The sequence below is a fragment of the Diospyros lotus genome, chromosome 1, assembly GCF_014633365.1.
Source record: "Diospyros lotus cultivar Yz01 chromosome 1, ASM1463336v1, whole genome shotgun sequence".
In the NCBI taxonomy this organism is placed as follows: Eukaryota; Viridiplantae; Streptophyta; class Magnoliopsida; order Ericales; family Ebenaceae; genus Diospyros; species Diospyros lotus.
In genome coordinates, this window is record NC_068338.1 from 52,032,487 (window position 1) to 52,093,434 (window position 60,948).

The 60,948-nt window shown below is 35.8% G+C and overlaps 5 protein-coding genes across 8 annotated transcripts in view; 3 read left to right on the forward strand and 2 right to left on the reverse strand.

Moving 5' to 3' along the window:
• LOC127805905 (D-xylose-proton symporter-like 2) overlaps positions 1-2,323 on the reverse strand; it is a 10,086-nt gene extending 7,763 nt beyond the window's left edge. Inside the window, 2 exon segments of the mRNA XM_052342753.1 lie at positions 1,444-1,541; positions 1,682-2,323. Coding sequence (XP_052198713.1) covers positions 1,444-1,541; positions 1,682-1,729 — 146 coding nt within the window. The 5' untranslated portion in view covers positions 1,730-2,323.
• Positions 2,324-7,048: 4,725 nt separating this feature from the next.
• LOC127792862 (probable NADH dehydrogenase [ubiquinone] 1 alpha subcomplex subunit 12) lies at positions 7,049-11,204 on the reverse strand. The gene is made up of 5 exons (XM_052323485.1): positions 11,062-11,204; positions 9,911-9,937; positions 8,502-8,593; positions 7,517-7,626; positions 7,049-7,418 (listed from the first exon to the last, which is right to left on the reverse strand). The coding sequence occupies exons 1-5, from the start codon at positions 11,148-11,150 to the stop codon at positions 7,263-7,265; spliced, it is 474 nt and encodes a 157-aa protein (XP_052179445.1). The 5' UTR covers positions 11,151-11,204; the 3' UTR covers positions 7,049-7,262.
• Positions 11,205-15,193: 3,989 nt separating this feature from the next.
• On the forward strand, positions 15,194-35,926 carry LOC127804303 (protein EXPORTIN 1A). The gene is made up of 33 exons (XM_052341153.1): positions 15,194-15,474; positions 15,691-15,862; positions 16,635-16,751; positions 18,975-19,067; positions 19,204-19,275; positions 19,649-19,756; positions 19,830-19,912; positions 20,189-20,330; positions 20,659-20,727; positions 20,813-20,890; positions 21,047-21,109; positions 21,199-21,243; positions 21,990-22,097; positions 22,180-22,278; positions 23,766-23,966; positions 25,205-25,264; positions 26,895-27,005; positions 27,513-27,610; positions 27,908-28,016; positions 29,535-29,600; positions 29,695-29,793; positions 29,873-29,953; positions 30,110-30,199; positions 30,536-30,621; positions 30,804-30,884; positions 30,966-31,148; positions 31,694-31,760; positions 32,968-33,078; positions 33,232-33,339; positions 33,421-33,558; positions 33,892-34,029; positions 34,098-34,202; positions 35,282-35,926. The coding sequence occupies exons 2-33, from the start codon at positions 15,764-15,766 to the stop codon at positions 35,402-35,404; spliced, it is 3,231 nt and encodes a 1,076-aa protein (XP_052197113.1). The 5' UTR covers positions 15,194-15,474; positions 15,691-15,763; the 3' UTR covers positions 35,405-35,926.
• Positions 35,927-36,562: 636 nt separating this feature from the next.
• On the forward strand, positions 36,563-42,792 carry LOC127801031 (uncharacterized). 2 transcript variants are annotated; one of them, XM_052335810.1, is made up of 7 exons: positions 36,563-36,925; positions 38,125-38,215; positions 39,468-39,583; positions 39,896-39,955; positions 40,032-40,097; positions 42,234-42,433; positions 42,511-42,792. In XM_052335810.1, the coding sequence occupies exons 1-6, from the start codon at positions 36,869-36,871 to the stop codon at positions 42,423-42,425; spliced, it is 582 nt and encodes a 193-aa protein (XP_052191770.1). In that variant the 5' UTR covers positions 36,563-36,868; the 3' UTR covers positions 42,426-42,433; positions 42,511-42,792. The 2 variants fall into 2 exon arrangements, with proteins under 2 accessions (XP_052191770.1, XP_052191781.1); XM_052335821.1 differs by lacking the exons at positions 42,234-42,433; positions 42,511-42,792 and adding an exon at positions 41,521-42,205.
• A 534-nt stretch (positions 42,793-43,326) lies between these two features.
• LOC127801014 (uncharacterized) lies at positions 43,327-60,570 on the forward strand. Of its 3 annotated transcripts, none has more exons than XM_052335779.1 (18): positions 43,327-43,839; positions 44,181-44,239; positions 44,322-44,453; positions 45,782-45,922; positions 46,719-46,775; positions 47,499-47,593; positions 47,886-48,018; positions 48,120-48,299; positions 52,819-53,009; positions 53,161-53,230; positions 54,518-54,651; positions 54,923-54,989; positions 56,218-56,280; positions 56,369-56,598; positions 56,677-56,806; positions 57,238-57,330; positions 59,621-59,824; positions 60,012-60,570. In XM_052335779.1, exons 1-18 carry the CDS (start codon positions 43,518-43,520, stop codon positions 60,267-60,269), a joined length of 2,559 nt encoding a protein of 852 aa, XP_052191739.1. In that variant the 5' UTR covers positions 43,327-43,517; the 3' UTR covers positions 60,270-60,570. The 3 variants fall into 3 exon arrangements, with proteins under 3 accessions (XP_052191739.1, XP_052191749.1, XP_052191758.1); XM_052335789.1 differs by having other exon boundaries at positions 43,332-43,839; positions 53,161-53,227; XM_052335798.1 differs by having other exon boundaries at positions 43,752-43,839; positions 44,318-44,453.
• Positions 60,571-60,948: the final 378 nt, after the last annotated feature.

Sequence of the window (60,948 nt, forward strand, 5' to 3'; positions counted from 1 at the left end):
AACAATAATCCAAGTCAAGAAGAGCAAAAATGACAGTATGATGAACAATTGTTGGACTGATTTAAAAGCATATTTTGAAAGTCTTTTGTAAGCTGTAAACATGTCTTTTGAGGTTTAGAATACGGCATGGCAGTATGATAAACAATTGTTGGACTGATTTACTAGTTTATCGGCTGATCTGTGATGATGTACTGAGGTTATATCTAGGATTTTACGGATTATTTTGGATTAAATTGAGCGTGGATGTGAAGGATTTACTGTTAAGAAAAATACTGAATTAGATTGAATTTTTAGCTGAAGGAAACCCGAGGTTTCCAGTTGAAAACAGGCTGGTCGCTCAGCAACTAGCTGATGCAGCAATTTAGCCACAGTGGCTGTCCAGCTGAATCTGCCCTGCTTCAGTACCTCAATTTCTGACTTAGGAGTGTGTTACAGTCATAATTAGAACATGAGTAAGGAAGTATTTTACTGGCATAATTTCAGGCCCCTTTAACATATCTGCATTGTAACTTAGGAGTGTGCTATGGTCATCATTACAAATAGAACATGAGTTGGGAAGTATTTCATCAGCATAATTTTCCGATATAGGGGCTGCAAGTCATGGTTAAGACACTTTTCATCGGGAGTGGCACTTGCTAAGCATGTTTGAGGCAATGAAACCAACCCAAAAATAATCAAAAGGGGGCCTAGCTACACTAGAAAATATGTAGTCAAATCTTAGTAAATTAGTTAAGGCTGCCTAAGCATTTAGGGTTTGGATATTTGTGCTGCAGTGGCCTAAACATGGCTCAAAATGCTTGTGTTTTTGCTGGGAAGTTTTGGTAAGAAATGAGGCCATGAGAGTTGGATTCGTTTCAACTCAAAACGCTAACAAAAGGCTCTAAAGTAAAGTCCAAGGGCAACTAAAACAACAAAAACAGTAGCCAGGGGACTGCAGGTGGCAGCCACCCTTGCTAATCAACCTCTGAAACAGAAACTGATTTGTTGCTAATTCATAACCTTTAGGTCGAACCTCAAACCTAGCTACCTTTAGACCTAAATTAGATTGGGATATGCAGTGGAAAAAGTGTCAAGGAGTTGCCAAATTGGGCATCAAATAGGCAGGGATTTCTGTAGCCACAAGGGGGCTGAGGCAGGGTTTACCTAGGTCCTGTTTTGGGTCCTTGCCTTACAGGGTGGGTATCAGAGTCAGATAAAAGAATAAATAAAAAACCCCAGGACCTGGTCCTGGAAATTCCTCTCCTGTGCTTAATGTAACTCATAACCCATTTCAATTCAATTCACAATGCAAGACCTCTTTCAAGTGCACCTAGTACACAAAACCAAAAATCAAGTCAATGTGTAATCGGACATGTCTCCACAGAACACAATTAATTAGCCAAAATCCAATATTTATGCAAAAACCGTAAGTGTCCCTACAGATATAAGTAGATGAATACTTACGGGAGGATAGCAGCAAGAACAGAGTAATCTTCGTGGTGCGTCTCTCCGTTAATAAGAGGCTCTTGGGCACTGTCGATCTCACCCGATGACCTGCCACCCTAATCAGCATCACCAACAAAAGTAATAACAATCAAAATCACCCACTCTTTCATTTATTTTATTTCTTTCTGTTTGAACGGAAACAGACAGACAATTACGCGAACACAAACAGGGCGTCAGAGCAAGTCAATGAAGTAACCTTTCCGAGGGATGTGAGTTGCTCCGGATCGGATGAAGCCGAGGCCATTTCTGATTCTGAGAAACGCGAGAAGCAAGGTCCAATTCGGAAGCAAATGAGAGAGAGGGGAGAGTCCGTGTTTTTTGGAAAAAGGGGAAGCCACTGGAAGGTCGAGGGGGGTTGGTCGGAGAGTTGGATTCACGTGGATGGGGGTTGGGCTTTAGAGAGAGATGGGAAAGGAATCGAAGGATAGTGACATTACCGTGATTCTGTGAAGCTGGAACTAGCGGCCGTTGATGCAGCTACGTTGGACTGTTAGACATTACGAGAGACAGACAAATTAACAAGAAAATGATCATTGGCTGAAGGTTAAGGTTGAAGGAGACCCTGGGAACAGACGGATTTGATCATTGGGAAGGCTAAGGTTGAAGGAGACCCCGGGAACAGACGGATATGAGTGTAATTAAAATTTTGTACAACAAAAAAAAATAAAAATATAGAGATAAAAAAAATAAATGTGAGCTGAAAAAATTAAAAAACTTCACGAATCAATTCATTCGAAAGTAAAAAACTTTGAGATTGGTGGAGAATACAAACATGAAGATAAGAAAAAGGAAATAATATTAATACTAGTAGTAGAGAGAGACTCAAGTTGTTGCACGTGAATCCAACGATAAGAGGCAAGACGTGCCCGTTGTGTCGCCATACATACTGCCCCCCACCCCAAATTAAATGTTAGTCTATTTTATACGATGAATGCTAGTCGGACATTCTCAACGTCACCCACAAGTAAATTACTAATTTATTCATAGTGTGCAATTACAAAAATGACATCAGCCAAATTTCCTCTCTTTCTTTCACACTAGAGGCTCGCGCAAGCCTTCCTCTCAATCTCTCACTCTTTTCTCTCTCTCATGCGACCTTCTCTCTCTATCTGTCATTTCAATCATGTGACCCTTCATCTTGTTCTGATAGTCAAGCTCATCGTCTTCCGCCTGTGCGACCGAGCCTCTGAAGTTTGGTTGTCTCTCTCCCAATCTCCCGCCTATGCGACTTCATCTCCGGCGTCCTTTAGGCTCACCCCAACCCTCTCTGTCTATCTCTCTCATTCGTCGCATGTCTCCATTAACTCCGATCTATAAGGAGGTAAGTCTTTTAAACATATTCAGAATAATTTTCAGCACACATCCATCATATATATATAGAGAGGGATAGATGCAAGAGTGGTGCGGTAGGCGATGAGGATGGGTGCGTTTGACAGTATGAGAGACGAAGAAGAGAGAGGAGAGAACTACTAAAATGATGTAGGGTTCTCCCACCCCTTTAATTTTTTATATTTTTAATTATTATAACATATATCAGGCGGTTCAATTTAAAACCGAACCGCTTACTGTCCAAATCGCGTGGTGCGCGATTTGGACAACCTTCAAACCGTTTTCGACCGCCCAAAAAAAAAAAATCGATCGGTTCGGTCCAGTCAATTTCCGCGGTGCACCAGACCACGAGGCACGAGCGATGAAGAGGTGCAACGACACCCGTTGTTGGTCACACCAATCCACACACGAGTGACGAAGAGTTGCTGCGACGAGCCATCCCTCATCGTCGGCCGCACGAGCGATGGAGAATTGCGACGACCCATCCCCTACCATCCACGAACGATAACCCATCCCCTGTCGCTGGCCGCACCAATGACGACTCAGATCTATTTCCCCCCTTATCCTAGATCAACAGATCCAACGATACCAGCTTTATTTCTGACAAGATTTCTCTTCCATTTGCACTTCCATTCCTGAATGTTTTGTTAATAAGATGGTTCGTTCGGTGCGAAAGTTTGAGATCTTTGGTGGACATTGTCTGATCAAGATATTTGAATTTTGATTTATCTGTATGTTGATTGGGGTTATTGGGATTTATCTGCAAACCATGGAAACCACACCAAATCAAATAAATTGGTTTAACTATATGTGTAAATTGGTTTAACTATATGTGAAAACTGCATGTGCGGTTCGACACAATAAATTAGCCAAAAACTGGCCAAACCAAACATTGCACACCCCTACCAAAAACCATCGACCACGGTGGCCAATGATTGCTAGTAGTGCATTTTTTCCTTGTGGTCGAAAATTAAAAATTATATCTACGAAAATCCAATTGTTAAATTTGACCCACTTTTGTATATGTTAATCCCTTTGACTTGGTGTTTCTAATGAAATATTCTAATCATGGGAATCTTCAGCCAGAAGTGGTCGTAGGCGACCACTGGTGGCGGTGAGTTGTTTTGGGCTATTTTTGCATGTAAATATATATTTGTATATTTTTCTTTTTTGTACTTTAGTAATTATTGTTTGCTTATGTTGTTTTTTTAATGGTGATGATGAAGATGATTTTGTTGTTGAAATGGAAATTAAATAATGTGATTTGTTTTTAGATGTAAAAAATCATGATTTATTTTTATATTGTGTTGTGTGTGCATGCATATATTGAGAATGGAGTTTGGGTCTCGTTGGTGAATGGGACAGAGAATCAGGTTTATGTGTCAGAGCTAGCAAATAGAATTCATTCATTGGCGATGCTGAGGAAGATAGATTACAAAATGGTGTTAAAAAAGAGCGATGATTTGTTGTATATTTTTTTGTCTTGATTTTTTTAAAAACAAAATTTTAATGTCTCATTTGATAATTTTAGATTGTTCAGTTTCATTTATTTATTTAAATATATTAAAAATAAATTAAATATGATTAACAATAACTATTTACCATTCAATTCTTAGATAAACTTAATAATTTCACTTCAAAGATTCACAAAACAAATATAAACCAATTCAATTTATTAACACTCAAAATTCAATCAATTATTTAATTTTAACTTTCACAACATTCAAAAAATCACAAATTCAATATTCAACTTCAACATTTCCAATACAAACTTATAATTAAATATCACATTAAATATCAACATTCACAACATGAACAAAAATAATTACAAAATAATATTTAAACACTAATTTGCGCAACCTTATAAGCCTAATTCTCCATTTCCTTTGTGAGGCCCCAAACTCCTAATTCTTCTTTGCGAATGAGACCTAAACTTTTTCTCATATGAATACACGCAATAAAAAAATAAAATAAATTTGTTAATTTTCAAATCAACAACCAAATCATCATCACCTCCATCAAAAAAACATAAGCAAACCAAAAAATAATAATGTAGAAGAAAGATACAAATATATGTATATGTATGTACATGCAAAAAACCCAAACTAGCCAAAATCGTCGCCACCAACAGTCACCGACGACCACTGCCAGTCGGAGATTCCTCCAATCAGAGCCTACCGTTAGAAACACCAAGTTAAGAAAGTTAAAATACACAAAAGTGGACCAGATTTAACGTTTGAATTTTTTTATATTTAATTTTTAATTTTCGGCCACAACTTAAAAATGCACTGTCAGCCGTCACCAGCCACCGTGGGTGGTGGTTTCCAAAGATTAGAGGCAATCACCCAACACTCTTATCCCCATCGACCAACATATTCAAAAACCGACAAGATCCAACAGACGAATCTCTCTAAGTCTAAACTTAAACTTTCGACCAAACCTAACACCCATGTAAATGCACTGTCAATCGCCACCTACCACTGTGGCTAGTGGTTTTCGAATATCTGAGACAACCACCCAACACCCCTATCTTCATTGACCAACATACCAAAAAACCAACAAGATCAAACGATTGAATTTCCATAAATTTAAGCTTAAACGTTCGGCCAAATCCAACACTTGTGTATGTACATTTGCTGAAAATCATTGCTGATAAAACTAAAGACTTACCTCCCTTATAGATCAGGGTCGGAACAAGCCGAATAGGAGAGTGAATGAAAAAGAGAAGGTCGGACTGAAATGAAGAGTCGCGCATGCGTGAGAGAAAGAGAGAGGGGGTGTGAGAAAAAGAGATTTGAACTTTACAAAAATTATGCTACCTTTATTCTTGGGTGGTGTTGAGGTTGACCAAATACCATTATTCATTTTATACTTATGTCTCATGAGTACAAACCTATTAAAATATTAAAAAATTTAAAATGATTTTGTAAACTGGAAAGGTATAATTTTTCTCCAATTAATAAAGTTCTGAACAAATGCAAATAAAATAACCAACTCTAGTATTTAGAAGTGAATTTAGAAATTTATATAAAGGGAGGCTAAAATTTTTTTAAGGTGTAAAACTGCATATCACAGATTTTGAGATGAGTTGTAATTTTTTTACTGAATTGTTATTAAAGATTATTTGTTTACATTAAAAAAATTTAATTTTAATAGTCAGTTGCCCTTGACATGCATCCACCAGTTAATATTCGAAAATTCTATGAAAAGAATAAACATTATTTATATTATAAATATCCCAATTCTAATGCATCATGAAACATTAGGATAAATGTTATTTATAAAAATAATAATGTTAATTAACCTCAAAATATTAAGATAAATATTATGTGAAAGAATCTTAATTTGAACCCATTTCATTTCAGACCTTAAAATATTAAAATAAATATTATCTAAAAGAATCATAATTTTAACCTACTTAAATTTTTTTTTTATTCCTTTATAAATATACAAACCTCATTTCAAATAAAGTACATCTCTTATATTGATTTTAATATTACCTTTAAATCTTGAGTATCTAAATTAAACATTTGAGTATTTGAGTAAAAACTTCCATGCACTTTCTAATCGTTATTTTTCTTGCATATTTCAACCGACTTAATAACAACATTTCTAAATAATAAATATATTATTGTGTTCAAATAACAACAATATTGATATTTATATATTTATATTAATATAATATAAAATATAAAAAATTAATATAAAATATCTTCATAAATGTCAAATTTGAGTATCATATGTAAACTCGGTGGTTTAAGTAAATTTAACTTGGTGTTGGTTGACTATTTAAACAAAATCAAAACTTTACTAAGTTTGAAAGAAAGGAGAAAAAAAGAAAAAGAAAAAATTGAACCAAACTAAGCCGATTATATTGACGCAATAGTAACAAAACAGATACCGTCCCGATGCTTCCAGATTAAGAAATGCACTGAGTTTCATATACCCTACAATTGCACTGCTCCATTTAAGGGCTAAATATGTTGTATCAGGAGGCAGTCCATATGAAATAAGCTAGCATCAGAAACCGAAGCTGGAGGGAGCTTAAATCAACAAGAAAACACATCACCACCATGCCAACTAGACACTAGTTATTTACAAGAGAAGACCATCTCCATCTAGAAAAGTGATCCATATCCCTGAAATTTGCCCAGCAGTGGTTGGTACCCTAATAGTCTTGGGAAGATGGATTCTGTGCTAAAGAGATAATCAACCTTGCAACCTCAGAAAGATGTCACATGTAAAAATGTTAGCATTAAAAAGACAAAGCATGGGTGAAGCATTAGCAACCGTGTTTGGCGAATAAAAAGGAATACACTACTTCAGTTTTCTCCAAATGAACAGTTTCACACAACCAGCTTAAAGTACAGAACATTTGTTATTCAAAAGCAGGAACCAAATATCTGAAGAATTCCCCAGTTTCTTGCTGCCTTGGGAAGAGTGAAAATTTAGGCCTTGGTGGGCTCCCAGGATCGGTACCTGGTCCAATCTCTCTGCCCAGGATTGAGGGTGTGTCCCTTAGAATGATAGATGTATTCTTCACCCTCTCCAGATAAATTCTCTTTGTGCTCAACGCCATATCTTTTCGGTTTCAGCATCAGAAGCTGCAAGAAATGCCTTCCATTGTTGTAAAACCAGGGATTTTGTATTACCTAATGTTGTCAGTTAAAAAGCAATTAGATCAGGGACAAGAGGGGCAGACCTCATCTCCAGTGTGATCGGTCACGAAGTGAAGCCAACCATGCCATTCTGGTGGCACCTGTGAAGCATTATAGCGGCTCTTTGATGCATATTCCACCCACCTATGCCTCCCTATATGGTACCATGTCCATAAAAGTACAAGTTTCATTCAGTTCAAGCCTTTTAAATTGGCATTAGCAAATAATTCTCTCATTCACACTTGCAGAAACAGGAGAGTACAAATTGCAACACCGTTGTGTATTATGGTCAGGGTCTCGGCCAACTGAAATATTATAAGATCTATCCCTAGGAATTTAAGTAAACACACACATGCATGTGAGAGAGAGAGAACAGAGGTTGGAGAAGTTTAAACAAGACTCTTTCATATTCCTAGCTTACTACAGAAATCAAAACCAAGAAATTGAGAGCTCATGCTGTTGGGTGAGATAAATACACCAATGGTGACAGCAATTAATGTAATAATGGAATGAATAATATTGGCCAATCCATGCATGAGAGAATAATAATACAAAATGAATGTATGACCAAGCAATTTTTGAAGTCATTTTCAACTAATAAATCAAAATATAAGGAAATTTTAGCATTTCCAAAAACCCCCAGATGAGATCACTTGGCTGGTTTGTGCATAACAAGGCTTATCAGATTAACACATCAAGAGAAAGAGCAGGAGATTACTTGGTCAGTGTCCTTCAAATCCAAAACATCAGTCAAACATAAAAAGGCTATAAATTAAAAATATGCCAAATAAGAATATTCATTTGACAAAGTACACAATGAAAACAATGTGTAAATATTATTGACAAAGTACACAATGAAAACAGTCCTTCAAATCCATCTTGATTGATGGAAAAATTCCAAATATTTATCGGTGCTACAAGATATTTATAGTTTTTAGTTCTCTGATCCGCATTTTGGTACACAAAGTCATCATAGTAGCAAATGCAACTACAATAGCTAATCAAGTAGTGGGAATAAGTAAAACTGACCATATTGAGTATCTCCGAGTTTTTCATAATATTTGTTACCAAATTTGTCAATCCCCACGACTGTTGCACCTATGTTGTGAATCTTGGTTTGCCTGAATCAAACAGCAAGAAGTTACAGGTAATTAATCAACAACTGATGTTTAAGCAATAGTTTGAACACTAAAAACGAAAAAAATAAATTTATTTGCTTGAAGACGGCAACAAAACATCCACTTGGTCTTCATGTTAGGAAAAGAAAGAGAAAATCAGAAAGAGAGAGAATACATGCGGTTTTTTTTCCCTCTTTTGAAAGGAGGATACCAATAAAGAAAGCCAATATAAAGAGGGCAACCCATAATAAAAGAAGGAAAGAGAACAAGAAGCCCACAAATCAACAAACATGTAAAACCCATCCAAAAATTGCACAAAATTATTCTCCCTAAACCAAACAAATAAGAAATGAAATGCCATGAGAAAGAGCATAATTAGCACAGCCAAGTGTCAATAATTTTGAAATAACAAGCAATTGAACCTAGCACTTTTCTTTTTTCTTTTATCTATCAAACAGTGGCAGCATTTTGTTTATTTAGTTCACGAGAATCACGACAATTTCAACACCAACCCACACAACTCCGTTTAAGTTGTTCTAAAGTAGCAAGATAGAGATCTTTGTTTTTCCATTGGCTCCATAGATCCCAGCCCAGCCATCTTTCTTTCTTACTTCAGATCAAAACTACACTCAAACTCCAGCCAAGTAACCTTTCTTTGAGTCCTCTTTGAGTCCCTAAAGCAAAGGCCTGGTTGGTTAAGAATTTAAATCCAAGCAAGCAAGAGACAACAAGCCTCAAACTGTTTAACATTCAGATAAGTAATTTATGTCTCAATCAAGATTCTAGTGGTGAGAGATACCAATTCTTCATTTGAAAGTGTATGTCTTGTCTTTGGAATAACTCACTGAACCATAGCAGTCCACATAGTTATAAACTCTAACTGCACTTGGGAACCTTTGTTTGCACATCATGGTATTTGAGGAAGTATTACATTTTCATCAAAATGCTTCAATGATCAACAGACTGCAGCAGCCATGGACTTGCTGAATATATAGCTTGTATTCACCATTGCAGTAAACACTTGATTTTCAACATATGTAACTACAATAAATCACATATACAAATATAAAAAATGTTTTTTAAAATAAATAAATATGTTTAAAAAAAAACATAGAACATGGAGCATACACCTGGGCATAGAAAACAGAGGGCTTCATACTTACTGTGCTGAAAACATATAAGAGTGCAATTAAAATGATGACCAGAACACAACAGCAATCATCTTACTCGTTATATAGTTGATTTTATGGAATATGCTTCTTTACTACAAAGTTTCATCTGGTAAAACCCCAGCATGTATGAGAAGACAGTGTTACTTACAAAAGATTTCCGTCGAATATGCAATTCCTGTAGAATGCAAACAAAAGATAAAATATTAGTGTCATCGTGGTCAATAATAGAAAACCCACCTCAAACAAAACAGATATGATTCATCACACATCAAATTTTTTCAATTAGATGTATCATTAGTCTCGTATACAAGGTTATAAAAACAATATTTTCAGAGAAAAAAATGAAAAACAAGTTCCCAGTGGTGAACCAACAGCAGAAGGACCAGAAACCACACAAACTGCATTTGTTCTACAAGTGAGGCTCTCAAATAAATTCTAATGCTATAGGACATATATGACAGAAACTCTCAACATCACAAACTGTTCAACGTCTGCCTGAAAGTTACTGTAGATTGAATTATTCCATCTAGTTTCCCACCCGACAATAATTTCCTTAAAGCTCTTTCAGGTTTCGCAACCAGCATACGCTAAATATCTTTTTTCAGAAATTATCAAACACCAAATGCCAAAAGCTGGATCAGAACTCAATGCCAGATGTAGATAACAGTAACCACTTGCTCCGATTCATTCCTTGTGCAAACTTGAGTAACCATGACAGAAACGAGTACGCAGACCTACCACCGAAACCGATGAACATCTAGCAAATAAATCTAGCAACAGACCACCAACATTCTGGAAGCTTTGAACTCGCTAAATTCTATGCAACATTGTAGCTTAATTTGATTCTGCTTATTTGAAATACGCTATTGACATCGACCAAATATCACCGTAAATCTTCAGTTTGGAAAATCTAATTGAGTGTGCTTCGTTGTTTGCAACCCTAGATGACCAAAGAAAAAATGCACAAATTGCACAATTCAGCAGAACGGAATACGAAGCATGCCATGAGTTTGGCTTCCTTTTCTAAATTTCAGTCAACTCAAAATAGGCGCCCAAAGAATCGAATTGGAAGCTGGTCTTGATTGACAATAAAACTCAGATAAGAACATGTAGATTGTAACGATGTGAGGTCTTTCGGGCCAATAAACTTTTAGATTGAGTTGCGATTCAACATCGAAAGAAGGCTTGTTCCAAGATCAACAGTACAATTTCATGGACAATCAAACAACAAAAATTAGGGGAAAAGTATAGATGAATGCAAACATATATCATATGTAAGAAGCGGGTAGAATAGCTTACAAGTATCCTTCTTCCCTGAGCTCCCTTAAGAAGTTCCCTATTCCCCTTTCTCTGATCGCTTTCAAAGCGCTCTTCACCACGGACGCCATCTCTCTCTCTGGCTGCCTCCCTATTTGCTTCGGGCGTGCCTGTTTCCGTTTTGTCTCTGACAGAAGCTATTGGTTTAGGAAAATTCTATTTGCAACCACATATTTTACTCTCCGTAGCCTATTTTTAATATTTCTAAAATATCTTCAAATGAAAACTCATATTTGTCCTCATTTAAATCGTTGAAAATCAATCACCTACCATTACTCCTCAAGTGCGTGCACCCACTTTCTCACCCACCATCGCCACAACCACTTTTTCAAATAACAGCAACTATAGTAAATCAATATAAAACAATAAAAATTTATTAATATTTTTAAAAATTAAATAATTTCTTAATATTATCAAATAGCATTCATTTATATAATTTATATTTAAAAATAACATAATTTATAACATTATAAATATCGATCACTAGTTAAATCACATAATTTATATATATTACGAATAAATTAAATCACATAATTTACATAGATGAGTGATGAATTAAAAAAATAAAATTAATTAAAAAATAAAAAATACTCTTCCTTGAAGCCCCGAACCCTGGGATTCGGGGCCTGGGGATACCCTGAAATTTGAGATTCGGGCTATTTGGATTTCCCCGAACTTGGGGATTCGGGGCATCCCCCAGCCTCCGAATCTCAAAATTCGAGAGATTGAAGGAATTCCACATCTATAGATTCAGAGAAAATCAATTCTCCCGAACCTTGAGATTCGGGATAATTGATTTCTCCTGAACCTCAAGGTTCGGGAGATATATATATTTTATATATTATAATATATAGTTATAATTATAATTATATATAGCTATACATAATTATATTACATAAATTATTATATACATACATATTTTATCTACATAAATTATTATAACTATAACTATTATAAAATATGTATAATATATATAACTTTTATAAAATATAAAATAGTAGAAAATCAATTCTCCCGAACCTTGAGGTTCGAGAGAATTGATTTCTCCTGAACCTCTAAGGTTCAGGAGATATATATATTTTATATATTATAATATATAGTTATAATTATACATATATATTTTATATACATAAAATATTATAACTATAACTATTATAAAATATAAAATATGTATAATACATATAAAATATAAAAATTACAAGTTGCCCCCTGAACAACGTGGTTCGGGGGAGCCCCAACCCCCCGAAACTCGCTGTTCGGGGGGCGGGGTTTCCCCCGAACAACGTGGTTTGGGGGAGCCCTAGCCCCCCAAAACTCGCTGTTCATGGGGTGGGGTTTCCCCCGAACAGCTGGGTTTGGGGGTGCCAGTTCCCCCGAAAGCCCAAGTTCGGGCGCTAACCAAGCGTCGATCAGGAACTCTGACGAGTTCCAACACTATTACATTTATCATGAAATCAATTAAACTAGAAGGTAAAATTTTTACTTGGTTATGCGATTTGGGGGACTCCAACTGGTTGGATGAGGCAAGCAAAATTGGCTAGGCAAATAAAGTCGGCGACGCTGTCACAGAAGAAGAAGGAAAAGGAAAATGAGAATGAGAAGAATAATAGGATTTGATGCGCGTGGGTGTAGTTTTTGAGGGTTGAATGTGTAAATGGTTGTAAAAAGTAATAAGTGTGGTTGTAAATAGTAAAATTTAATATTTTAGCTATAATAGTTACAGAGAGCAAGTTCTATGGTTGTAAATAGAATTTCCTATTGGTTTAACATCATAGAAAGTATTAAAATATAAGTATTTTTTATTATATTTATTAAATAACTTTTAAAAAAAATAACGTGACTTATTGCATAGTATTATTTAGATAAATATATTCTGTATCTTATAAATAAATAAAAATAACTTTTATATCCTTCAATACATTTTAATTTTTTTTTATAAATTTGTATTTTTCAACCTTATCTTAATAATTTCATATATTAATTCAAAAAATATTTTAATTTTATATTAATATAATTTTATTTTTTTCATTTTAATAAATACTACTTAAAATTGAAAAACGGAGATGATTGATGATATTTTATATTAATATATTATATTTTATATCACATTAATATAGACGCACAATATATTAGTGAGATGTGTTAATTAAATAATCAAATTTTAGTATTCAAATAATATTTTCAAAATTAAAATTACATTCTCAATTAATAACAAATTTAAGATCAAATATATATTTTTGTCTTTATATTTTTATATTTTTTTCAATTACATCATTAATTTATATTTTTAAATTAATTTAATTCTTATATTTTTAAATGAACATAGTATAACATATATTTTATCATATAACTTTACATTTTTCTTATAATGTGAATATACAACGTTAAGTTTATTAAAAAATATAAATTTATGAATATAATCAAAACAATACAAATTTCAAAATATTATGAAAAAAAATTAAAGTGTTGAGGATTAAATTAACTAAAAATTAAATTTAATAATATAATCGAAATAACAAAAAATTATGATAATTACATAAAAAAATGAAAACACGGGATAAAAATACAAATTTAACCAAATTTATAAATTTTGTATTATTTTCTCTTGCCGCAATAAAACAACAACACAAATTTTTAAAATTATAAGGGTGTCTCGTGCCATTCACGTGCCTAGAAAAAAAATTAAAATGGTGAGTTATTGTATTATACTTGATTGTCACAATTTAGTTTTGGGTTTAGAGATAAAATTTAAGATAAAGTGAGTATTAATACAATGGTATAATTATTTACAAATATGTTGCAATTTAGATATATCATAAGTTTAAATTTTATTAATATCGATAATTGTTATTTACTAAATAAGTTATAATAAGGTATTTTAAGAATAAATAAAATATAACAAGGCTTTATGTGCCAAATTTAATTTTTGCATATTTAATAGAATATATAGATATCCAAATTACCCTTGCGTTTATAAAAATGGGATATACAATTAATTTTTGTTTTGTTTTAATGGTTTTGAATTAAAAGGGAAAAGGGAATAAAAAAATAATTTAATAACTATTTAATTCTACTACTATATTTAGCACAGGTAATAAAGAAATGACCAGTCCGTCTATTGTCATGTTTTATAGGTTTTCATTTTTTTGGAATGGAATTGTAAAAATAATCAATTGATGATAATATTATCTTATAGTATAAAAATAAAAAAATATATAAAATTTTATGAGAATTTAAGTGAATTTGGTGAAATTTTCGTCTCACTAGTATTATTTTAAACAGTCGAGACGTAATTAAATCCTTACTTAGCTAAAAAAATCAATCCAAAATTATGATCAAATGAAATTTTACCTTATTAAGTCTTTGCCCTATAAATATAATAAAGTACAACAATATCCAACTCGAGATATTCAATTCAAATTTAGACTAAAAATCATCATTGATCTCAAAATAGGGCTATTTGGAATAAATTTTTAAAAATATTATATAATTTTAAATTATTTAACATAATACTATAATTTTTGCCATAAATTCACGTGAATAAAATTCGCCAATGCCAATAATGAGTTTATATGACACATTTGTCTAGGTAGTGTTTGTTAATCAATGTATGAATTAAAAAAAATAAGATATAAAAAATATTAAAGATAAAAATGTGTTCATTATATTTGTTACATTTATTTGACAACCCATTGAAAATAAGTCACGTGATTAAATTTATCTCTTATTTCTCTAGATAAATTTATTTAAAAATTTATAGATGAGAAAATTTGATCTATATGTTTTCTAATGCATTCAAACAAATTTAATAAACAGTTTAATAGAAATATTAAAATAATTTTTTTATTTTATCTTATTCATTTTATATATTAATCGAAAAATATTATAATCTTATATTAATACAATTTTATTTTAATAAAAGTTACCATAGAAATTTTTTATAGAAAACTGTTATTGAGAATAGCGAATTAAAAAAATTGACGAAATATGGAGATCTAAAAACTCACTACAAACAATAACGAGTTACCTTCACATGAGTTCCATGCTAAAATACTTGAAATAGTTTTTTGGGAAGGCGCTTTAAGGGCACAGAGGAGAAGCCGAAAGAATAGTAGCGACGCTCCCAAGTCCCAATCGTAAGCTCTAGAAGGCAGAGGCGATTTCCCTAAATTTCGTCGACCAAAGGGGGGCAACCAATTACCCTTTTTCCCTGCGTCCTCTTGCAGCTGCAGACCATCTATATTCGGGGGAGGGCCCAACGCGCGCACACACACGCCCGCGCACACACCCTCTCTCTCTCTCTCTATACGCAGGGAGATTCATTCGACGGGACAGAGAGAGAAGCCAACGCAACAACACAAGCCCCAGTGGAGGGGAGGACTTTGCTCTTTTTAGGTAAGATAAAAGACTAATTGACTATAAAAACGGGAGGGAAGCCGTCTCTCACACCAACTATTTCAAAGTCCCTCCTTCTGCTTCAATTTGAAGCTATATATATATGTGTATACATATAGGTAGACAGATAGATATCGATATCGCTGCATCGATTTCTGCTTCTCGCTCTGGCTTTCTGCGAACATTCACGTCTGTGTGTGTGTGTGTGTGGTTCAGTTGGAACTAGGGTTTTTTCGGGTCCAGGGTTTTGGAACTGCTTCTAGGGTTTATCAGTTTTGTTGATCTCTCCATGGCGGCGGAGAAGCTTCGGGATTTGAGTCAGCCGATCGACGTTTCCCTGCTCGATGCCACCGTCGCTGCTTTTTACGGCACCGGATCTAAGGAAGAGGTCAGGACCTCCCCTCTCTCGCTTTCTCTCCCTCTTTCTTGCGCCCTCCGCATTTATTCGGATATTCGTCATAGGACGCGTATATGGGTCGATTCGCTCTTTAATTTTTGCATAATGCATGGGTATATTGTAATTCCAGAACTTGGTTGTTTTGCGTCACTGTTTGCCACTGGACCCCGGCGCTTTGACGTTGTGCCGAAGCTATTTCATTTACTCGGCTCCGTTTAAGGACCTAGGGTTCTGTTCCTCGGTCATCGTAGATGGTGACTGCTTTCTTTACTATATCGAGTGAAAAGCTTGTCGCTTTATCTGCTGTGTTCCCGCTGTCCATAATTTTGGCCGGGAAACTCATGGAAAATGATCTGATAAGGGAAATTTTGAAATCTTCTTAGCCACATGCAACCACAAGAACAAAATGTCAATTGGTTTGTGCTACATTTTTTTGGGGGGTTATTTTGTGCTATATTTTTGTTGTCATGTTTAGAAATTGGCTTTTTTTTCAACAATTGCTCAGATGTCTGGGTCTTTTCAAGTATTTGTTTTGCCTACTTTCTACACTGTTGCTTTCAAAAGTTCATAGGCTATTTGTTCTATTGGTATGTAATGCCAACTGCATATATTATCATGCTCGATTAAAATCACCACTGAAACATGGATTGCCTTAAAACATCATTCTGCTTGTTTAGTTTCTGTTTACTGTTAACATTTATCTGATTAAAGTTGCACATGCCAACTAATTTTCTCTTATTGTCCTTTAACGGCGAGGGTACAGAGGGCTGCTGCAGATCATATTTTGCGGGATTTGCAAAATAATCCAGACATGTGGCTTCAAGTGGTTCATATTCTATCAAATACACAGAACCTGAACACCAAATTTTTCGCTTTGCAGGTAAGTTGTAGATCAGTTCGATGTTTTTTCTCATGTTGGGTATAAGTTGCCCCCCCCCCCCAAAAAAAAAATAAAAAAAAATCTTTCTTTTGTTTATGTTTCTTTGTTTGTCAGTTTCCTTGCATTTTTTATTTATTTTCCTATTAGGCGATTGACATGGAATTTGGTCACTGTAAATCTTGCCATAAGATTACTTGAAAAAACAAAAGTGAACATAAGATTTGTCATTCTAGGTAATTTTTTGCAGAGGTTATATCAACTATTTTATTTTTATAAGCCAGAACTTACATGAACAAATTAACAATTTACAATTACAAAATTCCAAGAAAGTATAGAAATTATGAACATTCTACCAAGAGCCCCCAACATCCCAAGCCTGTGAGACCCATTTAATTGTTATTACTGAATTTTTATATGTGGATGGAACTTATTGCCCCTACCTAGTGAATCTTTACTACCACCTTGTTATAGATGCTTATCCCTTGACCCTGCTCCTGTCTCACAGCGTGACCACCCTCACGAAAAAAAAGTTAAAATTCTAATGCAATCAGCAGGAATTCTTTGAACTGGTATTTGACACAACACGTGGCACACTAAGATGAAGTTTGAAGACGGTGAGTTCATGTTCACAAAAGACAAAGATTTATGGGATAAGTAGGAAGTTGCATAGCGGTGTAGGAGTAAAAAGGAAGAACAGAATAAGGTTTAGACCCTACACAGCAATGATATTTTCGTTGTCCTTGCACTCCTTTCCCTGTTGCTAAGTTTTGATATTGGCTTCTCAAAATCCTCATCTTTATGGTTGTGGTACACCATGACTATGAAGAATGAAAAAAAAAAAAAAAAAAAGGGCTATGCATTCAGGGGATCTTAAAATTGTTTAGTAAACTGTAGTTAAAGTTTTGGGAGAGTGCCCAAAACTGGTCCTCTTAGGGTGGGGAGAAGTCCCAAATCTTAGAGTTCTTGCATCTTTAGTCACAGTTTCAACTTTGACATGCTGAGTGGCTGAAACAGAAAAGAACCTTTTATATTAGGTAATTAAAAATATAGTTCCCTTTTTTCTTTGACTGATTTAACCAAAGACATAAATAGAGGGTCAGAGAGAACAAAGATGGTAGAATAGGAGCCCGACTTGTTTTCTAAATTGAAAAATTTTCCGGCTCAGGCACAAGAAATAAAATTGAAGAAGAGCAGTGCATGTTAGTAAAGAAGCAGATGGAGGGGGAAAGAAGGGTGTTTTTTTTCTAATGACTTTCATGGGAGATTAACCTCTATTTTGGCATATGTTATTGCAGTTATATCTCTCACAATGCAGACAGACATGTCAGGAGTTAAGAAGATAAGAAAACAAAGGACTGTACTGCCTCAAAATGCAATTTGGTGTCTGAAACTTGGACTTCCTATTATTGATTTTCAAGTCCACCACGCCGATATATATATATATATATTTTACCATTCAATATGTTGGGATGTTGGGTGTATGTGGAAAAGGAAGATAGGATATCAGAGATTAGTGCCTACTTGTAGTGGTGTGTTTGAGAGAAATAAATAGGCACACTTTCAAAGACATTGAGTTGGACAGTGCATGAGTTGACTAGTTGTTTAATAAATGATTTCACGGTTGTTGGCATAGAGGAAATTTTTGTGAATATTTTCTCTTGTCTATTGCATTTGTGAGCTCAGCCATTGTGTTTAGCTCTTTTGACTATGTATGGCTTTTCATAGTCAAGGTTTGCACCTTTTGGTAGCTATTCCGACATACATACATTATTTTTCATACCGTTACTTGTATTTTATCTGTGAATAAAATATGGCAGGACCCATTTCTATGCATGTGTGGCATTATTGCAAATGAATGGATTGACCGCGACAGTATACAAGTGTTATGGCAATGGAGTGATACATAGTTTATCCTGTTCCATGAGATTAACAAGGGCATCTTCCCTCGGTTATGTAGAAAATGTAACTTAATAGGAAAGACTCTTGTTTTTGGATAAGTAACATAAAAGGATAAACTTCCTTATCAGGGTTTTTGGATTTTGGAAAGTGCTCCATCCTACCTTTGCTTCATCTCCAGGACAACTTGATAATCTCAAATTTTCTTGTCACATGCACTATGTGGTTGACACGGTGGTTTTGGAGAAAATCTGGTGTTGCTGCTTAAAATAGAATGCATTGGTTCTTTGCTTTCAGGCTCTGATGTTATTATTTTCTTGTGTTCAGGTTCTGGAGGGTGTTATAAAGTATAGATGGAATGCACTGCCTGTTGAACAGCGAGATGGAATGAAAAACTTCATTTCTGATGTCATTGTAAAAGTATGAAAAACTTCAGTTTGGATATGATTGTTAATGTATTGTGTTTATTGTATTTTTCTGTTATGATTTTTTCATATTAGAAAGTTGTTATTTTCTGATGTTTTTATTATACTTACCTTCATTTTCTCTTGCTTAGCTGTCAAGTGATGAGAGTTCTTTTCGGCGGGAAAGGCTGTATGTCAACAAACTTAATATTATATTGGTCCAGGTAAACATGAGGATGCTCTATTTTAGTTGTGATTTGAGATATAGTATGTTGTGGTACAGTTGCATAAAAAAGGATTTTGTGTTGCATAATTTTTTAAAATATTGAATTGTGTGGTACAGCCAGAGGATAATCATAATGTGATGACTTACTAACAAAACTAATTTTGATTTATGTGTGAACTGGTCAGTCTTGTTCAAATGTGTATTCATAGTGAGTTTTTCCATTCTAATTGATTTTATTGTTTTTATGTTCATATATATTTCTTTTCTTTTAGTTTTCCAAATTTGTTGATTTGTTAAAGGATAATTGGACCCTATAATATGGAGTTATTCTAGATTGTTATCTGACATATATATGCCTGTTAAATATGCAGATTTTGAAACATGAGTGGCCTTCCAGGTGGCGAAGCTTCATTCCTGATCTTGTTGCTGCTGCAAAAACAAGTGAAACTATTTGTGAAAATTGCATGGCTATATTGAAAGTAAGTTTCTGTTACTTTATACCAGGGAGTTTGATTGCAAGCATTTTTAGTGACTTGGATAATTACTTCTCAGCTTCTGAGCGAAGAAGTTTTTGATTTCTCAAGGGGTGAAATGACACAGCAGAAAATCAAAGAACTTAAACAGTCATTGAACAGGTAATTTCTTAGTCAACTTATTAGTTTGCTTAGAGAACATCTCATCTCAGTTAACTTGTATTAACTATCCATTGCTTCTTTAATGGGCTATCTTCCAGATTGTTTTGGTGATTTTTCTGGTAATGCATATTTTGTTGGCAATATCATTCTTGTCTCTGGGTCTTTCACTGGCCCATTATTGCTTTTCATTTCTTTTTTAACTGCATTGTTTCTAGATAATCTTTTGGTTTTCATCTCTTCGTTATATCTTATTAAGAGTGTACTGGTTGTTTGCAGCGAATTTCAACTCATTCATGAGTTATGCTTATATGTATTATCGGCAGCGTCTCAAAGAACTGAGCTTATAAGGGCTACGCTGGCAACACTGCATGCTTTTCTTTCATGGATTCCTCTGGGTTACATATTTGAATCTCCATTGGTTCGTATATTTTCTGCGCATGCTTGGGTTCAATTTTCTATTGGAAAACTTGTAGGGAACCTGCTAGCACCTGGTGTTTAGCACAGGCAGGCAGTATCACCTACTAATCAATTTTGGCATATGTGAATGTTTCAAGGCTCAGATAAAGGGCATGGACTGGGACAATTTATATGTATGGAGAGGGCATCTGCCTTCTACCTGCATTTGTTGGATCCAAACTAAAATAAATAGTACTTTTGGTGTTTAGGAATTTATATTTGAGTAGTTCATCTGAGGAGAAGTGCCTAAACGGTTTCTTACACCTTTTGTTGGTCTTTGAATCGGACAGCTTGAAACACTTCTCAACTTTTTCCCTGTTCCATCCTATAGGAATCTCACCCTTCAGTGTTTGACAGAGGTAATTCCAAATCTACATAAATTCGTCATGTTAAAGTGCTACCGAGCTGCTCAAAATTTTCTATTTCATATTTTGATGTTTTCAGGTTGCTGCTCTTAATTTTGGGGACTTCTACAACTTGCAGTATGTTAAGATGTATAATATATTCATAGTACAACTGCAGGTACTAGGAGTTTCATTTGGAACTTCAGATCTTAATGTGCATTTTATTTTGGATGCATTGATTTTGTCTATTTTATTCCTGATGATTTAGGGGGGTTATTTATTCTTTTGGGGTTTGTACATGTTGACTTTTCTTGTGATTCTTGGTATTCTCTAGACCATTCTTCCTCCCAATACAAATATTCCTGAAGCTTATGCAACTGGTTCCGATGAGGAGCAGGTGAATGTTTCATCTGCACGTATTTATTGTTGGTTCCAAGGGTTTACAAATTGCAAAAGCTGATTCTTTATGTGTGTTTGTTTCTTCAGGCATTCATTCAGAACCTGGCACTGTTTTTCACATCATTCTTTAAGGCAAGTCCCTGTCTTTCTTTTAAGCAATTTATATGACAATTGGGAAACAAAAAAAAAAATTTGATTACTGTTCTAGTGACCTGTTTATTTATTTATGAATTCAGATAAATTCTGGATAACATATTTGCTGAATTGGTTTTGAATCTTCTATTTGAGAAGCTTCTCTCAAACAATCTTGGGAAGGGCCAGAAATATAAGTTTTAATGATGGTTCTTGTATGACAATGTAAATTACATGAAAATAGTGGTGATTTCAATTTTTTTATTTTTTTTCATTCTTGAAAAAAAAAAGAAAAAAAAGAACCACAATACTGTAACTAAATAGCCTCTAATGAGAACATCAACTTAGATTAACACCTGGAGTTTAGTTTGTAAATTTTGTGTACAAGCCTGTAATTTGTCAGTTCTTCATTTATTGTTGTCAATATTGGAGCTTGATGTTGTGCCAATTTGGGAGTCCATGGTTTAATCAAGTAAGATTGCTCCTACACATATATTAAGCTTCCTTGATTTGGTGGCTCAGCCTGTATGGCTGCTTCATTTCCTGCGGGGTGACATCCTGCTCTGAACCCCTGCAGTGGTACCTAATGGTCTTATTTTCTTTTGAGACAAGTACTTGACCCCATATAGTGAGATAAGACTTGCCATTGTTGTTATATTTTGTGAGAGCGTTGGTATGTTTCTCTGGTATAGAATGTTTTGATTTTGAGATAGTCTAAATAATCCTCAAGTTTTATGTTCATGCAGTGTCATATTCGGGTGCTGGAATCCTCACAAGAAAACATTTCTGCACTCTTGTTGGGTCTTGAATATCTTATAAACAATTCATATGTGGATGACACAGAGGTTTTTAAGGTACCTTTACTGCTTTATCCCTTTACTTGCTGTTTCATAATAGTTTATTATGTTCTGATATAGTTATGTTATAATTTCAAAGGTTTGCTTGGATTACTGGAATTCCTTAGTTCTAGAGCTGTTTGAGGCTCACAATAATTTGGATAATCCTGCTGTGGCTGCCAACATGATGGGGTTGCAGGTGAGATGGGTTCTTTAGTGCATGCGATTGGTTTGGTGGGTCTGTGCAGAATTTCTCTTTTTAGTTTTTTGATCCCTGTTATTAGTGTTGCTGGACATAATGGTTTTCTGCTTGTCTTCGTCTCTCTGTTTCCAAGGTTAGTGGTTCCTTGTTATTTTCCCCCATATGTGTGTAAGCAAGCATGCACGGTGCAAATTGTAATGGCAATAAAGAGTTGAAGTGAGTCAAGTTTACCAAATCTCCAAAGCCTGAGAACTTTTCTTGAAGGGATGTGATAGGTCGTATCCTTGTGATGTAAACAATTGACGAACTTTTTCACTGTTTCTCTCCTTTTTTATTTCTTTTGTTGCTTGGGGTAGGGGTTGGAAAATGCTGATAGCTGCTGCATTTGTGCTCCATTGAATCTTTGCCAAGGAAATATCAAATATTAAGGTGGGAAAAAGTGAACTTGAAGTGTGGATTTGGTGTTACCGGCCAGGGCTGTCACTATGTTAGATATGTGTGCTATTGTGATCTCCAGTGACCAGTTTTAGGTTCTTGTGATCTTAAAATTTCTGTTATAGCAGTAGCGGGTTGCCAGGATATAGAACTTATGAAAGGAAGTGGTATTTCAGTTGTTATGCACTGCTGCAGTTTCTGGGAGGAGAGAAAAATGGCTTCGGAAAATTGGACCTTTTTTTGTGATGTGAAGAATTTGAAGGGACAAAAATCATAGAGCTTTTGTAGGGGGAGAATCCTCATTCATAGTTCTTCCTCTTTTTTTTGTTGACCTAGTCTATTCTCTTTTGTTCGTCCTCTTTTGGTTTTGTTTGATGATGTATTCTAGCTGTTGATTGCCTCTGTTCTTTTCAATCCTTTATTTGTTCTTCTTTTTATGTTTTTTGTATGGCCTCCTGGTGAGAAAACAGAGTGGGTTGGGTAGGCAGCAGCCTGTACATTCATAGAACTTCTCATAAACTGTATTTTCTATCCTTGTCCTTTTGTTTCTCTTCGTACTTTATTGATATATATATCTACGCAAGCAAGTTATAAGGGAAGATTTTATTTTATATAACTGAGATACAAGCCTAGAACCTCAGATATATGCAAATGATTCACGCATGGCTATTCTTGCTGATGCTTTTTGTTGGTTTTCTGTTTTTAGATTCATTGCGTCTTGTATATAATCGTTGGTTTCCTCTATATGATTTTGAATGTCCCCCCCCCCCCCCCAAAAAAAAAAAAAAAAAAAAAAACTCACATTGGTTCTTTCTGAGCTGGCTGCCTTTATTTTCCTGTTTGTCTCCGAAATAATTATTGCCATTTAGCATTTACATTCTAGGCATAAAAAAATATCTCAGTTCATATGTACTCCGTACATGTTTAAGCATCATTTGATCTATCCGCTTGCGGACCTTGTTTGCTTAATTCTAAGTAAATGCATATACATTTTATTTTTGTTAGAAAATGTACTGATTTCTTCTTTTCTGTGCATGGTGAATTGGAAGGTGCCCTTTCCTGGTATGGTTGATGGTCTTGGTTCACAACTGCTGCAGCGACGCCAGCTCTATTCTGGTCCAATGTCAAAATTGAGATTACTAATGATTTGCCGTATGGCTAAGCCTGAAGAGGTTCTGATTGTTGAGGATGAGAATGGGAATATAGTCCGTGAGACAATGAAGGATAATGATGTCCTTGTTCAATATAAGGTGTTGTAATCTTTACTTTGCAAATATGGATTCTGACCTCTACGTCAAAGACTTGTGCAATGGATGGTTAACCACTCTTCTTCGTTATGCATGCATGATTAGGCTGCTTGTTATTATACGTAGTACTTATCCTATTAACCCTTTTGCAAACTGTATATGTCCAATGCAGTGTTATGATACTGCCTCTGAAATCTGTAAATGATGTGATTTTAGATTACTTATAACAAAATATATTGTGCATTTACTGTCAACTGTTTCATTAGTTTATGACATAGAAACAACCTCTCTGAGCTTGCTGTAAGGCTTGCACATCTGACCTCCATAGACTGTGTTTATATGAACCTGCACTCTGCAGCAGTTGTATCAAAATATATTTGAACCTCCATCTGTGAAAGGAAGACAGAATAAGGCACATGTTGTTGGAAAACTACCAAAGATTACATTGACTTTATTTTGCATATATCTAGGTGAATGATACAAGATTCTGAAAGTTGCTTATCCATCATATTATGTCCTTTTCTTTGTTTTCTGTTCAGTGGTGGTGTTGGGGGTGGGGTGTTCATTGAGAAGTTCTGATTGCTTCTGGGGGAAAGGTGATGTAGTTTTCTGTCAAGGATGCTAATGTACTGGTTCATTTTTCTAGAGTACTTTTCTAGAACTTTTATTAAGTACAAAGTTTTTTGTGGGAAAGTTTTATTCTTCTAATGTTGTAGCTATAGCCATATAGTACTCATAAAAAATGCTGGGGATAGGGGGATTGCCTAGGATCTTCATTTCTATTTCTGGGTACTCATAAAAATTACATGACTATATTTATTTATTTTGAAGTCATGGATTTAAAACATAAAAAAAAAAAAATCTCTCAGCGCATTAGGGATAAGGGGTTGAGCCTTCCTTTTTTCAGGGGAGGGAAAAAGTGAAAACAAGGCAGGCTCAGTGTTCTCTCTTCATTGCTTCCAACCCAGTTCTGTAAGACACAGAAGCCTTTCTAAAAAATAATAGAGATTGGAGAAGCTTGTACCGTAACCACTCAATTGATGCTGTTTAATTATGAAAGAAATGTTTAATTTTGAGAATTCCTAGTAACGTCTTGAGTCCTTTGTGAATTGCGACATGATCACAGGCCTCTTTCTTATTTTTGAAGGTTTAAAATTAATCTAATTAATCTTTTTTATTTATAACTCTTATTTCAGTGTTTCTCGTATAGTCACTTTTTCTAATTTGAACTCAATTTACAGATCATGAGGGAGACACTTATCTACTTGTCACATCTTGATCATGAAGATACTGAGAAGCAGGTATTAGTCAATTGATTACCCTTTTATCAGCTTGCATTATCATATGAAACACGACTGAACTAGTATGCTACTACTGCATACTAGGTACTAAATATTGTTCCATTTCAGTGAAAACAACAGAAACGTTTCAGTTTTGTAGGCACCTAAAATGAAACAGAATTGGAAAACTGAAATTTCACCATTCCAGTAGAAATTGTTTGGTTTAGTATTGACTCAACTGAAACTACAGTGTCGGTTGAAATATTGCAGTGTAGAAATTGTTTGGTTTAGTATTGACGCAACTGAAACTACAGTGTGTCGGTTGAAATATTGCAGTGGGCTGCAATTTGGAAAGCTCTGTGCTCATGACCTGAGCATCAAATCTAAGAAAATGTGGTTGAGAGAAGAGAAAGAGAGACAAGGGAAGAATGTGGAAATAGAATAGACTCTCCTTTGCACCTGGTGGATCATCATACTTGCAAGCTTCACACTTCTTCAGTCTGCAAAAGCTTCTGGTTCCCTTCTTTGATGTCTCTGAGAGTTGCCTTTTTGTCTTGGCTCTCTGTTGGTCTCTATCAGGCTGCCATCTGGCCCAGCTCTAGTGTTGGCTCTCAGTTAGGCAATTGTTCTCGGAGATACCACAAAATCAAAACCAGGTCCCTGATTGTTCTCGGAGATACCTGGGTCTCTCTCTCTCTTGTTTGACCAAGACATAGCAAAGCCAGGTCTCTTGGTTCTTCTAGGGAGACCCGTGTCTTTATTGTGTAGTATATAAACCACAAAGATACATTATAATAACATACAAAATAATACTTGATAAAGGCATATTATAATAATGTACTATTACTTACACATAGATAAAGAATGTGTTATGAAAACCCACTGATGCACCATACAGAGGTGTATGCTAATAACATCCTATTATTACTATTTCTTATTCTTATGCTTCTATGTACACATATTTATTTATAATATATTTTTTATTATTACGTTTTCGGTATTTATAATAAGTATTGTTACATGTCATCATTTAATCGATAACTATTAGAAGTATGTATTATTGCTTAGTTATTACCTTTAGTTCAAATTATTATACACACTTCTAACATGTCAAATTACTCATGCTAGATTAATGATAATAAATATATAAAGTTTGGCTTTATCTTCCCATTCATTTTATGATGTTTCCAAAATCTTCTCCATGTCTTCAAAACATTTTGGAGACATTTGTTTGTAGACCAAGTGAAACTACACATCAAAACTTATTTTGAACATTGAAATATAGCTTTCTATTTTGTTAGACTGTATTGAATGTAGATGGATTCAACATATTACTTGATTTAGTTCATCATAGCATTTGACAGTTGATGGCATGATTTTTTTTTAGATACTGGTAACATATTGTGTATGCAGGATTACCAATTAGGTTTTACATGCCCAAAAAGGAAGAGTTCTATAGGGTTTCCACACAAGTCTTATCTCATCAATAGGAATTTTTGTGGTTTTACTCAACATATCATGGCTATGCTTCAATTAGCAAGTTGCTCGTTACTGTGTGTGGGTGTGGTTCTTTCTTCAAGGGAAGTAAAAGAGTGGTGATATACAGTTGTGCAATCCAGTAATGTTTTTTTTCCTTCATGTCATGATACAGATGCTGAGGAAATTGAGTAAACAACTGAGTGGTGAGGATTGGTCATGGAACAACTTAAACACATTATGCTGGGCAATAGGTTCTATCTCTGGGTCCATGATGGAGGAGCAGGTATGCTTCTTTCCACAATTAAATATGATTTTTCCTAAATAGTTTTTTTTGGTTGCATTGCCATATATACTATGCATTTCCATGATGAATGTCAATGCCCATGCTTTATGTTATGATCTTAATATGTATGGGACCTTTTGGTTTCTGATGTCAACTGATTGGAGGCAATATTGCTTGAGAGTATTTATGCTACTATCTAGCACTGATTGCTGTTATACGAAAACAATATCATGTGGTGCATCAAGTCTGATGCAGTGGCTATTATATGTTCATTTAAGAAATCCATTTTACTTTTCTTTTGCCTCTAATGCTGTCTTGTATACAATTTACTTATGGTTCTTGGTTATGTTTATATTAATTGAAATTTACTACCTGACTTGTAAACATCAGTTTGTGATTTTTACTTACTAAAATCAATGATTTCTCATTGTTTTGCTTATCAAGTCATTTGTTTCATTAATTATGCAGTGTGCATGTCTTACAAATTTTGAATTTTGACCTTTTCAGGAAAACAGATTTCTGGTGATGGTTATTCGTGATTTACTAAATTTGTGTGAGATCACTAAAGGAAAAGACAACAAAGCTGTTATTGCAAGTAACATTATGTAAGTTTTCTTTTGGGTGTTAAACTTGTGATCCAATTAAGGTCTTTCTGCTCACTTCATTAGACACGATGCTTTGCATATTTGATCTGTTTCTGATCCAAGTTTTTTATTTATTTTTTCTCATTTGCTGTATTTATTACTTGATGGTAGTGTCCGAACAGTTGCTGTAGGGTATATTGCAATAGTTAACCAGGAACATATTATGATTGAAGTTTAGGTGAATCCATTTTATAAATGTGCAATACATGTTATCAAAATTATATCACTTTTTACGTTATCTTTTAATTATTTTTTCAGGTATGTTGTTGGACAATACCCAAGATTTCTTAGGGCCCACTGGAGGTTCTTGAAAACAGTTGTCAATAAGTTGTTTGAGTTCATGCATGAAACTCATCCTGGAGTTCAGGTTAGTTTTGTTCTTATGGCAGTTTTCCTCCAAAACCTAGGTGTGTTTGGAACTTGCATTTTTCCAGATTGGTAGTTAATGAATGTTGTCTGCTGAGAAATCTCTGGTTTCCCCTTTGCGCCCTGCCATAGAGGCATATAATCTCAAAAAGCTTTTTAACGGTTTCTCTTGCTTCATCAGCATCAAGAATCTTAGCTTCATTTAAAGGTGAACTGATAACTTTTTGTGGAAATTTCCATGTAATACTTGGTATATCTCTGGCTACCGCACTCCACTTCCACCACCACTACCAATTGGGGCACTTCATGATTATTTGTACTGGTTGCAATGGCTTTAAGCTCTAAGATTCTGCATTATTCTACCTCATTTTTCAGCAGTTTTACAATGTTATTGAAGTTTTTTTTTTTTTTTTGGGGGGGGGGGGGGTGGGGTGTTTCAGCTTTTGTTAGGTTGCATTTTTGATTGGGTATGGTACTTGCTTGTTTGTCACCTACCCCGGCCCTATTTTGTTTGTTTTGCAATAAAAGTTCATATTTATGTCAATGTATATTGAGCAAAGGAAATTAATGAACTTATAGATCTTGTATTTACTCCGAGAAACATAGTTTTGAAAGGCGATAGGCGCATCGAGGCGCAAAGGGTCCTGGAGCCTGAGGCGCGAGACGTGCCTTTGCGAAGCGAGGCGTATCTTTTAGAAAAAAATTGAAAATCTTATAAAATCATAAATAACTATCAAATTATCAATAATAACACATGCATATCATTCATGATTCATCATCTTCAAATTCTAAACTAATAACATCAAAGTTAATTCATTCATCATGGAAATTCGAAACTAGAAATATCATCAAAGTTCAAACTCAAACAAGTACCAATCATCATGCAAAGTTCTAAACAAACACATAAACACTACAAGTCCACATTCAATAAATAAGTTGTTGAAGTATGTCTTGATTTCTAAAACGAAGCCCGTTATTTGACCCGACTTGGATAATTTGGGACAAGATCCAAATGTGGATTTTTCAGGAGAGCAGTGGTGGGCTTGGGCTGGCCTAAATCTTCGGTCTCTGTCTCACTTTCCTCCTCATCTTCAATCTCCGGAGTTACTCGGCACTTTAAAATTGAAGCAAAGTTTAACTCAATTGTGATTGAGTTTGTTTTAATTCTAATTCTAATCAAATAAAACAAGTAAGAAACTCACAAGAGCAGGCTAGAATCGAGAAGAGGGGAGGCTGAAACTGAGAATGGCAACTGGTTTCGGTGGGCAGCGGGCTGCTTGACAGCTGGTTTCATGAGGCGCGCCTCACTCCTCGGCGCCTGGCGGCCCGCTGGTTTCATGAGGCGCGCCTCGCCATGCAAGGTGCGCGCCTCTTGGAAAACACCTCACCTTGGGCCAGTTGAGGCGCCAAATTGGCGCCTTAAGGTGCCTTGCGCCTAGGCGCGCCTTAAACATCTATGCTGAGAAAGGTGTTTGGGAGGAGGATGTATGAAGGCCTAATTCATAATGATGCTTTGCAGGATATGGCTTGCGACACATTCTTGAAGATTGTTCAAAAGTGCAAGCGTAAATTTGTTGTTGTGCAGGTAATGGTTTTCTGATCCTTTTGGTTTCATAACAATAAAAAACATAGTAGGTGTACCTTTGTATGTTTCCTTCTTTTTCATCTCTGCTCTTCAGGTTGGAGAAAACGAAGCATTTGTATCTGAGCTCCTATCAAGTCTTCCAACAACTATAGCAGACCTTGAGCCACATCAGATCCATACATTTTATGAATCAGTATGTCTATCTGATACTTCAACTCTACACTTCACATGAAGAGTTGTTTTTGCTCACAATTGCTATCCTAATGTTTTAGGTTGGCCATATGATTCAAGCAGAGTCTGATCCTCAGAAGAGGGACGAATACTTGCAGAGGCTGATGGAGCTGCCAAATCAGGCATGTTTACAAAAAAAGTGCTACCACTGTTGGAACACTGTGTATTAGAGTTTCTCTACATGCATATTTGTGCATGGGCACATGCTGCTTTCATGCTATTGCCTGGACCAGCAAGTGGCTGAATCATGTAGTTTTCAATTTCATTGTTCCGTGCAGAAATGGGCAGAAATTATTGGACAGGCACGCCAAAGTGTGGATTTCTTGAAGGATCAAGATGTGATCAGGACTGTGCTTAATATATTGCAGGTACTATTTATTATTGGGACATCATTTCTTTTACGGATTACTAATTTCAGTGTCCACTTGTTTCATGATGAGATTCACTATTTGTTCTTATTTGCTTATCTTCATATATCCTCCTTGCTTACCTTCTCATCTTCAGGATGGGAAGTTTTTTTTTTTCTTTTTTTTTGGGAGGGGGTGTAAGGGGATGGAACCACCAATAATAATATCTTTGGCATGCCTTTAATGTAGTTTGAATGTAGTAATTTCAGCATTCAGATGACTGTTTATGACAATGCATGATCTATGCAAGTCTTTTTCTTTTTTCTTTTTTTCTATCGTTGCTGTTCTTCTTGGCAGACAAATACAAGTGTTGCAAGTGCACTTGGGACATATTTCTTGCCACAAATTTCATTGATCTTCTTGGACATGCTTAATGTTTACAGGTTTGCTTTCACTTTGGAACTTGAACTTTATTCTTTTTGGCTGTGCCAGTTTTTCTTTTTTTCTTCTTTCTTTCTTTTTTCTTTTTGTGTGTGTTTGTGTATTGAGATGCCTGAGAAATCTTTCAGTGGACTTTCATCTCTGAATAATATTTTGATTGTTTAATTCTTGATGTCTGGAACAGAATGTACAGTGAGCTCATATCAACCAGCATTGCGGAAGGAGGCCCTTTTGCATCTAAAACATCTTATGTTAAACTTCTGCGGTGAGTTAAACAATTTGAATATTGTTTGTTCTTGTAATTCTTCAGAACATTCTCATCTAATTTAATTTTCTCTTCAAACAGCTCAGTAAAAAGGGAGACACTTAAGCTCATAGAGACATTCTTGGACAAGGCTGAAGACCAACCACAGATTGGAAAGCAATTTGTTCCCCCAATGATGGACCCTGTGCTTGGTGATTATGCTAGGAACTTGCCTGATGCAAGGGAATCAGAAGTCTTGTCACTTTTTGCAACAATAATAAATAAGTATGCTTTCCTGTTTTGTTTTGTCAGAAAAAAGGATGCTGCCTTTTTCTTGTGTTTATTTATGTAAATAATCTGGCATGCTAAGAAAGGACGGTTTTTTTATTCTAGTTGAGGGGTCTGGTGGCTATTTCCATATAAGTCAAATTCTGGAACCTCTAAGAGCTATGATTAAGTGCTGCAGAACTTTTAATGTCCTCGATCTTGATGCACGAGTTCTGATGGAATAACACCAATCCAGATGCAATGTTCTAAGTTAGTTGGAGACAACTTTTGCCCTTGGTTTCTTGCAGTGTTCAGTAGTTAATGATTTCTTTAACTGAATTTACTGGATTGTTTGTAAATCAGTTGAATGGTTCTCTCTCTCCTTTCTCCCCTTTTCTTGAAACTTTTTTATGCAACTATGTTAAGGTCACTGTAAGTGATCCATTTGTGGTTAGACTTTTTGGCTGGCTACTTTGGTTGGATGGCTTGATTATGAGAATTGTTATATCATTTTCTATGTTAGTTCTTTCTTATTCCCCTCTCGTGATCTTGTCTGTATGTAGGTATAAAGGTGCAATGACAGAGGATGTCCCTCGCATTTTTGAAGCAGTTTTCCAGTGCACCCTGGAGGTGAGAGTTAAAATTGGTTTGATAAAGTGACAATTAGCATGCCAATTCCTGTAATGCCTTCCTGATGTTCTAAACAACCAAGTTCGGATACATCTAATTAAAAAAGCTGTGACAAATTATTTTGGTATCTGATAATATCACAAGCATTTTAGAGAAGTCTGCAGCTGAGGAATATATGCTAATTTCAAAATGTTAAATTGGGGTACTTATTTGGTCTAAAACAATAAGATATATGCTTCAGAGACATAATTGCACTGGTTCAACAAACATTCGTTGTCTGCCAACCATTTGTCATTTGTTAATTAATTTTGATGTGACTGTGTCTCCAGTTACTTCAAATGTATTGATAACCCTTAAAAGTAAATCTGTCGTGTTGTATTAGTTATTGATTTAAGAGGCTTTGAGCAGACAAAAGAGAGGTTTCCTTCATTAGGCCGTCTTCTATGTGATCCATTTTCTAGCAAAGTTTATGAGATCTTTGTTCAATTTGTTTTTAGAGGTTTTATTTGGTATTGAATTCTTTTTTTTCCATGAGTATCCAAGTGCTTTGGCTTCATTGCCTCACTAAAAGAATTGAGTTCTAGTGCTATTATTTGATGTAAGGAAAATCTTTGGTTGATCCTGTTTTATCACGTTTCTTTAATTTTCTGTTTACATAGTTATTTTGCAATTTTTCTGTCAAATAGATATCAGCTGCTACCATGTGATTCGTAATCAAGTATTTTACCTTTGTTACAGTTAAGAATTTTTTAAATGGTTAGCACTTCAGCAATTTGGAGCTTAGAGTTCCTCAGTTTCTGGTGAAACATTTTTCATCAAGTTTTAAATATCAGCCATGTTAGTTTTGTTTTACTATTTTGTTACCTGTGATGTTATGGTTTGGGACATGATAGATTGAGAACTGGAAAGAATTTGGAACGGGTAAGAGATTTTTAAATGTGATATGGCAAACATAAAGAGGTTGGTCAGTTGAGATGCTGAGTTGGCATAAAGCTAATATTGGATGGATGGTGGAATATTGGTCAAGCAACTAAACAATTGCTGGAAGCAACATTGCCATTTGTACCTTCTATGCATTTGTTTATTGTAATGGATTCTTCCTTAATGATGCGTTTATGTCAGGAGCAAGGGTTTTGTATCATTTTTTACCTTTACACCAACTTATTGATTTCTATGGTTGATGCATCTTTTTGGTTTCGTATGCCAGATGATCACCAAAAACTTTGAAGATTACCCTGAGCATCGTCTTAAGTTTTTTTCCCTGCTACGTGCCATTGCTACTCATTGTTTTCCTGCTTTGATTCGTCTGTCAAGCCAGGTTTGCAGTTAACAATTCTCACTTATTGAGTCTTGTCCTAATTTATGCACCTTGAGTTATTTGACATTTACAAAGCCTTAGAATCTTACTAATTTTCTTGTGAGCACATCAATGCTTGTTTTTTTACATAATTCCTTTTGTGTTTTATGCCAGCAATTAAAGCTTGTTATGGATTCTATAATATGGGCTTTCCGGCACACTGAGCGGAACATTGCTGAAACTGGGCTTATTCTTTTGTTGGAGATGCTGAGGAATTTTCAGGTATGTTTCTTTAATGGATTGTATGGGCTCTCGTTCACTTGTTTATGTTAAGAGGGTCATTCTATTGGGTTCTTTTGGCAGGCTTCGGAGTTCTGTAATCAATTTTACCGGACTTATTTCTTGACCATTGAACAAGAAATTTTTGCTGTCTTAACTGACACTTTCCATAAACCTGGGTTCAAGTTACATGTCTTGGTGCTTCAACACTTGTTTTGCCTGGTAATTAATCTTCTAATCCCTCTCCTTTCAAGTTTTACTTGGAAAACTTACCCTTGGCTCCGAGTGCGATTTTGTGCACCTGCTTTAACGCAGGTGCACATCACCCATGTTAATTTGGAGGGCAAAATCGTCATTTTGCCCTCTAAATTAACTGAAAACATAACAGTTCTGGAGGGCAAAATGACGATTTTGCCCTCCAAATTAACATGGGTGATGTGCACCTGCGTTAAAGCAGGTGCACAAAATCACACTCTTGACTCCCACTTCTCACTCTAACTCCACTAATGAGAGAAGAAGAAAAGACTCACTGGACTTATGGGGTTTGATTTGTAGGTAGAGTCTGGTGCACTGACAGAACCTCTGTGGGATGTGACATCTGTTCCTTATCCATACCCAAACAATGCAATGTTTGTTCGTGAATATACCATAAAGCTTTTGGGTACATCATTTCCTAACATGACAGCGAGTGAGGTAGGAAGTGCATTCAGTTTTTAATTTTATCTTCCTCTTGACATCTCTTATTTGAGGGTGCTTTTCAGGTAACCCAATTTGTGAGTGGACTGTTTGAGTCGAGAAATGATCTCTCTGCATTTAAGAATCACATTAGAGATTTCCTGGTGCAGTCAAAAGAATTCTCAGCACAGGTAACAGCAGCAGATCTTACTTCTATTCTTCAAATTTTTCAGAGGCATCTCCTTGCGCTTGCAGGAGTGGTAGAAATTCTTCGTTACCTTGCAGCGTTTGAGGTTCTTAATTTGGTATTTTATTTTTATATTCTTTGTGTGGTCGGGTTAGTATGGAGCCAGGACAATTTTTTTTATTATTATTTTTATAGGTTGGTGGGATTTGTATGAGAAATTTAGGGAAAAAGAGTAGCCTAAAAAGATGCTTTGATGTTTTATTTAATTTCTCTTTTTTTTTTTCCATTTATGGTTATATGAGCGTAAAGACAAATAAATGTTAAGTGAACAAGTTCACCCTGGGCTTGTATAACCTGGAAATGCTTGTTCTGAACATCAGAGAATTTTTAGTCATGATTGTTCTTATAGGTCTAGCTGCCTTTGCTTTGGTGCCATATTGCTGCAAGACTTTGTGTGTCTGTATGAGGCCTAGCCTCCTTTGCTTTGGTGCCGTATGCTGCAAATAGGATCATCTTCACATTTACATGGATGGTAGCCAGGTTGCTAATAGGACTTTTTACTGTAATGCAAATTTACTGCAGTTTTATTACAGTACTTTTGAGTTCTTGCAACTAGTTAACATCAATAGTTTTATTAATACTTTTTTTGGCATGTTTATGCCTAATATATATGTAAATTTATATTCGTGATGTGCTTGAATTGCTGAGATTTCACCTTTTGTCAAGTGAAGATGATATAACATGCACATACTCAGCATGGCGTTAAATGTTTCTGGGGCAAAAAATGTTAGGGGTGGGAGTGTTCAGGTCTATGCTCAACGACCCTTAACCCTCCACGTGCTGCCCTCATGCTTTCATTTTTCCTTTGAATTTGTTAGCACAAGTTGTTAAGTTACAACTTACATCACAAACACAGGAAAAAATTACAGCCGAGTGGTGCTCTCACTAGCAAGCGATTAATTGGTAGCTAGTAATGGAATGGGAGATGTCAGATGTCTATAATATTATTTATTTGTGATTTTTGCTTGGAGCTGAATGTTAGTCTCAAGACATTTCCTAATTTTGGCATTCATAATTATGCAGGACAACAAGGATCTCTATGCAGAAGAAGCTGCAGCTCAGAGAGAGAGGGAGCGACAGAGAATGCTTACTATTCCCGGGCTTATTGCCCCGAATGAGATACAAGACGAGATGGTGGATTCATAGACAGGCTAAACAAACTTGCCGCGGGCACTAATTTCATGGGTTTTGACTCTGATTTGATGTGGGAGCTGGGATACATCCATTGAGATTACCAGATTAGTTGTTTTGTTTTTCTTTTTCTTTTTCTTTTTTTGTTATGATTTTCCTCCTCACCCCCCCCCCCCCCCCCCCCTATTATTTTTCTCATGTTTCCCAAATTTTCTTTAGTTTTTGGAATGGGTGAATCGTGAAGGTGTCCCAGTGCAAAGGCTTTGGCTGCTGATGGAACGAACTGTTGGGGATGTAGAGTAATTAAATTAGCTAGCTAGCTTTTCTAGTTCTAGGAATATAGTGAGTCCATTGTGCGGGTTCCTGAATTCAGCTTGTTACTGTAATTGAAGACCAGGGGTTGAGACTCAGACAGAGACTGAGACTGCTGTTGGATTAACCAAAAATTAGGTCCGGTCCCATGTATACAACTTTGTTGTGCAGGAAGAATTCTTATTTTTGGTTCATTGGTCGAAAGTTTATATGTATTTGCCCTCATATTTGTGTTTTGTGTATCATAGCTTTTGTTGATTTATATGCTGAGGCAGCATGCTTTACTCTCAGGATTGTCTTTTTACCACCCACCGACTGTTGTGAATCCTGATGTTCTTTTGGGCCATTTATTTAGCAGTATGATAGAGGAGTAACTCAAAACTCATTGGCCTGGTCATCTATTAACTCATTGTGAGGCTGCTATTGCTTGGTTGGGTGGGTTGTCTACGGGAATAAGTACCTGGTTCCAAGATAAGAGAGATTTAATCATCTATTGCGGTAGGGTAGGGTAGGGTGTCCTTATTATAATAGGGCAGGGCATTACTAAACCATGAAAGATGGGAAAATGTAATTCTTATTAATAAGACTTGGAAACCAACCCAACTCTGTCAACCAGTGTTCCACTCCTTTGGCCAAATAACTTAATCATCCATTCCTTCTATTTATTGTTTGTTGGGGCAGGGCTTGCTATGAAAATGTTAATTTAATTTAAATATTTTTTTATGGTATTTATGTATTAATGTATATAATTATTATGTATTGAATAAAATACAAATGGAGGATCAGTGTTTATGAATCACATCACATGTATATAATATATATATATATATAGAGAGAGAGAGAGAGGGGGGGGGGGGGGGGGGGGGGGCAACGTCCCAACGAAAGCAGAGAAGAGCATCAGAAAAAGGAATGGGAAGAAGAAGCTGCAATCGAATCGTCCCCGATCGTTGAATTCTACTACCGAGATACATACATACATTTTTGTGTAGAAATTAGAGGTTGTAATTGATAATTCGGGTGGTCGTCGCAAGCCTTGCGTCTTGTCTTGATCAAGAAGAAAGCTGTTCATCTCTGACGCGTTTGCGAGGAGCTTAAATCTGATCTTCCTTCGCAGAAGGGGAGAGGGAAGACAAGTCTTTAATCGCGCTGATCAAATCGGCATCGGCCATGGGGCAAGCCTTTCGCAAGCTCTTCGATACCTTCTTCGGCAATTCTGAGATGAGGGTACTCTCTCTCTCTCTCTCTCTCTGCCTTTACGCATCTTTGTTATTTTTAACTGTTTTCCTACCTTTTCTCTTTTCTTTTTAATTTGTTCCTTACTGTTTTGGGGAGGAAGATTCGTTTTCTTGTTTATTTTTGGTTGAAATTTGTCCCTCTAATGCGGCATTCGTTATACCTTTGGGTTTTTGAAGAATTGCAACTCTTTCTCTCCTTCCCACTTTGGTTTTAGTAACCTGGCTCTAATAATCACTAGTTTGATGCTTAGGAATTGCCGAATTCACAAAGATCATGCTGTTAAATGCATGAATTTATGTCTTCCTTCTGCCTCTTGTTCTTGCCGACAAGTACCTGTCGAATCAGCTTTAGGAATGTGCACAAATGGATTGACAATAAAGCCTGTGTCTGATAAGATCTTTATTGAAGGTCACGGGGCACAGAGAATTCATACTTTTGAGTATTCTTCTTTTATTTCAAAGAACAAAATTTGTTTCTCTGAGATATGGCATTGAGTCTTGGCACGCTTCACATTTTGAAGCAAGATTTTTGTGGACAGTTATATCATGATTGTTGAATGCATATTCCATACTCTTGTGCAAATGGTTGTAGGTTAGAGTTTATTCATGCTTTTGTACCTGTAAAATTGTGCATGTTTTTTTTATCTGGTTCGCTCTTTCCTGTTGATGCATCTATCCACCAATGACCAATTGTATTTAGCTGTATTTTTTGACAAATCACTCTTCTGGGAACCCCCCACCCCCTATTGATGTTTGTCCTCTTAAAATAATTCACGTGATAATTGTGGTCTGACGTACTGAATCTTTGGCATTTCTTGTATCTTATCACTTCTGGCATTTTGCTCTGTGTTTTCTTGTAAGTGTGGAGCTGTGGCTTCTCGTTTAGTCCTTACATCTAATGTTTAGTAAGCAAGAGACAATTTGGCTTAGCCTCCAACCAAAATGTTGAATATTTCAAATTTTACAACTGTTCTCTCCTCACTCCCTACCCTTACCTTTAATCCCCCCTCTATCTTTTTTTTTCTCGTCTCTATTGTAGGATTATCTTTCATTGATTAGCATCCTACTGCATGTGCAGCCATTTTAAGGTGATTTGAGATTGTATGGTGCTAAGATGTTTAGATATTTGTTGATGATTTGTCTGTTCCTTGGTTTTCATGTTTATGATTCTTAATTTAATTGTCGTAGGTTGTGATGCTTGGCCTGGATGCCGCTGGTAAAACAACTATCTTGTATAAACTGCACATTGGAGAAGTTCTATCAACAGTTCCCACAATTGGTATTTCATTTATGGAAGCCTTTTATAATTTTGTTTGGTCGTTTCAGCTAGTGTCCAGGTTATTTTGCAGTATTAAATCTAGTGGATTCTTTCATGCCTTACCTGCTTGTTGCATGTTTGAGTTATATAAATATGTTCTAGGGACATGCAACTTCTTTCTTGTTGGTTTCTTCTTTTACTTTCTTCTCTCTTTATTCTTGTCCTTGTGAAATTTCTGCTTTTATTTTTTTGTAGGAAGTGCATGTGGCCCATGCATTTGTCATACACTTAATGAAATTGTTTATTTTGTCAAAGAGGTTAGAAAGAAAAAGTTTCTACGTTGTAGCTATCATTAATTACTAAATTCAAAGAAAAAGAAACAAGAAAGTCCATGTAACTGGTAACTAGTTTAATATATTTTTCGGGGTATACAATTTTTTAGTTTGTCTAATGACTTGTCTACATTTACTTTTAGGTGTTTCAAAAGACAAGAGAAACATTCTTACTAATTTTCTAATAGTCTACCTTTTATATATTTGCAGCAATATAATGGAGGTAGGCATGTGGATCCTACTAGTCATGTATGAAATATAGATAAATAAGTCTGCAATTGTTCTGTGTTTAGCAATGTCATAAGGAAACTTTGTACATCAGGACTTTGGTGCAGCATTTGCACCAGTGATTAGGTGAACTTCATTGGCATGCAACATGTTTTGGCTTTGGTGTATGCTAACCTTGCAATTGAATTCTTTTGTGCATCTGCACACGCATGCATGTGTGTGTGTGTGACTGTGAGTGTGTAGTAATTTATATACTTTTGACGACTCTGTTAATGGCTCTCTATTTCCAGAGCTATTCTAGCAGTTAGTGAAGCAGATTCCATTCTTACATGCTCTGAGCGGGTCTGCTATGTTTTGGTGAAAACCACTACTACTCTGTTATCAATTTGTCCTATTGCTAACATAGTAACACTAGTAAAACAGAAAGGATGTGCTCAACGTTGGGTTTTTTGGCATCCATTCTTACCACTTAATGTTATCTAAGACCATCCCTAGCAATTTGTACACTCAGATTTTCAGGTTTGCTCAGGGTTGGATGGATTCTGCAGATGCTCCTTTCATTCACATTTTTCTATCAGCAACATTTTATTATTTGGCATTTAGGATTAACTTGATGGTCAAAAATATAATTTGGCCTGTTATTGATCTTTAGGCAGAATTAAAGCATTGATTATGTTTGATTTGCCCTTTTCGTTTTTTCTTGTCTTGTGTAGGTTTCAATGTGGAGAAAGTACAGTATAAGAATGTGATGTTCACAGTTTGGGATGTAGGAGGACAAGAGAAATTAAGGCCACTTTGGAGGCATTACTTCAATAACACAGATGGACTGGTAACTATAGTTGTATATTATTTTTCCAAAATTAGATCATTGGCCCTTTTGTCTTAAATCATCATATTCTTCATCTTTTATTGTTGAAACTAGTGGCCCTTATTAACTGTCTGGACTTTTTAGCTGGTCATTGCCTATTGATATTAGATATGTTCTAGTGGCTTTGTCTCAATGGTAAAGTGGGGGGAGAGAGGAGGAGGAAGAATTTGGGGGGGGGGGGGGGAGCGAGAGAGACAACCTTTTTGGATAGAACAATTTTTAAAGCCGGAGGATACCTCTGCATATGTTTACTTCTGCTATCTTCTATTTCAGATTTATGTTGTTGACTCTTTGGATCGAGAGAGAATTGGAAGAGCAAAACAAGAGTTTCAGGTCATATTTTACAATATTTTTTTAATTAAGGGTTCCAGTTGTGAGCATATATATTCACTTGGTATTCTTCTTTCAGGCCATTATAAGAGATCCATTCATGCTTAACAGCATCATTCTGGTGTTTGCAAACAAACAGGATATGGTATGTTATACTAATACTTTCCTAGCTCCCTTTTTATGTCTGTGAAGCACATTTACATGAGTTTGACATGGATTTGAACTGAAGAATTTGAAACAGCACCTGGAAAAGTATGGATGGGCATATATATCAATGTATACTTATACTTGTCTAGAATTAGTAACGTAATTATAATTGTTCTGACAATTACAAACCCCATGTTAAAAACATCACCCTTCTAACTTCTGTTTTGCAGTGTGTGAGGGTCTATGAAAGAGTGTTGTATTGGGTAAGTATGGTTGATCACCTGTGGGATGTGTCAGGCTCCCATATGGTTTGGAGTTGTTGAGAGAGATTTTGAGGGTTTGGGTTGATTTCATTTTGTCTCTTTGAGATGGCCGGTGGCAGCTAGGGTTTTTGGCTTATAGTTGGTATTGGTGTAGGCCTTCGTGTGACACTTTTTGGACCTCTTCCACTTGGCTTTGATGGTTAGGACTCTGTTTCTTTGTCTAAGGAGGAAGGTATTATTTGGATCCTGCTTCTTGGGTAAAGTTTCTAGGATTGGAAGATTGATTCCATGACAATAGGTATTGGCACATGCTCTATGATCAGCAGATATTAGAGTTGGGCAGAACAAGTGGTTTGACTTTGATGTCCACGGAAAGAGGTTCCCTTTTTGTTCATGGAAGAACAAGCTTTCATTTTTTTTTTTAAATAAAACAATTACTAACCACAAAAATTAAAATTAAATTTGAAAACTCTGTCAAGTGGCCATTAAGTAACCCATTTTTATACTCTTAGAGAATGGAGATGTTTGAGAAAACATGAATTGTTCTTGTATAATCATATCTGCTATTGATAACCATATCACAATTAGATGTTATTATGCCACAGTATTGTTTCTCCTTGCTCTTTTTCTGTAATTGTTGTCTCGTCCTGTCATTTTTGTGTTGGACCATTATCAGATGTAACCACCCAACTCAATCAGATGTTAACAGAGATACATCAAATCAATTTCACAACTCTCTAAAGGCTATCCCCCTGATAGGAATATAATATGAATTTAATATGTAGGCAAACATTGACTTCTCAAAAATAATTATATGGCAGAAACACCTAGTCTGCTGCTTGTTCTTTTTGTACAGGGTCCGCCCCCTTGAGGCAGTTTAAAAAAACCACCATGTAGAAATCCCCAGTATGTTCAAATATCTTGCCAAATATTGTATTATTGGTTTTTATCCACTTATAATTGGTCAATTGGACAATACAACATCAAGTTATTAGAAGCACATTTTTCATTCATTCCCTTCGGTAGACCACCTCCAGTGAATAATTATCAGATGAAATGCAAATATCTTTTGTGAAACCAAATTTAGCCATTTTCTTGTGCATACGAGCTAACTTCTCAGCCTGACAAAATATGTATGAATTTCTTTTCATGTTACAGAGTTATATTTTCCAACTGGCAGCTGCCCGCTGAGGGCCCTATTTCATGTTTCTATGTCAATGGGGTGCTTCAGTTGTTTGGGTACTGCAAGCACCCTAGTTTCTCTCATGGCATATACCATGCGGCGCTGCTTGTACCTTGAGAGTTGAGACAAATGCATGGCCTATCCTTTTTATATCTATCTCAAAATATGGACTGTATAGATTCTTTCCAGTTTCTGGCATGCCTGCTGTGACTGATCTAATCAAACATTAGATGGAACTTTTGTCTATCTTCACATCTAACTCAAAACTTCATCAAAACCACCTTGGTTAAGAGATGACCTCTCTCTAATCATCAAGTCGTTTCTTTTGGTACATCTGATGATCTCATAGTTTTGTGATGCTGATCCTCATTGGCGTTATAAGATATCATGCCAATCTTTGTAGGACCCTAAAGCCATGTCCCTTATTTTTTGCGTGAAAGAAACCCAAAGAAAATCAACTTATTTATGCTACGATTGCTCGCAAAGTTTCTTCAGTAGTGTAAGCAAATACACTGATGCAAAGTCCTATTAATCTCTATTATGTCATCCCTTATTATTTGCGCGAAGGAAACCCAAAGAAAGTCAATTTATTTATGCTATGACTGCTCGCAAAGTTTCTTCAGTAGTGCAAGCAAGTACACTAATGCAAATTGCTATTAATCTCTATCATGTCTGCTTGTGTGTTCAGAAAGGAGCAATGTCCCCAATGGAAGTGTGTAACGGACTTGGGCTTTATGATCTTAAGAACAGAAAATGGCATATACAAGGGACTTGCGCTCTTCGAGGAGATGGTCTTTACGAGGGCTTGGATTGGTTGTCTAGCACTCTCAAGGAGGTAAGAGCAGCTGGATACTCCTCAGTCGGCACCTCGTCGATCTAACTGACCAGGTAAAACAAGCACCCTGGCATTTGCCATCCATCCATCCGCCCTTTCAATTCACTTGCTATTCGATTGTCTTCCACAGGCCACTCGACGCCCTGCGGTGGCTGTTCAAGCTGAAAAAGATGACTTCTCAAGCCTTGGAACTGAAGATGATTTTTTGGGTTGATTTTGTGAAGTTTCTTAGGCGCTAGCAACGACCTTAATTGGCACTTTGATCTGTCAATCCTTCAGTATATATTATCATTTATCTGTATGATGATGCAGCCTTGCCCTTGCCCGGAAGATCAGTAACAGTGATTTATCTGTGCTTTGATAGTTGGTTGACACTGTTGACACGTTTTATACGAAAATAGTCGGTGTTTTATCTCTCGCACACACAAATAAGTACGAAAAATATTATTGATATATTTTTGTGTATTTCTTGAGCTACATAAAGGTATACCAATGACAAAAAAATCTCATGAGGCACGTAGAGACACATGTGAGGCGCAGGGTATTTTAGTTATAATACTCCCCTATGTAGTCCAAAATGTACAAAATGGTTGTACATCTAGCATGATTCAATAAGTACTCTTTTCAAAACAATTTTGTCCAGATATTATGTTATCTGACTGATGTGATATCACAATCTAATCATATAATACTATCTATTTAGATTACACTATAGTTAATTGTTAATTTATTTTAATTTTTTGAAAAAATAAATAAATAAATACTTGAAATGTTTGTGGCATTTTCATATTCTTGAGAAAGCCATTAATGTCATCAACTCGCTTAAAATCCAAAGCAAACAAATATCGGATGTTGCTTTCGGTTGCTATCCCACTTGAAAAACGAACAGAACTAAGTAAGCTCCAACGATGTATGGAGGGCTAGCTGGGCCGGCTGCTTCCATTTCAGTTGCCGCAACGATTAACTACCACTCCTTCCCGACCACACAAAACCAAACACGCCACTGCCGCACATATAAATATACATATATATAGAGAGAGAGAGAGAGAGAGAGTTGTTGGCTTCCGTTTTCTCGTCCAAGCGATGTGATTTTTTCTCAATTCTTTTTTGTTTTGTGTGTGAGATTTGGAACCAGCAATGTGTTCACGCCAAACCTCTTCGATCTTTCGCAATAATTCGTACTTTCTTCACCATTCGAATCGGAAAATTCGCGATTCGATGAAGTTCCGGTGCGTGCTTGATCAAATTGTGCCCAAATTCGCGGTGTCGTCGTCACTGAGCTCGGTGTTCACCTCGGCCAACGTGATTGCGGCGGCCGCCGCGGCGGAGTCGGGTACGGTACACAGCGCGGTGGCGTCCGCCATAACGCATGTGGCTGTCACCGCCGTTGCTATCGCCTCGGGCGCTTGTCTTTCAACTAAGGTCGATTTCTTGTGGCCGAAAGTGGAGGAGCAACCCGGTGAGCTCACGCTTTCTTAACAACTAGGTCTTTCTCGTGAAGAAGAACTATTATTTTTTCTTTAAAAGCAAAAATTGCTGCAGTTGAATTTCCTGTTTTTGAGTTTCTGGCTGTCTAGTCGCTTCATTTTGTTTCAAAATGCTCTATATTCGTTGAAAGTAATTTCTGTGTCATCTTCACAAAAGCAGGGGGAAAGTGTGGGATGGAATCTATTGTCTAATTTTTTTTGGTTTATTTATTTTTATATGTTATTTTATTTCGTATGGAAGACTGTTGCGTAAGTTGATTGCCTATGTACTGCAGTTAGTTATGTCATGTTAACATTATTCAATGCACTGCAGGCTCACTTATACTGGATGGAGTGGATGTAACTGGCTATCCTATATTTGCTGATGCGAAGGTTTACCGTCTGTACTGGCATTGTTGAATTGCATGCACTCCATTATTGAATTGCCTCTAAGATAATAAATATTTGAAGGCAGGTGCAAAAGGCAATTGCATTCGCTAGGAAAGCTCACCTCGGACAGTTAAGGAAAACAGGAGACCCTTATTTGACTCACTGTATACATACAGGAAAAATCCTAGCAGTCTTAGTTCCATCAAGTGGAAACCGGGTATGCATCCCTTTTCCTGCTATATTATTTCTTTCATACTTTAGCATCTAGTACAACTTCGACTGCCCAAAGTTTCAAACTGACTGATCTTTGTTCTTTTCTTCTTTTTTGTGTTACTTTTTGAGGAAAAGTATGAGAGACCATTCTTCTTTCAGTTGGGGAGAATGAGCTATGCTGGAGAACATCCACTATCTTATTGACTCTTTCTTCACTATTATCCATCTCTCTATGCATGAGTTGATTCATTGCTCAGTTGTGTATATTATGATCGTGCAAGCCTCCTGCTGTTCATGTTGTTATTGTGATTTCTGAGACCTTGCCAAAGGAGTGAATAATTTGGCAAATCGTGCATAATTTGTTTCACTCACAACAGGAGTACTTGCTTCCAAAAATACAATAATTTTAACATTTTGTTAGTTGTCTTTGTTGGCTTTAGGGCTTCTGTAGAACTATCCATAACGAAGTGATGCCAATTTGGACCATCTGCCAGTTATAAAGTGGACTGTTAATTTCTGCTTATAAATGCTTGGGTAGAAATTTTTTATATAATAACTTCCTGCCCTTGCTTGCTTAATTACATATGCACTTATAAAAAGCCCAGTCCCCTTTCTCTAAGGAAAAAGTAAGCTCCAATTTATAAAGCAAATTTAGACTAAACTATCGGTCTGCAGGGGGGTTTCTCATTCTTTGGTCCTGTATTGCCAAAATGGTGAACCTGTTGGCATTTCTCATTTTTTTTAAGTATTGCCAAAATTACCAAACTGTATGTTCTTTCAGAGTTAGAGAACTTCTTCCTCTTTTCATATTTTTTTCTTTTATATCCTGAACATTACATAAATGATCAGCAAAAAGGAATCATATACACAAAGCATTTCTAAAATTTCATACTGACTTCCCATCGAAATAAGTTAAGTTTTGTAAACTATTAATTGATCCCCTTGATTTCCTTTTGCATTTATATTTCTGTTCTGGTATGCTCTTTTTTTTTTTAAAGTATTTATATAAACATTATGGAGGGTAAAGGAAAGTTCTATCTGCAGAAAATGGCCATTACTGATCAATGTATTGTGACAATTTTGTAAACGTTGCTGAAATATGGATCTAGCTTGTTGTCTGTGATAATGAAACCAAGCAATGTTGTTAATGGAAAATGAATATTAACAATTTAATTACCATTTTCATTGAACATAGTGTTGTGGTAAGGCAGAAATAGCTGGTGCTGGAAATATCTCATTTACAATATGTGTTATATATAAGTTGCCTCCTGCATAGAGCATACATTTCCATCCTATTGATTCCTTCACTGGAGTTTCAATTGTGTGTTGTAGGCTGTCGATACAGTTGTGGCTGGGATTCTCCATGATGTGGTTGATGATACATGTGAAAGTTTGGACAGCATAGAGAGAGAGTTTGGTGATGATGTAGCAAAGTTGGTAGCTGGAGTTTCCAGGTTAAGTTATATTAATCAGGTAGAGTTAATTCGCAGAATTAATAATGAAACTCAATGGTTCTCTTTTAATCAAAAAGGTTACAAGTAGCAGTCTCAGTCCATCAATAATTCATTTTTCTTCTTCATGCAATGGTTAGCAGGAATATTGAGTTGGCCCATTATAGTACAGCTGGTAAGGAAGTTTCTGAACTTAGATGTGGTAGGGATAAAAGGCCTTCCATGTCAGAGGTTAATGGAAGATGCTAGTGAATGATCAAATGCATTTTTAAGTCAGATATTGGCTAGTTGAAAATTTAATTTCTTTGGTTTTATGGAAGTCCCGCCTCAAGGCCATTTGGTGAACTTCTTTGGTTCCTTATGAAGATCTTTTTTCTTTTTCCTTTCATATTCTCATGAAACAAATGAGGAAAATTTCGATTAAGAAAGACATATGTGGGTTAGTATAATTGTTGGCATTCTATTCAGGATTCCAGGAGATACTGGTTCTGGTATTTTGATTGCCCAATGAAATATAGAACAAAGTATTGTCACAGGAAGACATACAAATAAGATTCACTTCTTGTATGACCCACAATGAATTCAATTGAATTCCACATATACTAGTTTTCTGGATTAAATAAACTATCTTCCTTTCTTACCATGGTTTTGTGTCACTTCAATTACTAATTTGAATTTGAAAAATCTGTTTCATTGAAATTACCCTTCTTGTTCCATGCACCGATTTGTGTCCAGTGAGATTGTACTATTTCCTCTTGTCCCATTTAGTGAAGTTGTATGTTCTTCATCTTGTGCTTAATTGATAATTCTTTATGCAGTTGTTAAGAAGACATCGCAGGGTAAACATGAATGGCAGCTCTCTCGGTCAAGGAGAGGTAGAAGTTTCCAACCACATCAGTTTTTATTTTCCTTGCTGGATATGTTTACATCTACATCAAGCTAAAACCCAGCCATGGATTCCATATACATTTAATTATAAGTGTTTGTGTACTGATAATATATAACTTGTCAATAATCTTAACAAAATATATTATATGCCTTGGTAACCTTCAAAAAAGAAAAAGTATTCTGAATCATATAGTGGTTGTGACAACAAAACACTGTTAGCGAACCATGAAGTGGATTAATCATCATTGTCACTACTGCATTGCAAGGGACAAACTAACTGTTGTCAATTTATTTTCTTAAGTTTGTCATTTTAGCTTCTTAAGAGGTCATTTTTATCAATGGGACTTGCTGTTGATCATACATATCTTTGTCTTGTATAGGTTAATCCCACATTGCTTATCATATTGCACATATATTTAGAAAAAAAAATTATCCTTATAACTTATAGTACAATGGTACAATCTGGTTTTTCATCCATTCAATAGTTCATGTGAACACCTTGATGGAGGGTTGAAACATATTACCTTTCTTGCTAACTAGTTAATTTTACTTATCCATGCTGGTCAATTGGCTTCCCTTGAATATTGTGGGAAAAGAAAGTATCTGGGTTGGGTTTCTACCTAACAACATAAAAAGGTGACAAAAAAGAGGCATGATGTCTTGAGTTCTTACTTCTTGTATTTCTGATAGCCTGCAATTTTGTCTTCTAGGCACATAATATACGAGTCATGCTGTTAGGCATGGTACACGATCCCCGTGTGGTGCTGATCAAACTTGCAGATCGTCTTCACAACATGAGAACCATGTATTGGCTAGAACCTCATTTCATATTCTCTTACCCTCATGTCTATGAAATGTTTTCTTTGTTTTTTTTCTTTAAAATTTACTTCTCAGCTGAAATTAATCTTGCTTCTCTTTTGTAAAAACATTGTTATTATATTATTATTTCATTGGTTCTTTTAATTTTGCATTTATCATCTTCTTCCTAGTCATTTTTAGCTTACTTAAAAATTTTCATGGATGGCAATAGTGAAGAAGTTGACTTGTATAGTTAAATTAACATGGTTCTTACTCCTTGAAGATGACTTTTCTGACAGTTATGCTCTTCCCTTAGCCAAGGCTCAAGCAGTTGCTCAAGAGACGCTAGTTATTTGGTGCTCACTTGCTTCCAGATTGGGTCTATGGGCCTTAAAAGCTGAACTGGAAGATCTGTGTTTTGCAGTACTTAAGGTGGCTAATAGTTTTATCAGTTGTTTACAAGTGGATGCCCTTGTACAAAGGGGAGGGAAATGCCATGTAAATTAACAAAGACTTGCCTATTCTACTTGCAGCCTCAAGTGTTCCGTCAAATGCGAGCTGACCTCGCTTTAATGTGGAGCCCTGGCAACAGGGCAAGCAATCTGCGAAGAATGTCTGCAAAAGCCAGCTTGCCTGTGCCATCAAATGAAAAAGGCTCTGTTATCGACTATGAAAGATCTGCAGCAATAGATGAGGACAACACAAGCATGAGGGTAATTAAGAATCCTGTTTGGGAAGTTTTTCCCTTATGCTTAAACTGGGTCAAAATCCAATTTTTGACATTTGTTTGCCTAGGTTAGGCTTTAGTGGTGCCAATATTAATATCTCTACTCACTTTCTCTGAACAGGCGCTAGATGAATGGTTAGTACCTTTTTGGGGAAGCTCTAAATTTGTGTCAGATTTAGTTTTAGGTTCCCTATTCAACTGACGCAGCGTGTTGCGCGAGTGTAAAAAAATACACCAAAATAAACCCTTGAAAGAACAAACTTCAATGGCCGAAGCTTGGCCTTCAAGAAGACGCAAAAACAAGATTGTTTTGTTAAGAAAACCCAAATAGGTTGCTGAAATTTGATTGAGAAAAACTTGATTACAAACTCTAGATCCCAGGCATATTTATAATATTTTGCTAATCCAAATCCATCTAATATTTGTAAACAAAATCCAACTAGAATCTTAATAAAAATAAATCCTAATCAAACATGAAATAGAATTCTAAATCAAGTAGAATCCTAAAACATATGAAGTATTAAAATATTGTTCTGGTGCTACTATTCCGGCATGGTCGACTCGGCCTTGGCTTGGGCCAGGGTCTTGATCAGTGTCCGCATCATTCACCTCCACTTGAGAAGAATTCGTCTTCGAATTATGATCCGAGTATGATAACTCAACATCTGGTAAATACAAAGAAAGATCAGCAACATTGAATATTTTGGAAATACCCATATGATTAGGCAAATCCACAACATAAGCATTATCATTGATCTTCTTTCTAATCTTATAAGGACCATATTTCTTTAGCTTGAGCTTGTTCTGCTTCCCTGCTAGAATCCGTTCCTTCTTCAAGAATATCATGACTTCATCTCCAACTGCAAATACATTGTGCTTCCTATGCTTGTCAGTTGTCGCCTTGTACTTTTTATTTGTGCAACTTTTGCTTGATATCTTCTTGAACCGCTTGAACTTTTCTGCTAAGGGAACATGAGCAAAGACTTTCCTTCCTCTCTTAGCCCTATCTTCGTTGGCATGGGTCCAACCATTACCGTGTTTGTTTCCCTCTTCCTCCACTGTATTATTACTGTTAGATTGAGGACGTTGAACCTTCCATCTTGAGCGTTTCTCTAATTTGGTAGATCTTACCATAGATCCTCCTCCTCTCATCAGCTTTCTTGATTTTAACTCCTCAACAGCTTCCGAATTCATCCCTAGATTTTTCTTGCCTTGAGAAGCATTCTTTTGCAACTGTTTCGAATAGAGGCTTATTCCATGACTACCAACAGTCACTCCATCACTTAAAATATTGATGCTTGAATCCTTCTTTGGTCTAAGCACTTGATCAGCTATAGCAACAGCTGCTACAACATTCTTAGTTTCGAAATCTAATTTCAGATCAATACCGAAAGCAGTTGCACTACCCGAGTTAACTAGCCTGGGAGATCCAACATCTCTATCCACAAAGAGATCCTTGTGACCATCTTGCTTTTGCAATCACAAAAGTGAATATGTTCCTATTGCCTTCGATTCAACCATGCCAGAGCCTAAATAAATAGTAGAACGATTTGTTACTACGGCCTCCATCTCCTTTAAAGTCGCAAGCCGATCAGAAGAAACACCACCTTCCTTGGATTGCGAAGCAATGCCTAAGCCCTCGGGACTAAAAAATACCCCAGTATGAGTCAACAACCTTGGAGTTTCTGTCATGTTAGCAGCATAAACCAAACTTGAGTTTGCAAACGTTGAGGTTACTGGGACAACATAATGTTCGAGATTAAGTTCCAAACTCACCGAAAAGCCATTCTTTAGTTTATACTCATAATCTCCCCAATGGTTGTGTTGTTGCGCTTTCCTCCTAACCCCTCTACCACTAGGGTTGGCTATCATACGACCAAGATCATCCTCATCATCGCTATCATCCATCATTGGTCTTCTAGGATTAATGAGGACAGGATTAATGGCTGGTCTTCCCGGTTTAACGTAGCTGGCTTGATTCACACCATTAGTCCGGTTCTGATTATCCTTAACTTGTAAAACGCCCAATTGGTTGCGGATTCGCTCCAATTGTTGTTGCATTGTATGAGTTATTTCCCGTTGTTCTTCGATTGCTCTCCAAATCACAGGCAACCCTCGATCATCGTCACGAGGCTAGTTGCTACCGTTACCTTCAAAATTGGCCATCTAATTGATTGATGAACCGCTCTGATACCACTTGACATAGCATGTAGCGCAGGTGTAAAAAAACATACCAAAATAAACCCTTGAAAAAGAAAACTTCAATGGCCGAAGCTTGGTTTTCAAGAAGACTCAAAAACAAGACTATCGCAAAAACAAGACTGTTTTGCTAAGAAAACCCAAATAGGTTGCTGAATTTTGATTGAGAAAAACGTGATTACAAACTTTAGATCCTAGGCACATTTATAATATTTGGCTAATCCAAATCCATCTAATATTTGTAAACAAAATCCAACTAGAATTCTAATAGAAATGAATCCTAATCAAACATGAAATAGAATCCTAAATCAAGTAGAAACATGAAGTAGAATCCTAAATCAAATAGAATCCTAAAACATATGAACTATTAAAATATTGTTCTGGTGCTACTATTCCGGCGTGGTCGGCTCGGCCTTGGCTTGGGCCGGGTCTTGATCAGTGTCCGCATCATCAACTAGATGTTGTTACTGATTTTCGTAAACACACACATGATAGTCTGTGTACTATTAACATAGTATTGTTAACCGATTTTTAAGTTGAGTAAAAAGTAGTTGTGGCAATGGGAAGTTTGAGAATGTAAAGGCCCTAAAACACTTTTAGGCCCTTGACTTTATAAATCTGCCTTTACCTCTCTCAAGGGAAAGAAGGGGAAAAAGAGCTGGAGGAGGATGAGAGAAGGAGGCGGGTAGCAGAAGAAGTAGAGAGAGGAGGAAGAGTGAAAAGGAGCAAGAGGAGGAGAAGGATAAAAGAAGCAAGAAGAAAAGGAAGGAGAAGCACAAGAAGCAAAAGGAGCAGGATGTAGAGAAAACCAATTGGGCTTCAAAGGAAAACCCAAAATTTGGGGTTGGGGGGGGATTAAAATAAGAAACCCAGATTTTGGAAGTTGGGCAAACCCCAAATTTGTGGATAGAGCCAAAATCTAGTTTGAGGAAGAGGAAGAATCCAGTTTGGGGGAAGACAAGAATGAGTGTGGGGGGCGGGGGGGGCGGTTAGATTACACGAAAACGGGAAAAATTTCTAATACGAAACGGAAACGTGGAAATGAACATTTTTCTAAAAAAAAGGGCATAAATAAAGTCTAAAACGGGAATGGGAAACATTTCGAAAACGGGAAAACGGTTCAGAGGAGCTGTTTCCGTGCAACATGGGGGGGGGGGGGGGGACAAAATCTAGAGGATCTGATAATAGAGAGAGAGTTTGGGCTTCAAGAAAAACCAAAAAACTGGTGAAGAAAAAGAAGAAACCCAACATCAAGGAAGAGGGAGAAACCCGAGTTCAAGGAAAATAAATCAAAACTTGGGTGTAATTGTGAAGAAATGAGAGAGAGAAAAATTAGGGTTTTTAGATAGGCATTAATGTAATAAATTTGAAAATAAAACTGGAGTGGTTATGATAGATTACTTTCTGCTCACCTCGTTATTGTGTTGCACTTTACTCCAAAGTTCAAGTGGGGTATAGGTAGGTTCTTAAAGTTAGGGGTGAACATGCATTTTGGGACCTTAGGAGGTGAAAAGGCAATTTTCCCTTCTTTTTTGCCTTTCTCAATGATTCTTCATCTTCACGTGCTGCACGCACCACAAGGATTTTTCATAACAGCCATAGAGGTTCTATAACTGGCAGTTATGGCCATTATGGTAACCGTAGCAGTGTTAAGGCTGTGTATTGTAATCTCACCTCTATTAGACCCCGATTGAGATGGAGCACACTGAAACTGCTGCATTATGTTTCATTTGACTTTTTGAACTTTTTGTTGCTCTGTGCCAATTGGTGGTCTCATTTGATTTTAAAAATTTCTGTTGCTGTGTACCAATTGGTGGCCTTCCCTTGCTAGTTATAAGACTTTTTTTAGCTTAATTTCTTTTTCTCTTTTTTTTGGCATGTAATAGCCATTTGTTCATTGGTAATTTCAATATGTAATAATTATGTTCTCTGCAAAACACGGTGTCTACTAAACTCTCGGAATAAATTTTGATTCGTGGAATCACCAGTACAAGATGATTTGCTGCTAAGGTAATTCCCAGTGAAACTATATCCTCATATCACCTAGCCAAAATATATATATATATATATATCTTCCCATACCTTTTTCATACATCGGTGGGTAAGCAGTGAAAGTATGTCAGCATATTTTTATGGTAGTAGTGAAATTGTTCTTGAAGCAGCAGTACAAGAGCAACTATCACCACTAACGGGAACATAAAGTTTAAAGTTTATCTCCCTCAATTATGTGTGTTGCTTTTGAGAGTATGTTTGCACATTAATTTGCCTCATCAATTTCAAAATTTTCATGTATTTTCTATTAGCAGGATCTTTTGCAGGCTGTATTCCCATTTGACCTCTTGCTAGATCGTAGAAAGCGAACTAACTTTCTGCATAATCTTGAGAAGTGTTCAAAGTCTCAAGCAAAACCAAAGGTTGTAAGGGATGCTGGAATTGCTTTAGCATCATTGGTTGTTTGTGAGGAAGCCCTTGAGCGGGAACTATTTATATCTACTTCGTAAGTTCTGCGTGTTCATTGTTGCAATGCTGCTTTCTTGTGCTGATAATTGTTGATATTTAAACAAACACATCGCCATATAGTTTAGCAGTTATTATCATCCTTGCTACACATTGTGGTCACTGTAGTTTCTTTCTTTCTATGTTTGCAGCTATGTTCCAGGGATGGAAGTGACTTTATCAAGCCGTCTGAAAAGCTTGTACAGTATCTACAGCAAGGTAGCAGCAGATTTGTCATCTCTGATAACAATAATAATAATAATATTAACAATAAAAATAAGAAAAAAGCATGCACTCACCGTGACATGTATATAACCACAGAAAAGAACGTGCTTTAGTCATGGGGATTTAGACAGAGGAGACATTATATAGACATGTTTTGATATTATTATGGAAATGTATATTCTTGGAAGAGTCAACAGTGTTCCCCTCTAGATAGGTGAACAGTTTTAGTTTATGCACTGGTTTTCTTGTAGATAGTTCTATTGTCTCAACTGTATGAGATCGCATAAAAGAAGATCTGGGTACTAATAGTCAAAATTCTGGTATTTGCTAGCATTTTGTAATAATTGTGGGAAGAAGGTAAGTTTTGGCTTTGGTTTCAGATTCATATTCATATAGAAATGTACCAAGTTTCCTTTGGTGAACTTCCCTTGTAATAGTCATTCAGTCTTATATGAGTTAAAGAAATTGGCACTTATTAGTATCATATTTGTATCCCTTCAGGAATTTCGTAGTAACTTCTCCAAAAAGTGTGATCTAAACTAATTTTCCCGTAACTTTTTTATTTATAATTCTGTGCCAACATTTGCAAATAACTAAGATGAGGATGTTAAGGTGGTTCTGCATCTATACAGGAAAAGACAAAATTAGAGACTGGATTATATGTAATGAGGTTAGATTGCCATCTAGTGAAGATAAGGTGCACAAGATGCAATTAAGATGATTTATACATGTGAGAAAAATACTGTAGATGCACCGGCGAGGTAACCATGTGGAATGGAAGAACTTTGTAGCAAAAGAGGTAAAGACCAAAGAAAACACAGTGGAATATAATAGCCTTACAGAATATGGCCATGGATAGAGATAGTTGGAGAGCTAGAATTCATCTAGCTGACTCCACCTAGTGGGATTAAGGCTTCTGATTGTTGTTGGTGTTGTTTTTAATTTATAATTTTTCATTCTTTCAACAATATAAAGAAATTGATGTAGTGAAAGAGAACACTTATATAATAAGTTAGACTCTGATGAAAGCTTTCGAATATGGCATCCTTTGATTATTTTCAGTGTCATATTGCTCCAATTGATTCTCATTCCCCACTTTTTTCCTTTTGTGCTATTAGTTACTCACTGAGTGTGTGTGTGGGCATGTAACCAATTACATGTCTGTCTTGTGAATATAGCTTTTGTTTAAGTCCATCTTATCTTCAATTATCTTCATGTCGTTGAATTTTGACAGCAAGACCTTGCAAAGAACTCTTATGAAAAAAATTTGTTTTATTTACCCAGATGGAACGAAAAGATGTTTGCATCAAAAAAGTATATGATGCCCGTGCATTGAGGGTAATTGTTGGGGATAAGAATGGGACTTTACATGGAGAGGCAGTTCAGTGTTGTTACAGTCTTCTCAACATTGTTCACAGGTGAATGACAATAAAAATTGCCTATCCTCTATTTTTGTCAAGCATGAAATGGTTTCTAGCATAAATTGGCGATACAAACTGTGTTTCAGCTCTGTTTTGCTTTCCAATGCTGAGACAAGATATTTTTCAGGAAGTCACCATAGTAACTTGTTTGAAAGGGCTTTAAATGATCAATAATTAAAAACAGATTTGGCATGTAGCTATTTAATAATATGCTTAAACTGTGATCTTGGGAAATGAGAACTTGTTATATTCCTTTCCCTGTGTGCAGGCTTTGGACTCCTGTTGATGGTGAATTTGATGACTACATTGTTAACCCAAAGCCCAGTGGCTATCAGGTTACAAATCCATTTCACTGTTTTCACTGTCAATAAGAGACGAGGAATCCAATCACTCATGTTGTTGCATTTGCTCAGACAGATATTATTTTACACTGAAATTACAGAATGTATGTCTTATTTCTGGCACTATAAATCTTTCCCTGATTGACTTGGAAGATGAAGAAACTATTTTGCCTTCATTTCCTTTATTTTTCCAGTAAAGAGTGGATATATCATATATGCTAGCAAACTGATTACTTTTGCAGAAGACTTTGTTCTTTTAGTTCTCAATAAGGAAATTCCAAAATATAATTGCAAGCTAAAATTTTGTATGGATAGCAGCTTGCTGCAAGCTTTAAAATCATTTACACATTTCTTCTACTATCCACACATTTACTTTAAGATTTTATGTTAAAAGATCTTTCAGTAGTTTATGGGTTTGATTGTGGCCTAATTTAGAAGTTGCAAGTAACTGTAGCTTTAGTACCTATGTACTTGAACTAGCATGGATTAGCTCATATCCTCTTTGGCAGTAGATACTTGATCTGTCAGAGGCTTGTCCTTGTATCCGGCACTTAAAATCATCTGCTCTATCATGTTTAACTCTTAGTTCTAAACACATGCTTTCTTGGTGAGTAGTTTAACCAAACTTCCAAGTTCTGATCAGAAGTCCACCTGTAATGAAAAATGCTTTGCATAGGTACCAACTATCATTTGTTAGATACACTCTGAACAAATTCATTTACCACGAAGTCTCATATATATATATATATATATATTTTTCAGATTAATGGCTATGAAGTAGAAATATTCCCAATTGCTGTATCCAACAGAAACAAAGTATAAAAACTTCCCATATTTTCTGACTATTTGGATGGGATATCCTGCTGCAAGATCATGTGAGCTAATAAATCTATGGGTATTGTAGTTCTGAAATAATTTTGAAAGAATTTGCTAACTATACAAAATGATAACTAACTTTCAGAAGAAAGTTGTGACTACAATTCTGGTTATTTGAAGGTAATATGAAGGAGTTATTTATTCCTATTTTTGTTTCATAATGATTGCATTTGCATAGCACTTCTTGTCATTTTTCACTTTTTACTCAGGTAACAATTTGATTATCTTTGTGAAAATACATAAATATATTTTTGCACTAATACATATGTTTTGAGTCTGTATTAAGTATTGGCCAACTCTCCTTGAAAATTGCACTCTAAACCCCAACTTTGCTTTCTAATCTCAGTCTCTTCACACCGCAGTACAAGGTCCTGATAACTGTCCTTTTGAAGTTCAGATAAGGACACAGGTGGTCTGCTTTCCCTCTCTTGCAATTAGATCAATTTCATGTCCACATGGATTCATTTGGCTAATAATACTTGCTCCCAACATTTTAGAGGATGCATGAGTATGCTGAACATGGACTTGCTGCACATTGGCTTTATAAAGAAACTGAAAACAAGTTGTCTTCCTTAAGTAGCATTGATAAGTCAGAGGCATATTTCTCAGACGATATGGACCAAAGCTCTATTGAAGATGATGCTTTTTGGAAATATAGTTCCTTGAAAGCAGGGCATCCACTCCTCAGAGTGGATGGTAGTCAATTGCTTGCTGCTGTTATTGTCAGGTTGGTCATCTCTAAACTATATCCAGTGCTGAGACGATTTTCTTTTTCTAACTTTTTGCATGCATATCATATTTCCAGAGTCGATAAAGGTGGAAGAGAACTTCTTGTTGCTGTGAGCTTTGGACTAGCAGCTTCTGAAGCAGTAGCTGAAAGAAGATCGTCTTGCCAAATAAAACGATGGGAAGCTTATGCAAGGCTTTATAAAAAGGTTAAATAAAATAAGAAGATTCTATAGAAGCTTTACCGTTAAGATGGCTCAGGGCTCTTCAAGAAATAATGGCTATTTTGACAACTTTCCTGATTTTGATGGACAAAACTAAAAATTATCATGTCATAGAAAACTTGGTTGCGAAGCCTTGAGGAGGTGACAGGTAGAGAAAACTATTTGATAGAGAACATCAGATTGCTATCTAGATAAATTTCACATGATACTGGGTAATGCCTATGTTTTAACTAGAAAGGGAAAGCCTAAAACTGGACGCAGAGCATAGAGCAAGAATTGAAAGACCATGTCCAAAATTTAATTTAATGCATACCCTCAGATGTGATTAATCTTTAGTTGAAGATATTTTTTTATGTAGAAGCATCGTTGTAGTTACCATTTGTATCATATTCAGACTGACACAAATTGGCTTATAGGTAACTGAAGAGTGGTGGTGTGAACCTGGACATGGAGATTGGTGTACTTGCCTTGAAAAGTACACACTCTGTCGAGATGGCATTTACCATAAGGTATGTTCGCCATGCATTTGCTTTTCTTTCTTTTTTTTTTTCATTTCTAGTTTTACTTAGTTTTGTTAACTCGACTTCAATCAAATGGACAAATCCATTCTATAAAAAATTTGAAAGTCCAAAAACAGATTTTACTAAATTTCTGAATAGAAATAAGAGACGCAGGGTTGCTGTAAAGTCAACAGTAATGTGCAACCAGGGCCGGCCCTACCTTGAAGTCATTTATGCCATGGCATTAGGCCCCCCAAATTAGAAGGCCCCATATTTTAGAAATTTTTTAATATTATATATATATTTTTTTATTTTTTAATAATTAATATTTTATTAAAAATTAAATATAAAACATTTTAATTTTTTTTAACTTCCTTTACCATTTTTCATTTTTTAACCGTTGTTGTGGTGTTTCCCATAAAACTCATGATTTATTAAATAAACTTGATTATGGAGATTTAATGAACAATTTTGCATTTCAAAAGACAAGAAAAATTGATTTTATATAAAGATGAACATAGTCCAACACATATATGTAAAATGAAAAGTTATTGTTGGTGAATTTTATCCTTTAATACTATCAGTTTAATGTTATATTTTGTTTCTCTCTATAAGAAAATCATGAATATATAATTTTTTGCTCGCACTAATCCTTGTAGATTTTAAAAAAAAAATAGTTTTATTTTTTTTTGTTTATTATTGTAAGTTATTTGGCTTTTTTTTTTCTGAGACATTATATTTTAGTTGAAAATTTATTATTGTTAAGAGATTATTATACTTTGTAGTTGATTGAATTTTAATTTTTTTTATTTAATAAAATGATGAAATATTTATGTAAAAAAATATATTATTTATTTTTTTATAAAAAATTAATACTGAAAGGCCTCAACAAATCTTTTTGCCTAAGGCCCCAACTCTGTTGGGCCGGCTCTGTGTGCAACACTAAATTGAAGCAAGATGTGTATTATAACTAATTATGTTGGTAATGCGTGTGTACATCACTTACACCCGATGCTAATCCTAAAGGCATCTTCTCATCATAAAATTTTGACAAAGACAGTGGGATCATTTAAAAGCTGAATTTTGAAAAAACACCACATCCTTCTTCCTGAACTCTGAGATTACATCTTCCATCAATTGGTGGTGATGAGGCATAGCATCTCTCAAAACAAGGGAGTCTAAAATTAGGCACGGAACAGGACTTCTGAATTTTAAAACTTCAGAGACTAGTCTGGGAAGGATATGGGTTGAATGCCAAATAGAAAGATGGTTTTTCAAGCAAATAATAAAACAGAAAACTCAGAGCTCCTGAGAATGAAAAAGAAAACTTCTGCAGATCTTTGCCTGGAGTTTTTTAGGCTTAACCCTTAAGGTGAGGCTGTGTTTCACTTCCAAAATGCTAGGTTGCATTACGTATAGTGGCGGTCTCACAATTCCTTCAACCAACTTTATTGATTTACTACATGTATCTAAGTTGGTAGACTTGTACTTAGTAGCATTGGAATACTAAAGCAGTGAACTTGTCACAGTTGGGTTGCAAAAACCATTTTAGGCTCTTACCCTGATCCACTATATATAGGATCCAGGTAACACCACATGGAAGAAATCTAAATTTCTTGAAAACCCTCTTATCTAATGACATGATTGAAGTTCCTTACAGAATGTTTGTCCCATATGCATCTTCTCTAAAAAAATTGCTGACCGAACATATGCATCCTCTCTTATATCCCATTCAAAGCTGGGGCGGAATTATTATTATAAATTATGCCCTCTAACACTCCCCTCCCCCCAAAAAATAAAGAATAAAAAAGATGGGGGGGGGGGGGGGGGGGAATTGCGCGTCCCAAAGCTGGGGCGGAACTACATTCAATTGAAGGTGCGCAATTCCCCCCCAAAAAAATAAATAATAATAAATAAAAAAATAAAAAAGATAGGGGCAATTAAGTAATTCCCCCCCCCCCACCAACAAGTACTGATTCAAAGGATCAAATTTTGAGATGACAAAATGAAATATCAAATTGCCAGGTTGTGTTATGAAGCTGGGACTTGAAGCTCCCTATATCATTTGTTATTTCCAAAACCCTACAGGTTATCACTTGAAAAAAAGTAGAAAGAGTATTAATCTTCAATCGAGCAAATCTCTCATCCGCGTGATGATGAATCATAAGTGGTTCCTTTTTTTCTCATTATCTTTTAGCTATATTTGCTGCTTTTATTGGCTTTTTTGTATCCATATTAGAATTAACAAAAAAGCATCGGTTGAACTGATTAATATCATCGTTTATGTACTCCTATGCAGCAAGACCAGTTTGAGCGCCTACTACCAACCTTCATTCAGGTCATTGATTTGACAGAAAGGGAGGAAAATGAATACTGGGCTGTTGTGTCCGCTGTTTCTGAAGGCAAACAGGTCGCTGCCATCATGTCTAACTCCAGCTGCCACGAGCGGCGAGCCTCCAAACTTTCTAGTTCAAGTTCTACAGAATCTGGCATCAACGATAAGGTATGTCTTAATTACAAATCAAAATCATGTTAGATGCTTTGCATGAACGATCTATGATTCCCACCCCTTGTACCTACTTTCATCCATCCATGATCCATGCCGCATTTAGCTTCTGCCGGGCGTGCGTTTGAGTCCATTGAATCCCTTTTTTTCCCGTGTTGATGATCACTAGCGGTAAAATTTCTAGGTGCAACTGCTGAGGACAATGCTGCAGTGGGAAGAGCAGCTGCGGTCTGAAGCCGGTGATTTTGAATCCATTCCACTTGGTGAAGTGGTGATTGTGTGTTGGCCGCATGGTGAGATCCTGAGACTAAGAAGTGGTAGCACTGCTGCAGATGCTGCTATAAGAGTTGGGTTAGAGGGGAAGCTTGTTTCAGTAAACGGCCAGTTTGTACTGCCCGGCACCCGGCTCAAAGATGGCGACGTAGTTGAAGTCAGAGTGTAAAACCTCCAACTTCAGTCACTGCTGCTGGTACGTAGAGGACGATGAGGGTGACAGAATCAGTACATTTTCCCCCTTTTTTGCATCATCTTATTCAGTTGGTTTGAGGGCTTTAACAGTGAAAATGTGGAAGGTTGAAGAGCAATTGCAGCTGCAGCTGCTGTCTCCCGTGTATATAAACCCCCCATTTATTGTTGTAATTTGCAGAAATCGCATGTTTAGCAAATTGAAAACTAGTCTTGTGGATGTAAATCAAATTTCTCTATAAAGTTCAATGTGGATGTAAATCAAATTTATCTATAAAGTTCGAAGTGTGATTCCAAGAAATGAAAATCGAACAAAAAACGGATATAATACGAAATAAAAACGAAAAATAGTATTTTTAAAAAATATAAATAAATAAAATTATTCAATATAAAAATAAATATAAATTTTATAATGCATTCAAATAAATTTGTAAAAATTTTGAATTAGAGATAGGAAATAACTTTGCATTTTTTTATATTTTTTTATATTTTTTTAATATTATGAAATAGTTTCAAAATGTTTTTGAAATTATAAAAATAACTTAGAAACATTTTTTGATATTTTGAAAATGTCAAAATGATTCTCAAGATAATTTCGTTCATAATAGATTATTGTAATTTAATTTAAATAGATGCTAGGGATCATTTTAAGTTAA

Coding starts and splice junctions, on each gene's coding strand:
- LOC127801031 (XM_052335810.1), top strand. CDS start 36,869: ATGGGGCAAGCCTTTCGCAAGCTCTTCGATACCTTCTTCGGCAATTCT. Junction 38,216..39,467: donor ATCAACAGTTCCCACAATTG/GTATTTCATTTA, acceptor TGTCTTGTGTAG/GTTTCAATGTGGAGAAAGTA. Junction 39,584..39,895: donor TCAATAACACAGATGGACTG/GTAACTATAGTT, acceptor CTTCTATTTCAG/ATTTATGTTGTTGACTCTTT.
- LOC127801014 (XM_052335779.1), top strand. CDS start 43,518: ATGTGTTCACGCCAAACCTCTTCGATCTTTCGCAATAATTCGTACTTT. Junction 44,240..44,321: donor CTATATTTGCTGATGCGAAG/GTTTACCGTCTG, acceptor ATTTGAAGGCAG/GTGCAAAAGGCAATTGCATT. Junction 47,594..47,885: donor CTTCACAACATGAGAACCAT/GTATTGGCTAGA, acceptor CTTTTCTGACAG/TTATGCTCTTCCCTTAGCCA.
- LOC127804303 (XM_052341153.1), top strand. CDS start 15,764: ATGGCGGCGGAGAAGCTTCGGGATTTGAGTCAGCCGATCGACGTTTCC. Junction 19,068..19,203: donor TTTCTGATGTCATTGTAAAA/GTATGAAAAACT, acceptor TCTCTTGCTTAG/CTGTCAAGTGATGAGAGTTC. Junction 33,559..33,891: donor TTCAACACTTGTTTTGCCTG/GTAATTAATCTT, acceptor TTTGATTTGTAG/GTAGAGTCTGGTGCACTGAC.
- LOC127792862 (XM_052323485.1), bottom strand. CDS start 11,150: ATGGCGTCCGTGGTGAAGAGCGCTTTGAAAGCGATCAGAGAAAGGGGA. Junction 8,594..9,910: donor ATATTCGACGGAAATCTTTT/GTAAGTAACACT, acceptor TGTTTGATTCAG/GCAAACCAAGATTCACAACA. Junction 7,419..7,516: donor CCGATCACACTGGAGATGAG/GTCTGCCCCTCT, acceptor CATTTCTTGCAG/CTTCTGATGCTGAAACCGAA.